Raw genomic sequence first — 63505 nt, 5'->3', positions numbered from 1 at the left:
TGTGTGCTGCAGATAAAAGGGCCCTAGCAATCCCAGAGAGTGCACACTCTGTGTGTCTGTGTCTGTGTCTGTCTGTTCTTTCTCTCTCTCTCTTCCTCTCTCTCTCTTTGCCTATCTGCATGGGAACACCTCTCTGGCCTCGTTCTCTGAGACTGGTGAACTTACCTGGGAATTGCTTCCAAGTAAACCTGCTTTTATACTTCTTAAATTTGTCAAATTTGTATATTTCTTAAATTTGTCAAATCTTAAATCAAGATTTGGTTTATTGCATCAGCACAGAAACTTATTACCTGAGATAGAAACCTATTAGGCATGCATGTCCTTGAATCTTACATCACATGTCTGCTCCAAGATTTCCAGTTGTCAGGAGGTGAGCATCTTTGCTCCACACATGCTTCCTGGCATGATAATATGCTTCATTGCATCCAGAAATGCCTGAAATCTTGAAGACTAGGAGCCCAAGTAAACCTTTCCTCCTGGAAGTTGATTTTCTCAGGTGTTTTTGTCATAGCAATGAAAAGCTAAGTCACACATGGGGTTAATTGCTAAGAATTTTTTTTTTCCAGACAGGGTTTCTCTGTATAGCCCTGGCTGTCCTGGAACTCACTGTGTAGACCAGGCTGGCCTCGAACTCAGAAATCCACCTGCCTCTGCCTCCCAAGTGCTGGGATTAAAGGTGTGCGCCACCACTGCCTGGCTGCTAGGAATGTTTAACTGAGTTAAGCAAGCTCCTGCGTAGGTAGATCTTATGTACCAGCAAGGTTACTAGAAATTAGCAAAGAGATCACTACTGTGGTGGGTAAGAATAGAGGAAGTGGTGGAGGTGGGAGAGAGAGGAAGTGGTAGGGATGGGAGAGATAGAGGAAGTGGTGGAGGTGGGAGAGATAGAGGAAGTGGTGGGGGTGGGAGAGATAGAGGAAGTGGTGGAGGTGGGAGAGAGAGAGGAAGTGGTGGGGGTGGGAGAGGTAGAGGAAGTGGTGGAGGTGGGAGAGATAGAGGAAGTGGTGGGGGTGGGAGAGATAGAGGAAGTGGTGGGGGTGGGAGAGATAGAGGAAGTGGTGGGGGTGGGAGAGATAGAGGAAGTGGTGGGGATGGGAGAGATAGAGGAAGTGGTGGGGGTGGGAGAGATAGAGGAAGTGGTGGAGGTGGAAGAGATAGAGGAAGTGGTGGAAGTGAAGAGTTAGAAGAAGTAGTGAAAGTGTTAGAGTTGGTGAAGGTGGAAGTGAGTGGAAGTGTTAGTGCAGATCCTCGTTGTGGTGTTTGAGGTGGTGGTGGTGGTGTCCCATTGTGGTGGTTTAAGTAAGAATGGTCCCCATAGACTCATATATTTGAATGCTTAGGGAGTGGCATTAGAAGGTGTAGCCTTGTAAGAGTAGGTATGGCCTTGTTGGAGGAAGTGTGTCACTGAAGGTGGATCTTGAGGCTTCACATGCCCAAGTCAGGCCCTTTGGCCATCTCTCTTGTTACTGCCTGCCAATCTGGATGCAGAACTCAGAGCTACCTCCCCAGCGCTATGTCTGCCTGTAAACCACCATGTCATCTTCTGCCAAGATGACAATGAACTACACCTTTGAAACTGTAAGCCAGCTCCATTTAAATATTTTCCTTTATAAGAATTGCTGTGGTTATGATGTCTCTTCACAGCAATAAAGCCCTGACTAAGACATTCATTCTTCCTATATACTTGGCCTTTTTCATATGTTAATCTTGATATCTCTCTTTTCCCAAGCATTGTTCTCTGTACTGACTAGTTTTATGTGGACTTGACACAAGCTAAAGTCATCAGAGAGGGAGGAACCTCAACTGGGAAAATGCTTCCCTATGATCAGGTTGTAGGCAAGCCTATAGGGCATTTTCTCAGTTAGTGATTGGTTGGGGAGGGGGTATAATCTGTTGTGGTGTTACCATTCCTGAGCTGGCAGTCTTGGGTTCTATAAGAAGGCTGGCTGAGGAAGCACTCCTCAGCACTCCTCCATGGCTTCTGCATCAGCTCCTGCCTTGAGGTTCCTACCCTGTTTGAGTTCTTGTCCTGACTTTCTTCAAGATGAAGAGTGATGGGGAATGGTAAGCCAAATAAACCCTGCCTCTCCAAGTTGCATTGGTCATGTTTTTCCATCATAGCAACAGAAACCTTAATGAAGACTCTCTCTTACCACACTTAAATGTAGAAGGCTGTCAGGCATGGAGGAGCAGCAATCTGCTTTAGGGCTTGCTCTTTCTTCTCAGAAAGAAAACTTCAGGCTAATTATCACTTTATGAGGAAATTTCAGCCCACATTTGAAAGGCTTTGCGAGGACCATTCCTTTCTCTGCAGATTCCATTGGACACCCACACTGTGACCTTGTGTTACACAGGTTGGGAAGGGGAAGCATTGTCCCGGTGTCTACAGGCAGCTGATGCATTTTGCACAAAGCCACAGCACCAACCCTGCCTTCACCAGCAGCATGGCACAGAATGTCTACTCACTGAGAACACCAGAAGATTCCCATGAACTCTAACATCAATTTAAACTCAGATAATGAGTTTTCCTTTTCCTTTTCTGATGAAATTATGCTCTGCATACCAGGTCTCCTTAATAAAAAAAAGTCTTGAAGGGCAGCTATTGAGATTCAACTGAAGCGCAGTAGACTAGATTGGCAGCGTAGCTCTGCCCTCTACTGATTGTATGCTTTACTCCATTCATTCACACACATTGACTAAGCATAGAGCCCATGCCAGGTACTGTGCTCAGTTTCATAGAAGCCACAAAAATGAAGTTCCCCCATCAGGAGTCTGTAGAGGCAACAGAAGAACATAAATAACCAGCAAAAGTCAGTATTGGGGATTGATATTAGTGGATTTAGGGGTTTGCATGTATGCCTGGATGTCATGGCACTGTGTTGTCTTGGGGTTGTGATGTGGATCCTTGGTGTCTAAACAGTTGGCATCTGTAGCAGGATATTTCCCCTGCTACATTATACAATAAAGCTTGGTAATTTGGGAGGAGCTAATGTGGGAGGAGTGAAGAGAGAGGAGGAGAGGAAGAGGAGGAGCTAGAGGAGAGAGAGGAAGATGGCTTCGGATGTCAGAGTGTCTCTAGCAGTCTAAGGTAGCAACTTATCAAAATGTTAAATATTGGGTTACAACTCTAATTGTATGGGCATCTTGTTAATTGAGCATTTCCAATTATATAAAGCCTTCGAATAATATTAAGCTTTAAAGTCTCATTTCTACCAGGTATCTCGTGTATGGTGGGTATTATCAGGGGATCAGTCAAGCTTTATGGAGACAGTGTGGTGGATTGGCAGAGTACCACCACACTGGCATCATGTGGCCTCTGGCCACTTCTAGCTATAGTGTGCTTGGCTTCAGGCAGTGGAGCATGGTGGCCTGAGCTAAGCAAAGCTGCACCCCCGCCAGGATAGTTGGCCAGTGTCCAGGCCATTTTAAATTTTACTGCAACAGGCATCTAGATGCCTATTCTTTCTGCCCCTCCAAGTCCACTGTCTAGAGTAAATGAGGGGAGGAGACAAAGAGAAAGAGGAAGATTATGATTTCTGAGGAGTGCAGGCTTTTAGGGGAGAAATAAAGCATTCCAGTGGCTCTGAGACTATCAGTCCTTCTAGGGGCAGCTACCACAGGAGACAGACAGTGAGGGGTTATACATTGAACCTTAATGCATGAGTGGTGTGTGTGTCAGTGTGTGCACATGCTTGTGTATGTGTATGCGTGTGTGTGTGTGTGTGTGTGTGTGTGTGTGTGTGTATCTAACTTCTAACCTTAGCTCATGACTACATTGTTCTATTATAGAAGTCTTCGAGTGGTGGGCCATAATGGCTGTCAACTGCCTGACCTAGGTTTACACTATGGAAAAGCTCCTCTCAGGTGCCTGGGGAAGGACTAGCAAGTTTAAGAGATTAGAACTTAAACCTTTCTTCCTGGCGAGCTCATCACCTTATCAGTAGGCTCTGGAGTTTGCCAGGTACACACTGGGATGTCCAGGTTCTTGTCTCTCAGAGCAAGGAATAAGACAGAGCACATGGATAGCAAGAGAAGTGAGAGGTTCATTGAAAAGAATGCACTGTTTTCAAGGGAGGAAGTAGGTCAGAGCAGAGACAAGGTTTAGAAATTTAAAGGAGTTAACAAAGAAAAGGCATATTCTTTGTCACATGGGGTGGGGATGAAGCTTTGTGGGTCATTTGCATAGTTCCAGCTTTCTACCTTATTTTCCTGGTCAGGCTTTCTTCTGTACTCTCTGTCACATGGAGTTTCCAAGCCACAGGTTACCTAAGACAGCAGAGTGCCTCTATACCTGAGCCGGTGGCTTCAGCTGGATCCAGCTGGTCTCAGGCCAGGAAGTTTCAGGCTTCCTTTCTTCCAACAAGTTTTTCTTTTGTGTGAGATCTTTTGGACCCCACTTCCTGCCCTTCTTTAGTATTGATGGTTTCTCTTGTTTGTTAGTGTAGAGTGAAAAATTATAAAGACCATTTTGTGAAATATATGCAGGCTTTTTCTCTGCCCTTAGACCTGAGCAGAAAGAGTGCAGGTTCCAGAAAGCGGAACTGGATGTAAGATTTCAGGCCTTTACTGCCACTGCCCCAGGATACATTCATGGAAGAGCAACATTCCTCAGGCCTCAGGGAGGGGGACCCGCCTGTGGGTGGGGAAGGCCCAGGGCAGAAGGACACATTCCTGACCACAGAAAGGGATGCAAGTCATCTGGGTGGTTCCAAGAACTAGCTAACTTTCCACTGTTCTTAGTTACCCCACCCCCCCTTGAGGTTTTCCCAGTGTTACAGCCTGCTGATGTTCAAAATTTGTAAAACAACCAATCATGTGTAACCACGCAAAAATGCAACCAATCATGTGTAACCACGTGAAAATTCCTTTCTTTCCCCACCCTGTGATATTAAAAAAGCCCCTCAGCTTGCTGGCCTTTTGTCAAAATTCTGTTCCTGCATGGGTGAGCAGTTTTGACCTTGGCTAGCCAACTCTCCCCAATAAACCTCTGCTGATTGCATTCAGGTATGGTTTCTTGTGATTTTTGGGTGGTCGTGATTTCCTGAGACTTGAGGAAGGGTCTCCCGAGTTTGGGGGTCTTCATTAGCTTGCTTAGATTAACAAACATTTATCTGGCAGTGTGTCTGTGAGGAGTTTCCAGAGAAGACTCACTTTGAATGTGGACGGTTCTGTCCCATTGGTGGGGGAGCAGGGGTGGGGGGTGGGATCGGGGGTTGGGGGGTGAGAGGAAGAAATCAAAGAGAAAAGGAGGAAGCTGGCTGAGTACCAGCATTCCTCTCTCTCAACTAACCATTCCTACAAGATAGGAGGAAGTGAAGAGTCCAGCCACACTCTGACCACCATGGGGCCTTTCTCTTCCCGCCATATTGGATGGTGTAATGATTTAAATGAGAAATGTCTTCCATGATCTCAGGCATTTGGATACAGGTATCCAGGCTGATGCCACTGTTTTGTGAGATTTAGGGGTGTGGACTTACTGGAGGAAGTATGTCAGCCTTCCTAGTTTGCTCTCTCAGCTTCATGCTTGTGGTTCAAGATGTGAGCTCCTAGATTTCTGGTCCTGTTGCCATGCCTGCTGCCATTTTTATCCTGCCATTATGGTCTCTAACCCTCTGGTACTGTAAGCAAAAAAAAATTTTTTTTACAAGTTGCCTTGGTCATGGTGTTTAATCACAACAACAGACAAAGAATTAATACAGATGGTGTACTTTAAACAGTCAAAATACAGCCTTTTGCCTAGCTCCTGTCAGGCATTTTGTCAAGGCAACGAGAAAGCAGCCAAGTCAGCCAGCATGTAATGATTGAGTGAATCCTAAAGACAAGCAAGAGACCCGTCAGGTCAGAGTGCTTGAGGTAGCAATGGAGGAACTCACATAACATGGGGATGGGAGTGCATAGCCCATAGGACAGCTGTGGGACCAAAGGACAGAGTGTACAGAAGGTAGGAGCTGAGCAAAGGCAGTCCAGGGAGTCATACCATGTCGTCTCCCTCTCCCTTCCACCATTCTCTTCCCTGGTTTCTTCTTTTTGGTAAGACTGAGCTCTGAATTAAGGCCTCCCTATGGTGAGTATAAGTTTTAGGGTTTATAAAAGCTGTCCTGTCTCCACCAGATGCAAAGTGTCTATTTACTGTACATCTTTGCTGTGGATGTTGCTAGAGGATTCAGCAATTTTTTCCTTTTCCCACACAGCACAGGGGAAGGGCATATGAGCCCAGCAATGCTGATAAAAGTCTGCAGTGAGAACATCAGTGCACAGAACAGTGAGTACTGTGATATACAGTGAGCACAGCAGTGTACAGTGCAGCACAGCAAGTATGCAGTGCATGGCGGCATGCAGTGCAGTGAGCAGTGTATGGTACAGTGCAGTGACTACGGTGGTGCATAGGGCAGTGCAGTATGATGAGTACAGTATCGTGCAGTGTAGCTCAGTGCAGCACAGTGCTGCACAGTGCAGTGGGTACACTAGTATACAGTGTGGTGCGGTGAGTACAGTAGTGTACAGTACAGTGAGGGCAGTAGTGTGTGGTGGAGTGAGTGCAATAGTATATAGTACAGCACAGTGACTATGGTGGTGCACTATGCAGTGTAGAGTGATGACTACAGTCGTGTGTAGTGTGGTGCCATGAGTACAGTAGTGTATAGTACATCACAGTGCCGTGAATACAGTAGTGCACGGTGCAGTGCAGTGAGCACAGTAGTGTGCTGTGCAGTGAGCATAATAGTGTATAGTATAGTAGTGTGTAGTGAAGTGAGTACAGCAGTGTACAGTTCAACACAGTGTGGTGAGCACAGTAGTGTGTAGTGCAGTGAGTACAGTAGTGTGCAACACAGTGGATACAGTAGTGCATAGTACAGCACAGTACAGTGAATACAGTAGTGTATAGTACAGTGAGGGCAGTAGTGTGTGGTGCAGTGAGCACAGTCGTGTACAGTTCAGCACAGTGTGGTGAGTACAGTAGTGTGCAGTGCATTGCAGTGCAGAACAGTGAGTACAGTAGTGTGCAATACAGTGGGTACAGTAGTGTATAGTACAGCACACTGCAGTGAGTGTAGTAGTGTGCAGTGCAGTGCCATGAGTACAGTAGTGTGTAGTGTGGTGCAGTGAGCTCAATAGGGAGCAGTCCAGTGAGCACTGTAGTGTGCAGTGAGGTGTAGTCAGGGTGGTTCCCTGTGTATCACTTTTATTATTGTAGTTAGACTGCAATTAAAACCACTAGTACTTCATCACAAACCATGATTAGATTGAGGGCACAAAGGAGATGTTTGGGGTTTGCTTGAGGAGGTGAGGGCACAGACACAGATATGTTGCTACTATGAAATGCTGCCATCCTTCAGGGCTGTTCCCAAATACACAGCCTTCTCATATACACAAGTATCAAGGCAAAGGGGCAATGAAGAAAGAGAGGAGGTGAGCACAGGCCTGCACACCACTTAGGACACTTACCCACTCTCCTTCCCTGGGAACACTTTTATCCACAGTTAGTGTCAGAAATGATTTAAAGACCAGAGTCAAAACTGGGTATTCATTTATTCCACCCATTGGTCTGTGTGTCAACAAGAAGTCACTGCCGGTTCTGTTATACTTAGCAGTGTCATAGCCCTCAAGAAGCCAGGCTGATGACCATGGCTCAAGCTGACTAAGCAGCAGTGACCACACATGGCAAGCAAGTTTCAGCCAGCGCAGGAGAATGCTCCATGTTCAGGTCACCCATGTCTGCCATATGCAGAGTAGTCAGGGGAAGAAAACTGGGGGGAGAGGAAAAGAAAGAAATCTGAATTCCTTTCTCATCATTATGGAAAAAAAAAATTTTCCCCCTCCAGATCTCAAGAAGGTCTACATCCTATGAAAGTAAATTAGGTAGAATATTACCTAATTTCTGACAAACTTGAGTGAAGCTGTAGTTGTTCTACCTAAATTTGAAGTGATTGGAACTGATGTCTCCCTTCTTTTAAAAGATGATACCTTGGTCTTCTTTCTCTTTCAAGACACAGACTGCCTGAGGCATCAGAATAGCAATCCAGGTAGAAAAGGCTCTTTCCCAGTTTGACCCTGAGGGAACCTCCCCATTTACATGTTAATATCTAAGTCTTTTTTTTTTTTTTTTTTTTTTTTTTTGTATTCTGGACCAGCATGAAAAGTATCTTGTTATTCCTCTTTAAAAATGTACCATACCATATCAAGCCTGCAGCAAGCTCTCCTGTCTAGTGAGAACATAGTCACAATAGTTAGGCTTTTGTCCCAGTGACTGTCTATTATCCATTTCTGAGTAACAAGATACCCCAAAATGTCGCCTCCAAAAATAAGAATAATTTATTATTGTTGTTGTCACTGTATTTTTGAATTAACATTTTCTAAATCTATATTTTATCTTTGCTGCCCTGTTTCCTTCTGGGCAGCCCTCCCATGGGGCCGCTTTCCCTTTGTACCTACATTTTGGGCCATCTTATCCTCCGGCTCTTTTTTGGCATGGTCCATCTTACACCCCTCTTATGGTGGACTCCTTTCTTTCCCTTTCTTGTGTTTCTTCCCCAGAATCCTAAAAGTCCTGCCTCTGTCTCTCTACCCAGCCATTGAACTGGTTCTTTATTGACCAGTCAAAAAATCAACTGTTGGCAGGAACCCACAGAGGATGTGCGAATTTCCATGTGATCACAAATCAAATCCCAAACACTAAGTTAGGCCCCAGGTAGGTTCCTCATGTGCTGCTGCTGTCTGAACTTCACATAACTGCATTCAGCTATCATGTGGCCTCTCTCTTCAGTTGGGCCCTGGTGTTGAAGGTGTCACTGAGGGTCCATTCCCTCAGGCAGTCTGTTTCTCTATGTGGACCTTGTCCACTTTTATGTAGGGTTTGTCCATTTCCAGAAAACAGTCCAGGCTCATTTTAGCATGCATGCTGGTGCTAAGAGACAGAATCAGAATTAAAATCCTAAGGGACAGGATAGTTAGCATAGTTATAGTGTCATTCCACCCACACTCTGTTGGTCAAATCAAGTGACAAGGCCAGGCCAGATGCAAGGAAAAGGAAGATCAAGTGTTTGGCCAATGACATGAAGAGATTGAAGGCAGGCCTCTGGGGTATCCGCCACATTAGATGCATCTGAACTGATGCTTTAAGTCACTGAGGAGATGAAGATGGCTCAGATAGTGAATGAGTCCCAGGTAAACTGGTGATAACTGGTAGTAAAAAGATTGGTAGCACCATCTTAGTGTGATGTGAAGAGGCATGGAGTGGGGGTGTGGAGGGGGGAGGGGGGCTGCAGGGGTGGTGACGGCAGCAGTATTTGGAATGCACAGAGCACTGGTTTTCCCTTGTAAGGTGTTGACTTAGCAGACTATTAGCTTTAGGCAACCCAAAGGCTGAGAAGATCATTAGGTGGCATTGGAGGCCTATAGCTGAGAAACCTCTCCTCTGCTGAGGTTTTAACCCAAAAGAGTTAATGGTGTACTATGGTGGTTTTATGTCAACTTGACACAAACTGGAGTCATCAGAGAGGAAGAAGCCTCAACTGAGAAAATGCCTCCATAAGATCTAGCTGTGGTGCATTTTCTTAATGAGTGATTGATGAGTGATTGATCCTCATTGATTATAGACATAGATGGCCTATAGCTGAGAAACGTCTGCTTTGCTGTAGCCCACCTACTTAATGTTTCTACCAACGTATTTGAACAGTGTCTTGATTGATGAGTTTCTTTGTTCTGTCACTATAGAAACTAAAACTGATTCCACATTGGAACACAGAATTTAGAGTAACCAAAATCTGTTCCCAGGCCATGGCCATTCCTATTTGGCTCCAGAATAAATTACTTTTTAATCCCACATGAGGAGAGAGTTGTGTCATTGTGTCAACAACACATACACAAAAATAAATTCCAGGTAGATAAATGTAAACAGGTGAAGGAAAGACAATGTGCCTACGCTCAGGATTTTAAGTGGGATGAGGAGCTCTTTTCTTCAGTGAACAAAAGTTTTCAGGATTTTCTTCCTGCCATTCCTCAAGATTCATCTAATTTGTTTACTTTTGGATTGTATTGTATTAGAAAGTTTCATTTTTTGAGAATTTATTTTATTTATATGAGCATACTGTAGCTGTCTTCAGACATACCAGAAGAAGGGCATCACATCCTATTACAAATAGTTGTGAGCCACCATGTGGTTGCTGGGGATTGAACTTAGGACCGCTGGAAGATCAGACAGTGCTCTTAACCATGGAACCATCTCTCTAGCCCAGAAAGTTTCATTTTTAAAGATTATTTATTTCACAGTTTTATAATATCCCTTTTCCCTCCTTCCTAACCCTGTCTTCTTTCTAACAAGTCTCCCTCATTCTCCTCTCCTTGTGGCCCATGGGATTTAATTAGGGTTGCTTGCATGAACATCAGTGGTCAGCATTACCTACTTACAAGGGCAACTAGGGGTATGATTTCCCTTCTCCAGAAACCATTAATTGTCTATAGCTCTTCAGGGAAGGGCCGGGCCTCATGAGACTTTCTCCTATCCACGATAGATTGGTGATAAGCCCAGTCTTATGCAGGCAATCACAGCTGATGTGAGGTCAGAGGTATATAAGCTCACATCCAGAGGACAGTGTTTCACATGGCTATCTCCATCCCTCTGAGTCTTGTATTCTTTCTGCCCTTCCCCCAAAATGTTTTGAAATAGAATGTCCATATTCAACCCTATTGAAAGTGATGATTTCAGTTGACATTATGTCTTCAAACCTCTGTGATGTTGAGGATACCCATATTCTGAAGCTCTATTATCTCTTAAGTGCCATATGTATCTTTAGAGACACTCTTCTGCAGAGTCATGAGGAAGAATGCAGAAGTTACACCATTGCCCTGTCCTCAGAGATGGGTTCCTCTCTGGTTGTGTGGCTGAAGCTAAGCCAAGCAGATCACATTGTTGGAAGACTGAAGCACAGAGAAGTGTGGGCCAGGCTGCTTGTTATAAAAGAAATGCCAGTTTCAGTAGAGGTGGAATGCAGAAAGAAGCAGAGAAAGTTTAGATGCAGACCTCTATCATGTTTTCAGTATGAACTGTTCTTCACAGGTTAGTGTGTTGAGTACTTGGTAGCAGATAGAGGTGCTCCTTGGAGAGGGCCTGAAAATCTTAAGAGGTTGGGGCCTAGATGGAAAAAAAAAAAATAGATTCTAGCACAAGGGTTCTCAACCTATGGGTCGTGACCACCTCAAAAGACCATCGGAAAACACAAATATTTGCATTATTATTCATAACACTAGCAAAATTACAGTTATGAAGTAGCAATGAAAGTAATGTTATGGTTGGGGTCACTGCACCATGAGGAACTGTATCAAAGGGTCATAGCATTACGAAGGTTGAGAACCACTGCACATGTGTCTGATGATTAGATTCATCTCTGCCATTCCTCAATCCCTGCTTGCTCTCACTAGGCCAACAGTCTCCTTTAAAGGCTGCTACTGCCAGGATGTCCTACTCAAGTGCACGGGACCATACAACCATGGGCAAACCTTTTAACCTCCAATCTAAATAATTCCTCCTCTTGTCTCTGACAGGTGCTTGGTCATCTTGATGATAAAACTGAAGAACACATTACAGAGCATTGGAGTCCTTGTCTATCTAAAGACCAGCTTCATCCTTTCTCATGTGACTGTAGAAGCCAGAGCATCCAGTAGCTTGAGGTGGCAGAGGTGGGTGTCTGCCACTGGCACTCAGAGAATCTAGCTAACTTGCCAATAGATGAAATCTCCAGCCATTTGCTTATCAATGGGATAACTAATCAAAAGCCAAAGCCTGGATTTTCCTTTGTTTGTTTGTTTGTTTGTTTCCAAGGACTCATTTCAATCTATGACTCCACAGTGTTTGGAGTGAATACTTATAGTACAGTAGCCCAAAATATTCTGGAAAGTAACTCAAAGGTGATTCTCAAAGAAAAATAGGGACTTCTAATTAACAGGTGTTTTAGAGGGATAGAGAGATGATTCAAAACCTGAACACACCCAACACTCTTCCAGGGGATCAAAATTTTCCCAGAACCCAAGTCAGGTGGCTTACAACTGCTTATAACTCTAGCTCCAACTTGTACACACACACACACACACACACACACACACACACACACACAGAGAGAGAGAGAGAGAGAGAGAGAGAGAGAGAGAGAGAGAGAGAGAAAGAGAGAGACATACACAAATATATTTTTTAGAAAAGAAATATTTTAAGTAACAGAAAATGGGATAATATCTACATTAATTTAAACAGGAAAGGCTGTTTTGTAACTATGGTTTAAATATTTCTCTTTAAAATTGCCTTACAGATTTGAAGCTGTTTTTCATTTGTGCAGAGGTGGAGTTCCTTTGATAGGTCTCTAACAATGTCATGACTTTCTTTCTTTTAACCCTTTGGTGTTTAAAACACTTGAAAAGCATTTCCACTTGCGTCCTGCTGATTAGATGCGATGACTAAATTGTACTTTTGACAGATCATCCTCTCCAAGCAAACACACTAATAACTGCTCCCAACTATATTTCTGAGGGAACTTGACACCTGTGGCAGCACACAGATCTCCTTCTCAGGAGCCAGGGCCTTGACAAGTCTTTTTTTTTTTTTTTTTTTTTTTTTTTTTTTTTTTTTTTTTTTTTTTTTTTTTTTTTTTTTATCAAAACAAGGTTTTGTTTGCCCTTTAAAGTAATGGATTGTGTGATTTAATAATAACTAATTATATCTTCCTTCTGTCATAAAGCTCTCAAAGCCTTTCACAACCAATTAGCTAAGGAGTATCATTATCAGAACATTCTGAAACATGACTGACTGTATTCAGAGCTGGCTCAGAGTAGTCTCACTGGTGAGCAGTTTGGATTTGGGGGATGGGGGGGATGAGGTTTGGATTTGGGGGATGGGGGGGATGGTAGTGGTCATGCTGAGCAAGTAGGCTTTGAAGCCAGAAATGAATGCTCAATGTCTCACCAGCTTGCTGGGACCTAGCTTCTGTTTCCTCATTACTTATGCACTATCCATTCAGTCCAGAGCTGCTGTGGAGACTGCTGCTTCTACATTCCCAAGGTGCATTGCTGCATTGCTGCTGTTGATAAGTTAAACATGTGTACCCTTGCAAAGCAAAGTTCAATACTGAATAATTATCTAATATATTCGGTTGGTACAGGCTAGCAAGCAGGGTGATTTAAGGCATAATGAATTTTGGGTTAAAGTCATGTTAGAAATTACTCAGGACTTAAGGTTAGACATAAGCATTCAAATGTTAATGGCTTCTATTGTACCCTTGAAAGATAAGCAAAGTTCTTTATAATTATTTGCTAATAGCACCAAAGAGCAAAAGATAGTGAAATGATGTGGTGCAGTTTCCTCAGCATTTTAAAACGTACATTTTGCCTGTGACATTTTTAGTTGACATGGTGTGGACATGCTCATTTGAAGCAAATGCAAGTAAGCTACATTTAAATAGCTTGTCATGCCTTCTCAAAAAAGGATTTCAAGGTAGCCTTAAAAGTCCTTTAGAACTTACTTGATTATCTGGAGGCTCTTAACCTGATTGCAAATGGAATGCTCTGTCTTACTTGGTAATTTGCATCAGGAACGGCAGTAGGAGACCCAAATGCCCTATGAAACCAAGCTGGGATGCATTGTTCAGCTCTCTTCTGTCAGCTAGGCCCACCCTCAAATAACAAGAGTAACTTGATACTAATATCTATCAATAGGGTATGCTCAATAATGTCTCCCACAAAGATGTCTTTGTCCTAATTCTTGAAGCCCATTAATGTCACCCCATACAGCTCCAAACTACTTTGTGGTTGAGATTAAATTAACAGCCTCAAGATAGGGAGAATATTATAAATCCTTCAGGTATGTATTAAATGGAAAATCCTATATACTGAGGAAAACAAGGTAAAAGACAGAGATTTGACCCAGACAGAAGAATGGACAAGGTAACCAAGGAAGCAGACACAGAGGGTGCAGCCACAAGTCATGGAAGTCAGCAGAACTAGAATCAAGAGATGTGGAATGCATTCTCCCTGGAGCCCTTGATGTGTTCCCAGCCTTGCTAACACATGAGAGCGTAAGTATCTCTTGTGTTAAAACACCAATTCATGGTAATTTGGTATAGTGGCCATAGGAAGTTCAGGTCAAGGTTGAAGTCAAGGATCCAAAGTGTGGTGGTTTGAATATACTTGGTCCAGGGGGTAGCACTTTTAGGAGGTATGATCTTGTTGGAAGAAGTGTGTCACTGTGGGGATGGGCTTTGAGACCCTCCTCCTACCTGCCTGGAAGACAGTAGTCTTTTCCTGTTTGCCTTTGGAACAAGATGTAGGAACTCTCAACCATTCTAGTGCCATGTTTGCCAGGGCACTGTTGAGCTTCTTGCCATGATGGTAATAGACTGGATCTCAGAACCAGTAAGCCAGCCCCAATTAAATGTTATCCTTTACAAGAGTTGCCTTGGTCATGGTGTCTCTTTACAGCAATAGAAACCCTAACTAAGACACAAGGTAACTTCAATGGCTAATCTTGGTTGGCAACTTAACTATTTCTGTAATCAACTAAAACTTAAGCATTTGGGCACACATGTGATGGATTTTTTTGATTGGATCATTTGAGGAAAGACCCATTCTAACTCTAAGCCACACCTTTGGTGGAATACACATAAGGGAATATGGAAGAAGGAAGCTTTTGCTTTTACCTGCTTTCCTCATTCTTGTTGGCAAGTTCATCTGTCCTGTTGCTGAGGTATCCTTTCATTAGTGTTAAAACCTATTTATTTGAAATTCCGACATAGACTGAAGACTAGAAGCTCTCCAAGACTTTATCACCAGGTTGGAACTGCTGAGATTTCCAGTCTTGTAGGCAGAAACAAATATTCCATCATTGGGCTTCTGTCAGGAGTCAGCTGTTGTAGGACCACCCAGATCACAGACTATATACCATTCTAATAATAAATCTTCCACTCACTATCTGAATATATATGGATATAATATATGATATATATGAATATATGTATATATTCATTCCATATTCATTCTATCTGTTCTGTTCCTTAGAAAACCCTGACTAATATAGTGACACATAGCCATAAGTGAAAGGATACTGGAAGCTACCAGAGGTTAGAGTTTTGGGTTATAGCCCAGTGACAGAGTGTACATTTGATTCAACTAGTGCTATGGTGCATATAAATCATGTGATGCTCCCTTAGTCAACTTTAACTGTCAACTTGACAAAGCTTAGAGTCACCTGAGAAGAGATTCTCAATTGAGAAGTTGTTCAGATCAGATTGGCCTGTAGGCATGTTTGTAGAAGATTGTCTTCCTTGTTAACTGATTTGGGAAGGCCCAGGCCACTATGGGCAGTACCACTCCCTGGGCAGGTGGTCTTGGACCATATAAGAAAGCTAGCTAAGCATGGGCCTGTAAATAGGCTGCCAAGCAGTACATCTCAGTGGTTTCTGCTGTATTTTCTTAGCCGTGAATGAGTTCTCTGGTTGTAAGTAATGCTGTATTGTGGAGAGCTTTCTTGGGGCCAATTGGCAGGAATATGACATTGGGCCAGGACAAAGAAGTGGACTTTAGGCATGAGCCAACCCAGGAAAACAGGTCTCTAACAATACATCTAAATTAGGCAATATTTTATGTAATTCTTATCCTAGAAACCAGACTTATAAAAGATAGGACTTAGGGCAGTGTCTCTTGGAGGTATTGAAGGCTGCACTGTCATGTGTTTGTGTGCAGCAACTGGCAGTCAAACTTTGTAGCATGGGGGTGATTCACTTGGTGTTTTTGGAGAGACTGGATTGTTTCGAGGTTGAGTTTTGCTCTCCGAAGTTATGGTTGTGCTCTGTTGTTGCAAGGGAAAGTTAAAAATTATAGTTAAACTGCCATTGTTCCGTTGGTTGCAGTTTGCAGTTTGATCACAGGCTCAGGATTCTAACTCACATGTTTGCAACTAAGAAAAAAATCAAGCAGGTGGGGATTGTTGCAGGGTTTTAGAAAGGTTGATGAGGCTATGAAATTTGTGGGGGCGTTGCAGCCTGGCTTGCCTACTCCATCTGCCATTCCAGGAAATGCATATAGAATTACTATAGATTTGGAGCATTGTTTTATACTGTTCCTTAGCATCCTGGTGACTGTGGGAGGTTTGTATTTAGTGAGCTTGCTTGTAATTTTAAAGAATCCATGAAGCAATATCATTGAAAAGTTTTGCCTCAAGGAATGGCTAACAGCCCTTTATGTCAAAAATTTGTTGCTGCTTCAATACAAAAGTTAGGACTTTGAATCTTTTAGTGTATATTATTCATTATGTGGATGACATTTTATTAGCTGATTCCTTTGAAGAAATTTTACTACAAGCCTTTGCTCTTATACACCAAGCTTTAAAATTTTTGAGAGTGGTTGTTGCTCCAGAAAAGATTCAAAGGCATTATCTTTTTCAATATTTGAGACATCAGTTATATCCCAAACAAATTGTGGCACAGAAAATCCAAGTAAGAAAAGATAATTTACTTACTTTAAATGATTTTCAAAAGTTGTTAGGAGTATTAATTGGCTGAGACCTCATTTTAAGCTTAACACAGAAGAACTTAAACCTGATAGATATTCTCAAGAGAGATGCAAATCCTAATTCACCTCAACAATTAACTGATGAGGGACGAATAGCTTTGCAGAAAGTAGAGTATGCTATAAGCCAACAACAGATACATTATGTAGATTATGATCAATTGTTGGCTGTTTGCATTATTCCTACTCATGTTCCCACAGCAGTTCTTTGTCAATAGAGACCATTAATGTGGATTCGTCTTTCTTTATCTCCAAGTAAAGTTTTAACACCCTATTATGAAGCTGTTGCTGTGTTAATACAAAATTGTAGGATAGAATCATGAAAGTATTTTGGGAAAGAACCTGATGAAATATTTATTCCTTATTCCAAACAGCAATTAAATTGCTTATTACAGAATACTGATATTTGACCTATTGCATGTGTAAAATTCTCAGGCAAAATTGATAATCATTATCCAAAAGACAAGTTGTTACAACTTTTTCTCTATGCATGCTTTTGTATTTCTTGTAAATTTACGCATGCAGCCCATAGAAAATATACTTACTATATTTATAAACAGCATATGTAATTAGATCACATGTTCATTCTTCCCACCTCAGCACAAATAATTGAAGTAGGTGTTGTAGCCACTGTTTTTGAAATGTTGAAAAATCAAGCTTTCAGTTTGTATACTGATAGCCAATATATAACTTATGGTTTGCAATTGCTTGAAATTGATCCTTTTTTTAGATATTGCTAATTCTCAAATTTTGCAATTATTTATACAAATACAGTTTAACTTAAGAGAACATACTATTCATTATTTTATAGGACATTTAAGAGCTCATACTGTATTGCTTGGACCCCTTAGTGAGGGCAATGCCACAACAGATTTGTATACCAGGCAGATTATAGGCGTTACACAGGAACAATTGGCCATGCAATCTCGTTTACATCATTAATATAGTAATAGTTTGAGACAATTTAGTATTTCCAGAGAATGTGCAAGTCAAATTGTAAAGACTTGTCCTTAATTTACTCAATTTCTTCTTTCTGTACCACATGATGGTGTTAATCCCCGAATAATTGTACCTAATCAATTATGGCAAATGGATGTTATTCATATTTCTGATTTTGGAAAATTAAAATATGTACACGTGACTATTGACACATTCTTGGGCTTTCTAGTTGTAACTGCTTTAACAGGAGAAGCAACTAAAAATATAATTTAGTCATTGCTTATATTGTTTCTCTATGCTTGGTGTTCCAAGTCAGATTAAAACAGAAAATGGAACTGCCTATTGCAGTCAAGCATTTGAGACTGCTGTTCACAATTTAATATTACCCATATTACTAGGATTCCTTATAATTCTCTAGGACAAAGTATTGTGGAACTTTAAAACAATATCTTCATAAGATGAAAAAGGGGGAGTTATATCCCATACACCATAAATTAATTTAAATCATGCTCTTATTTTAAAAATTTAAATTTGTATGCCAAGGAACTCTCTGCTGAGTGTCCATGGCACTCTACAACTAGGCATACTTATGCCTAGGTAAAATGGAAGGAACCACATACTTGCATATGGCATAGTCCTGATCAGGTATTTAATATGAGGAAGAGGACATGTTTGTATTTTTTCTGCAGGATGCTGAAGGATCATGCTAACTGCCAGAGTGTTTGGTGAGATAAGTTGATGCTGGGACAAAGAATAATGCTGACCTATGAGCTTGCTGAGTGCCCTGACAATGGTGACTGAGAAGCTGTATTGGACATATGTTCCTGACCCACCTTTGCTTGCCTATGTCCCAGATTGGACAAGCTGCCTTGCCTCAAGCTTTTAGGCCTTGTAGGACAGAGAACATGGAGACTGTGGAAACTGTCTTCAAAAAATTAATCAAATAGAGAAGTTGTTATAATGACCCTTCTATTTCTTCTAATGTGATCAGTAATTCTGACTCAAATATGTACTGGTATAGAAATCAATCCAATACTGGAAATGACAATCTTCATTTGCAAGGCTGGTTCTGGACATTTACAGAGACATATTTGAAAATTGACAGCTGCCTTGTATAAAGTTACATTTATGGTGGATAAAATTGGGATAGGGTTTTGAACAAATGTTAGTGCATATGTTAAGGCTCTTAATCTTTTATTGTTATGTTAAAATTACCTTTGCTTCTTCCACAGTATTTAATGTAAGTTATATTGATTGTACTTTTTCCAATTGTGTTTACATATTGAAATTTGGCATGTCTGTTATGGTGGTCTATCAGGCAGCTTTTGTTTTATTGCCTGTGAGTATTACAGAACCTTGGTAGTCTAAAAAAGACTTGCATATATTGGAAGAATTGAGTTAAGCGTTAAGCAGAAGCAAGAGGGTAGTGGGCTTAATTATTGCTGCTACAGCATCTTTAATTTGCATTAATAGCTAGCATCACTGCTTCTGCCATTGCTTTGATACAAGAAGTTAAGAAAGCTACTTTTGTTAATTATTTAGCAAAAAATGTTTCTGGGTATTCAAGAAGATTTAGATAGGCAGTTGGAACAATGGATTGATGCGTTCCTTGATACTATTCAAATTATTGAAGAGGAGGTTCAGAATTTAAGAGTAAGAAGCCATCTCCTGTCATGCTAAATACCAATGGATTTGTGTTACTTCTAAAATTTATAATGATAGTCACTATAATTGAGAAGAAGTTCAAAGGCTCTTGCAGGGTATTTGGCATAATTCTAACATCTCTCTGGATGTTTTAACTTTGAATAGTGAGATTGTGAATTTAAAAAACTCTGTTCTGCTGAGCTTTGATGCTGCAGATTGCTGATAAAATTATTCATGGCCTGAAGTCAGTATTTCCATCTTGGTCAAGCTTCAAGAATGGCATATATATAGCTTGATCATGATAGCCCTTCTTGTCCTGGGAATGCATTTATTCCTGCCATTGTGATAAAACTTGCCTTTAACAACAGCAATATGTTGGTAGCCAAAATACATAGCTTGAAACTAAAAATGAACCCCCAAACAGAGTTATTAATTTAACAGGCTGGCAGACAGTGATGGGTAAGTTCTGCACAGAGCCTTACCAACCTAAGACAGAAATGCATTGCTTTTGATAATGCATATTCCACAACAGGTAAGGAAGGTATTCTTGTCAGAAGGACCTAAGACAGGCACAGTCTTGTTTATGAAATAAAAAGGAGATGTGGAGAGCTTTTTGGGTCCTCCTGGCAGGAATATGACATTGGGCCAGGACAAGGAAGTGGGCTTCAGGCAGGAATTTGACATGGGGCCATGACAAGAAAGTAAGCTCAGGCAGGAATCTAATTTTAATCTAGAACAGGGAAGTAAGTTTAGGCAAGAATCTAATTATAGGCTAGAAAAAAGAAGTGGGCTTCAGGCAAGGATCTGATTTTGGGCTAGGACAGAGAAGTAGGCTTCAGGCAAGAATCTGATTTTGGGCTAGGATAGGGAAGTAGGCTCAGATATATTGGTCATCCTGATAAGCTCTTAGAAACAGTAATCACAGGACTTTATCACCTTGCTTGTTCCTTGACTATTTGTGTTTATTGTATTGCTTGTTCCTCAACCTACAACTGACTTTATTACTTGCATTTAATTAAAATGATATAAAAGCAGATTGGAAAAAAAAAATCTGCCTCAGCCTCAGAATTGGCTGGGGTTATGATACAATGTTGTCTAATTGTCTTATTTTATTTTTTTTCTTTTTAATACTCTCCCCTTCCCTGGAGAACTTGTTGACTGACTGAGCAATAACTTGGGCTATGGAGGTTGATTCTAACAGCATGAAGGGTAGGCAGTTGCCCAGCTATTATGCTGCCTAAGGCATATTTAAAAATAAAGGCTGTGTGCATGTGTTTCATCCAGCAACATAAATGGTCAAAGGCAGGAAGGAACCCTGCACCAAAATATTAAAAAAAAAATTTTTTTTTACAACAAATCATCTATAATTACTAAAAAGATTAGCACCATTAAAGATAAATTGTATACCTTGCATTGGACATTGAGGGCAAGATTGCAACATCAAAGTCTCTAGGTGTCAAACCAAAGCAGATTTGAAGGATTGTGTTGCCATGGGTGTGACCTGCTTGAACAGGGCCACCCAGGGGGAATACTTTTTACAATATAGACACTCAGAAGCAGCTACAACTGTAGTCCAACTGCACCCACCTACATCTCAAGTTTGCCAGCAGATTTTGGCACTATCCATAGACTGCTGATTTGTAGATGTGAAGAACATAGGAGCTACAGAGTCATGGAGGCTTACACCATGTTTACAGAAGAAAATGCTGGTGAGCCCAGATAATCTGTACCAAAGGTTTCCTGTACGAAGCTTTTGAATTAGATATGGATGAAGTTGTGAACGTGACTCCTTAATCCCAAAATGTTGGAGAGGCCAGGAATTTGGATGATGTACTAAGGAGAACTACAGGCATTGAGAGAAGACATGTGTGTGGCAGATGGCATGGATGAGTGGGATGAACGGGATGAACGGGGCTGCCCGAGTCCTTCCAGTCACAGATGTTGTTACCATTTGTCCCAGAGCTATTTGGTGTTTGGCCCTCTGGGTTTTGGTCTTGCTTTGGTAGAATATTTCCTTGCTGTCTTAGTCAAAATTTTATTGCTGTGAAGAGATATCATGACCCAGGCAACTCTTATAGGAGAAAATATTTCATTGGGCCTTGCTTACAGTTTTAGAGATTTAGTTCATTATCATGGTGGGGAGCATGGTGACACAGAGGCAGACGTGGTGGTGAAGAAGTACCTGAGAGTTCTACATCTGGATACGCAGGCAGCAGAAAGAGAGAGACACTGGGCATGGCTTGGGATTTTGAAACCTGAAAGCCTATCCCCGGTAACTCACTTCCTTCAAAAAGGCCACACCTCCTAATCCATCTCAAGTAACGCCACTCTCTGATAACTAAGCCTGCAAATCTATGAGACTTACTCAAACACACTGAACCCATTTTCACACTTAGAGCAAGAATGTGAGGATGCTTGTGGGGTACCATTGTATGTTGGAATTGCGTAAGTTTCTCTTTGATATTACAGGGGTTCACAGCTGGGAGTTTGCTGTCAGTCTCTGGGAAACTTTCCAGTTTGGACTTTTTCAAAACTCAGTGTTGGAACTATTGACATATGGACTATATGGAAACATTATGAACACTTGAAGTTAGCCTGGATACATTGTGCATTGTAAGATGACCAAGCAGAAGCATGTTCTGGTTTGATTATGCATCTCGCTAGCCAGTCCTTTGCAGCGAAAACGAAGTGTGGTGTTGGGAGAATCTTCCTGTCTTGAGTGGCCATCTTCACAAGCTGGCCTCCGAAGTGGAAGCCATGGGGCTCCTGGACAAGGGAGGCAGCAGGACGGTACAGAAGAGCTCCCCGGCTGTGTAGACTCTGGGTATTAAGTAACGTGTCTACTTTGAGGGCTCGAACTTCTGACAAGAGGCCTCTGGTGGGCGGGGGCTGTATGTCACTCACTACTGGGAATTTGGCTGAGCAGAAAGAAGTACTGCTGAGGACAAAATGGCTCAATCAAGCAAAAGGGATTCCAGGCCTGACGCCAGTCTAGTATCAGCCACCGGGTTCTCATTATCTGCTTTGAACCTCAGTAGGCCTTGCCTACCTTTGATAGTGCTCGCTTAGGGCTTTGGCTGGAAGATTAAAGCGGGTTTCTGGCTCGTTAGGAAGCAATCACGTGGAAGTGGGTCTCACAGCCAGAGACGGTCGCCTCTGAAAGACGCCACTCTGTGACCAGATTATCTCCCTGCTCTGGAGTATAGAAACGCTGCTGATTAATTCTTTCCATTAGGACCAACATTTCCTGCTACTCTGGGGTTTATGATTGAAACAATACGTTCTGATTACCATTGTGTCCTGTGTAATTTAGATGCTAAGTGCAAAAATGTGAAATGTAAGGTTTTGGTTTTTTTTTTTTTTTTTTAAGTCCTGTGACTGTAGATGAGAATGTACCTTAGAAGTAGAGTTATAAACAATGAAACAGTAATTAAAGACCCGTGTTTTTCCTGGGACTAAAAGATCCACCGTGCCAAGATTCTGATTGACAGCATGTAATTAAAAGGTATTTCATATGGTTATGAAACAGAACCAGCAAGGAAAACAAAACATAGAGGAATACTTTTATATGGGAAAACATTTTTAAATTTTACTCATTGTGAATATGTGTAGAGCAGTTGATTAAGCATTTAAAATCAAATGTGTAGAGTACACCTGAAATGTTTTATGCCAATTTTTTTCCCTTTTATTTACATCCAGCAATTGAATGTATATTGTATTTTTAAAAATTATAGGTGAATGTGTATAAATTATTAGGAAAAGGAGGAAGTTTTGAGATCACAAAAATGTTGATATTTTAGAAGTTAAATCCCCATGTGCCTGGATTTATCCCTCTTGCTATTGCATTAGTTTACTATAGTTTAAATTAATTTAAAAGTTTTCAGAGCAACAAAAGGAAAATAAGAGGCAGGGGAATATAATTAATGTACAATATATGTTTGTATGACTGTATCCACAAGTTTTCCATTGTTGGTTTTGCTTTGGATAGATTATACTTCATTCATAATTTTAATGGCTAGTCAATTTGAATGTGCCCTGTGGTGGCTGAGTTATCTGTGGTGAAAGGGTGACAGAGGATGCTTCCTCCTGCCCCAGAAGCAGCCTTCACTGAGTGACATCTGCAAAAGTGCCCTCTTACAGTGTCCTTAGGTAGTCACTAAAGTGAAGAGAAAATTGTTTTAAAGGCAGAAAAAAAAAAAACCATTAAGTGGACTTAATGCTCATGGTACGATGTGGTGACAGACATCTGTAGTCTTGGCTACTCAGGAATTCGAGCCAGGCAAGACAAAGTTTTACTTTACAAATAACATGTAACAAGTTGAGTCCTAGCATCTAGGATGCACTAACAACAGCCTGAACATGCATATTCACTGTCCTAAATTAGCCAGGACTGAGTACCATAAGGTGGCTGCTTCTTCATAGGAGTTACAAATAGCTACTTACTACTTTTTCATAAGTGATGCCCCCGACCTTTAAGAAAATAGAAGGGAACAATTTTCTCCCTTTTGTGGGGCTGTGGTGCCCGTGTTTGGGTGTGGGTCCTGTTGGGCTGAGTTGTGGATCCCATGTGTCTGCCGCCCCCAGGTGGCTAGGGCCTTGGCTCAGGGGGCAGAAGCGTGGGAATTTGACTGAGTTCACTCCATGTGGTGACAGGTGGATGCCAGGTAATCGAAACCACAGACCTACACTACGGGTGTGGGAAGATCCCAGTCTGAGGTTCCGCCTGGGCCAGAGCTCTTGGGTTGGGGGTCCCCAGCTGGTCTCAGCCCTTGGGCTCCCAGGCACAGCTGAGAGGCCACAGAAGGACTGAGGAGGGGCATACAGGCTGGACTGTCCCACAGCCAAAAGGGGTGAGGGGGAGAAGCTCCGGTGGCGGCCCATGGGATAGTGAGACTCTTGGTCACGGAGGCTTGCTTGGCTGGGTCATGGCTGGCTCAGCTAGCTTGCTTGAGTTGTCAGGCCTCCGTGGCAGGAACATAGAGACACCCTCTGGTGGGAGATTAGGCGGCAGCTTATTTGTTGAAGGCCCTCTAGGGTTCTCCATGGTGGGGCCCCAAAGACAAGAGAAAGTCCATGGTTTTTAAAGGTTTATTGTCATGGTGGAAAGTAGATGAAGCTGTACCCCGTGTCCTCAGGGTGGGCCTGAGGTTAAATACCTTTTGCAAGGAGGAGGAAGGTCTGAGAAGGAATGTTTAATTGGCTACACCCTCTGGCCTTTAGGTAACTTATGAATATGGAGATCTCTTGAGGCTCTGCAGCCTGTAGTCACGCCCTCTACCTGTGCTACATGACACAAACCTCTCTTTGGAAGGGGCTGTAGAGGGCTGCCCTAAGTGAAAGGAGCCAGGGCCCAGGAGCAAGGCCAAACACCTACCGTTCCTTTAGGGTCTCCAGGGTTTGAGAGGCCTGTGCTCGACCAGGTATCCAGCTGCCTCTCCTATCCCACTGCCCCACACCCTTTATTTCTTCAATGGATTTTTTTTCTATTAGATTAATAAAAGTCAACACTGAGACCTACTACTTGTAGAAACACACAGGAGAACAAGTGACAAATACGCCTTAAAGACACGCAAGGTAAGAACATGAAACATCAGGTATGAAGCAAGTCTGTATAAAAAACTAGATTTGATACTCTCAAAAACTGAAGGACCTACAACAGCATAGAGAAATAATTTACTGTCTTCGAGAACAGAACTTCTGTGTCCTATCCGTTTATGCAGTAGTTTTCATAGATTTCTAGCTGGATGTCACACATAGAGGCCAGAGGTTATCCAGGAACTTTGTCCCTGATCTGCTTGAAGTAGTTCTGGAGGATGGCCATTTTCTCCAGGGTATCCTCCATTTTGTTGCTACAGCTGCCATGGGCCACCAGTGCTGCAGCTTCCTTGGCCTGGAGCTCCTTCTCCCTCTGCAAGGGGTACTACTGTTCAATCCCAAGCCTGAGCTCCTTCCTCGGCCTGCTTCAGCCTCCTGTGCTTTCGCTTGCAAGCTTTGGACACTTCAGCCCCCTGCTTCTCTGCTTGCAGTAACGGTTGGATACCCTGCAACTGACTTGCTAGCTATCTCTGTATAGTGGATTCCTCCACTACCTAGGACTCTCTGTGGAGAGAATGGCCTAAGTTACAGCTCAAATGCACGCAGAAGCTCCTCAGGTCACCTGACCCACCACCCAGAATCCTTTTTTTTTTTTTTAAATTTATAAAAATTTATCCATGTTTATGTTTTACAGTAGCTTATAAGTTTATAGTGTGAGTTTTGATTTTGTTGGAAAAACCATCCTCAAAGCTCAAGACAGAGGCTTCCTGATGGTCCATATCTCAGAACTATATTGAATTCTCAGTGCCTGACTTTCTTTGTCCCATGTGTGGGTGTTGCCATGTGCTGTGTCCATGTCATTCTGTTCTGTCCATCTATTGTCTAGGTCCTGTTCTGCCCCACCCCCTCCAGTCCCGCCCATACCCCAAAGCCCCGCCCCTCCCTCCAGTCCCACCCATACCCCAAAGCCCCACCCCTCCCTCCAGTCCCGCCCATACCCCAAAGCCCCGCCCCTTCCTCCAGTCCCGCCCATACCCCAAAGCCCCGCCCCTTCCTCCAGTCCCGCCCATACCCCAAAGCCACTGCAGTGTGCTGCTTTCTGACTGCCTCACAGTTGGGTGCTCACTATGGTGGACTACTAATTATTCATGCACAGCCTACCACTTTCTTCTCTGCTTCTTTTAAAACTTAAGGTATGGGGCTTGGTTGACTACAAATAAAAAATTGCTGATCACTATCTTTAATTCTTCCCAAAGAGAAATGCAGCTAGCTCTTTAAAATTCCAGGTTGTGAGCATTTGTCAGTAAAAAGAGTGACTACAAGGTTCATAGCCAGCTCCCTCCATCTTCTGTGAACTTCTCTGAACACTAGAAAAAAGAGAAAGCCCACTCCCCCACCCCCAAGACTCCATCACACTAACATGGATGATCCAGCATGCTTGGTGCATTCTGACTCCCAGACCAACTATGATAGCAGTTCAGGTCATTGTCTCCAAGGTTACCACCTTCTCCTTCAGCAGCAAGAAACTGTTGTCTTTTTCAGCAATCCAGCACCCTGAAGGAGGGCGTCCTTGGGACAAAGAAACGATAAGCCTCTGGGAGCTGGGGGGGGGGGGGCATTGATTTAAATAAACACAGAGATTACATAACACAGGAAGAAAGGAGCGAAGAAAGAGAGGGCAGGCCAAAGAAGGAAGTGAGAGATGATTCATCACAGACCTTCTAGTTCTCTTTTCCAGAAATGGGCCACCTCAACCTGCCTACCATCCCTTCAGCTCTCTGTGGCAAGAGTTGAGAAGGAACCATCTGTGGCTCACAGCCTCCTCCGATTTGTAGATGCAAGGTCAGTTCTCCCTGACATGCAGGCTCAAGACAACCTTGAATTACAACTTTGTTTTTTTTAATCAGTTCCTTTCCATCTTGTGACTCCTGGCACGTGGCCTAGGTAACACCTCTATCCCCCTGCCAACATTTCTAAGAGCAAGAAAGCCCCTTTGTTCTTTGGAACTGAAGGCTCTCCCGCTTTAACACTTGATTATGTGGCAACTCTGAGAATATTCCAGAACTCAAGGGAATTGAAGGCTCTTTCCCATCAGGTGCCCCACCATGCTATCTAAGATGGCCCCCTCTGATGTGAAGAATATAACAAAGTGCTCTCTCTCTCTCTCTCTCTCTCTCTCTCTCTCTCTCTCTCAAATCTAATCCTGCTAATAAAGCTTGTCTGAGGGACAGTTGGCTTCAGCAACCATTTGACAAACCTTATAAGTTAGAACAGGATGGAGGGAGGAGAGAGAGAATGAGGGATAATTCTAGGAAAACAAAATAAAACAAAACCAATCCTCGTTTTTGTTTTGCCTGTGTGTATGCCTGTCAATTATGCACATGCCTAGTGATCCTGGAGGCTAGAAGAGAGCATAGGATCTGGAACTGGGGTGACAACTGGTTGTAAAGCTGCCATGTGGGTGTTGGGAGCTGAACCTGGGTCATCTGGAAGAACATCCTATGCTCTTAACTGCTGACCCATCACTCTGGCCCCGTCATTTTTAAATTGAATTGCTTAACAATTTATTAGTAGTTCAATGTTAATATTCTAAGCTAGTAAAGCATTGGCACTTAAAGCAATGGTGTTTAATGATGGAAGTAATCTAGAATATCGCTTCACCAATATTCTACTATCTAACTCTGATAATAAGGCAAAAATCAGCAGGAAACTGAAAACTCTGTCTTCAGTTGGTTGGCATCTTTTGTAGCGATCATGGAGGAGAAGTAACATTCTTGCTCTGAGTTCTAGAGGAGAGAAATGAAGAAGACAGGTTTCCATAGCAACCCCAGGGCAGGACAGCAATAGCACAGTAGACAGGGCACCAAGATCCCAGTGTCCTGGTAGATTCCCACCCACTTCACTCTTTCACCTTTGACCTTTCTCCAACTTGTGGAATGTGAAGGCAAGAGCTGAAGGCCACTTAAACTTGGTTAAAATAGAACTCCTTGAATTTTTTTTAAAAAATAATATTTCAAGAAAGGCCTCCCAAACCCCTTTATTCCTTAATCCCCAAGCCTCTGATATGGTATTATCATTTGGCCACTTGGCTTTCTTCCTACTTCATGGGTAGTGGATAGGTATACTGGTGAGAATGCATGGACCTTTGGAAGAAGTTAGGTACAGGTCCTAAAGACAAAAACTTTATTGTGTGTAGTCTCAGTAGTTTTCAAAACTGGAAGTGGGGCTCTGGGAGCAGCTTAGTGGGTAAATTACTTGCCACACAATTGTGAAGAACAGAGCAGGGCTAGACTAGTTGAGAGCATAAGCTCAGGGTTCCTTTGTGAGTTCCTGTCCCAGTGAATAGAGAGTGATCAAGGAAGGCTCCTGGTGTACACGCATGCTACACACATGCTTGCATACTCCCTGTCTTAGTTAGGGTTTCCATTTCTATGACGAGACACCATGACCAAGGCGACTCTTATAAAGGCAAACATTTAATTGGGGCTGGCTTACAGCTTTAGAGTTTCAGTCCATTATCATCATGGTGGGAAGAATGACAGTGTACAGGCAGATGTGGAGCTGGGAGAGCCAAGAGTTCTACATCTTGATTTGAAGGCAGCAGCAGCAGCAGAATTTTTTTCTGCAGTGGGCAGAGCCTGAGCACTAAGAAACCTCTACAGTGACACACTTGATCCAACAGAGCCACACCGATTCCAACAAGACGGCAGCTTCTAATAGTGCCACTTCCTATGGGCCAACAATATTCTAACCACAACACTCCCACATACATGTGAGGCCCCACACATGTAAACACACACACACACACATATACCACACACACAAACACATGCAAAAACATTTTTAGTTGGAAAAGTAACACTGATACAATCTGTGTCTGTTTGTGTGCATGCATACATGCATATGTTTATTCGTCTGTGTGTGCGAACACTTGTGCACGCAGGTACGCTTACATGCGAGTGGGCATGCATGTAGGTGGAGTCACCCCAACAGGTGTGTGTCTTTCTCAAATGCTTTTCCACTTTTTGTTTCTCAAGACAAAAGTCTCCCACTGAATGTGTGACTCACCATTTGGCTCGATTGGCTGGTCCAGAGTCCCTTGGGATCGGCCTATTTCTGACCCACACTGCATTGTGAGTTGCAAGCAAGCAACACCATTGCTGTCTTTTACCTACAGATCTGATCTCAGGGTCTCCTGTCTGCAAGCTCTGTAGCCACTGACTCATCTCTTCAGTCCCCTGAAGTTTCTGATCATATGTGTGATCTTCATTGCCCAAGGATCTTTGATAGCCTCAGCAGTGTCTTTCATACTTCTGAATCAAATGCAGGTTTCTGTACATCTTGCTGCTGTATTTTCTTGGCTTCCTTCGGCTGGGAATTGCTCCAATACGAGCTGCTTCACTACACAGAAGGTGGGATCCTTGGCTCAGAAACCATGTCCAGCTTTATGGTGTGAATATTCACATCCTGGCAGATGTAATTTATTATTTTTTTCTTATGTTTGTTCATTCATTCATTTGCTCATTCATTAATTCATTTCACTTATGTCTGTGCACACATAATGGAGGCCAGAGGACAACTTCTGGGAGTCACTTCTGTTCCTCAACTGTGCAAATTCCAGGATTGAACTCAGGTTGCTAGGCTTGGCTGCAAAGGCCCTACCCACAGAGCCATCTCACCAGCTCTCTGGATGACTTCAGCTTGCAGTTTTGTTTTACTAAGCTGCAGATCTGGGAAGCAGAGCACACCATAGACACCCTCAAGTAAGACTGGCTCTGACATACCAACACTGTCCTTCACTGTCTGTCCTTGTATCTCATGGTTGTGGTGAATAGGGTCGCTTGTAGAATGCCCTCCTATTTGGGCTCTCTGATATCTCTGACTGTTTAGGTTCAGTGTCAGGAATATCACAAAGTGATGCAGTGCCTTTCTCAATGTCTGGTGTAGGAAGTCACATCCTCCTGAAGGCCCTTTCACTAGAGATGGTAAATCTGATCACGTGGTAAGATGCTGCCTCATTGAGCTTTTCTGCCAGAAAGCTAACTGCTGTATTCTACCTTTTAAAATAAGCAATCTTTTTGTGAATGACAATTTGAGCCAGTCCTCCTTACCTCCCTTACCTGCTCCTCCTTGACATCTTACTGGCTACTTGTGTCCAGATCTCTTACAAACTGATTGACACCACCACAGTTACCAAGGTTGTTTATTTTATTTTTTAAGTTTTGCCAATTCTTCTATATACTGGGTTTCTATGGTAGGTTAGTCACTTCATTTCTCCTGAAATTTTGTATAGTAGCATGGACTCAGATTTTATGTGAGTTATGACTCACTACCATCAGTAATCCTCTTGTGCTGAGATGTCATATATATGGCTTGAATGGAAAGTCTCTTCAAGGTGACTCTAGCTTGATAATAATGTTTTTATCCCCATCAGTTTTGGATCAGTTTCTTTCTTTCTTTCTTTCTTTCTTTCTTTCTTTCTTTCTTTCTTTCTTTTTTCTTTCTTTCTTTCTGATTAATTTATTTTGTGTATATGAGTACACTATAGCTGTCTTCAGACATACCAGAAGAGGGCATCAGATCCCATTACAGATGGTTGTGAGCCACCATATGGTTGCTGGGAATTGAACTCAGGACCTCTGGAAGAGCAGTCAGTGCTCTTATCTTCTGAGCCATCTCTCCAGACCTCCTCACTTTCTAAAATTAAATCTGTCTCTTTCCCTGTGTAAATACTGGAATTCAGTAGCTCCCAAGGGTCTTGCATCCTCTGCGTTGAGAACAGTATTTAGCATCCAAGGTCTGGCCACTATATGTGTGCATTCTCCTGGAGTTTCATTTTTTTGTTGGGCCTTTTTGAAACTAGGAAGTGTTGGAGTGTGTATATGTGTGTATTCATGTGTGTGCATGTACACCTACACGTAAGGCCTGATCCTTTTCACCTTGGCTGTGTTCGATGATCAAGGGGAAGCAGAGAAGTGAGTCTATTCATTTTATAGGCTAGGGAGCTATAGAACTTTTTATTAGAATATATTTTACCTTATTTGAAAGTACATTGTAACAAGATATTTGCTCCTTCACTTCCTTATTGGCCACTGAAGCCTGTTACGAATAAAATTCTTTTTTGTTGTTTTATCCTTTTTAAACTGAGAAAGCATTCTACAAAGGAATCCTCTGGTGTATGCGGCAGACTAGACATGCCAGGAAGGCTGTGATTCTATTAGAAACCTGCAGGACAGTGGCTATTGTAGCTGAGAGGATCCCCTGCAGAAGAGGGATGTGTGAAGTGGCTTCCCTGGGGGGCATTGATTTTGAGTGAAAGAGTCAGACGATGACCAGAGGGGCAGGAGTAGATGTGGATATGTCACTTTTCTTACTGCTGTGATGAAATACCTGAGGAAGGCAGGTAAAGAAGGGAGCATTTATTCTGGCTCTCGGTTTGAGAATACAGTACACCATGGTGGGGAAAACAAAGCAATGGGAGGGTGAGGCGGCCGCATGTACACATCCCCAGTGTGGAAGCAGAGAGAGACTGTGGGGATTTGAATGTGCTTGGTCCAGGGAGTGGCACTATTAGGAGGTGTGGCTTTGTTAGAGGAAAGGTGTCACTGTGATCTTTGAGGCCCTTCCCCTAGCTGCCTGGAAGATAGTCTTCTATTTATCTCCATAACAACGTGTAGAACTCTCAGCTTCTTCTCCAGCACCATGCCTGCCTGCATGCTGCCATCCTTCCTGCTGTGATGACGATGGACTAAACCTCTGAACCTGTAAGCCAGCCCCAATTAAATGTTGTCCCTTAAAAGAGTGGCTTTAGTCATAGTGTCTTTTTACAGCAGTGGAAACCTAATTAAGACAGAGACAAATGCTAGTGTTCGGCTCATAGTCTTTGTTCTACTCAGTCTAGGACCCAGGCCATGGAGCAATGTCTCTTACGTTCGAGATGAGCCTTCTCCGATCAGTTAAAGGTCTCTGGAAATACCTTCATATACATACCTACAAGTGTGATTCTTAATCCAGTCAAGGTGAGTATACAGATTGACTGTGAGGGGTAAAAGTAAATTTTATCAGGGAGCAGAGCGTAGATCAGTTCAGCAGAGGATGATTTGTCCAAGGTGAGCACCAGGATGAGGATGGGAATGCCCTGGTAGCTTACTTATGAATACTTTTGACGATAACCTGGATTTCATTTTGCAGGCAATGGATGGATGCTTCTTATCCTTTGACTATCGCAGAAAGGATAAGCCTGACCGCAGAGGTCCAAAAGCATTCATGGTAACCATGTTTAGGCATGTCTTTCAGGGTTGAGTGTTGGTGATCAAGAAGAGGCACATTGATGGAAACTGTGGTTAGACATTCCTTCTGTGGCTGAGTGTGGGTGGCGTGTCATGCAGGAAAGCAGGCCCTGAAGGAATGGTACAGGATAGGGATTCATTTTGGGAATGAAAATTATACTCTTATAAAAAGAACAATCAAAGGTTTCCAGCTGTGGCTCTGAGTTGAGATGAAGGAGCTGGTGGAAAGAGGAGACTGATGGTGTTGGTGTTATGAAATATAATGTGGTGAGGGGGTACCTGGTATGCCAAGGCCAATGTGTGCCCCTGAGAAACCATGCCATGTAAGATATCTGGTATAAAGGGGGTTTATTTGAGGGAAGGGAAGGGAAGGGAAGGGAAGGGAAGGGAAGGGAAGGGAAGGGAAGGGAAGGGAAGGGAAGGGAAGGGAAGGGAAGGGAAGGGAAACCTGGAGAAGGGGTAGAGGCAGACAGATCGGAGCAGAGCCATGAGGGCAGAGATAGAGGGACAGAGAAGGACAGAAAGGGAGAGAGGAATGGGGGAGGGAGGGAAAGAGGGAAGGAAGGAGGGAAGAAGAAGGAGAAAGAGAGAGAGAGACAGAGAGAGACAGAGACAGAGAGAGACAGAGAGAGAGACAGCGAGAGAGAGAGCAAGCAAGCATAGCAGGGAACCATGGGAACTGGGGTGGGGAGCAGTTCTTTTATATGTTGCTCCTGCACCTGGCAATGGCCACTGGTGTTGATGTAAGCCATTGCTAGGTCCCTGGGAGTAGCCTAGTGGAATCCCCATGTAAGTCAACAGTTGGGAGGTGTGAATTCTCACAGGGCTGGGCAAGGAACTCTGTGAACACATGCTTGACTCCCATGCCTAGAGTCCTGCCGGCATCCTTCAGCCCTGCAAAGAAAAAAATAACAGAGAACAAAACCCTGAAGGGGCCTGAAGTAGGCAGAACCTAGAGCTGCAGGGAAGGGATGGCTAGGGTTGGGAAGGGGACCCAAGTGTTCTCTTCAAACGTTATGTTCTGGCTCTGTGCCCAGCAGAGCAGTCTGAGCTACTGCAAAAGTACTGCTCCTTGTCCCCTGACCAGACTTGGAGCAATACGTACACCCAGTGTGTATTCTCAATGAAAAGTATAAACCATTTGCCATGTTGACACAGCCTTTGCTAACTACTTATACTGGAGAAATTAGAGTTACTTTGCAGCTCACTGGCAAAGGCAGAACCACAGCTGTCAGGGATCTAGTATTTTATTCTTAATTTTAATCTAGTATTTTATTCTTAAATTTTAGGACTGGGGCTTGTTAAGCTGGCTTTTTATTGGGGAATGTGTTTGCTTTAGCTAGTCCGATGTTATTCTGAACATCTTTGCTCAGGACAATTCAGGTAAGAAAGTCTAGATATCTTTTGGCACAGGTGACAACATTCCAGTGAAGGATTTCTCAGAGTGCAGGATGCAGCCATTAACAAGGCAACATCCCCAGCAGTCACACATATTTCCTTTTTATAGCAAGCGTCTTGTTCAGTGACGGCAGGATGGCAACGCAGAGAGCCTGCCACATTGAAATTCAAGAAGTGCAATCTGTTCAATGAAACATACATCTCAAGGCTTTCTCTCTCCTCTTTCTAAGGCACCGTGTCTGTCCTTATGACTTGGGAATTTAGGAATGACTTACAGGACGCTGATCCATTGAAATGTTTCTTCTCTGCAGTATATGCATTATGTTGATTGAACCACAAATGAATGTCTTAAAACACAGCCTGATTTCTCTACCCAGTAATAACTGTGTGGAGAAGGCCATGTTTAAAAAAGGTGTAGGGCAAGGAGTTATGGCTACACAGGTGCATCGTCTGGGATCTCGGCAACCTTGCAGGAGAAGCTGGGAACATGGGCTGCCCGAATGCACTGGGCAAATCGAAAGATTTGAATTCTCCTGTGGGATGGGAAGGGGACGATGCTGTGCACCCTCGGCACAGCCCTGGCTCAGTTCCTGCCTCTAAGTTGCTTGTGTCCAACCTTGGCTTTTGAGGTTAAGTGGGGAGAGAAAAGTGTCAGAATTATGAAATGTTTTCAAGGAAATGGAATTTTAATTTTCCTAAACACAACTGTTTTCTCAGACCAGGTCCAAATGCTGTCATGTCCAAGTTGTGTCAACAGGCAGAAGAGGCTTGAGGTTATCACCCCTACTGTGTGTTCTGTAAGACTTTTTACTCTGAGGCTTTAAAGGAGCAGTGGGGACTTGGGGGTGTTTCTGTTTTGGGTTATCTAGTTAGGGATGCCCAGTCTATAAAATCTAGGCTAATATACCAGGACTGCCCAAACTCTGAAATACTGTGGTCCCAAGCATTTTGGGTAAGGAATGCTTAGCCTGCTCTTCTAAAGTGCTGCCTTTAACGTTTGCTTTGTTTGTTTTGTTTTGTTTTTAAATTTTCAGTCTTTAGTGTTGTTTTTGAAGGATTATGTACCCCAGTAACCACCTAGAACTAAATTTGAATTGCATCCCACATTAGCCAGTGTTCTCTGGAGGAACATTACTGGGCTACATGTCTTAATGGTCCCAATCTGGTGCCAAAAGCCTGGGGGACGACTGGAAAGCCCCTGGTCTTCAGTTCATGTTGGAAGACTGAAGAACCTGTGATCTGATGGCAGTGAAGGACAGCACCAGTTGTAGCTATGGTAGTAGCAGCAACAAGGTAGATGAGCTAGCCAGGGTGATGCGAAGGCAAACAGGCAAAAAGCAAGAGCTTGACCTTGTACCTTCTTATATCTGGGGTGCTACAGCATGGCACCACCCATGTTCAGGGTGGGTTTTTCCTCACACCCAGAGGTTAATTTAACTGAGATCACAGGTATGCCCAGAGATTCATATCCTTCACAATTATCGATCCTGTTTGGTTTTTCTTCTTGCTGGACTGTGTGGAATAGGTTCCTTATTCTCCCACTCCATGGGCCGCCCTCCAAATGCTGAGTGAGAAACAGCTATCAGGAGAACACAGGCCCAGCAAATCCCCGTCAAACCAGTTTGGCTGTGTGTATGTGTGTGCTCGATTTGCAGGCTTAATTAAAACTGGAAGAGAAGGCTCTGCCAGGCCACCACACACTTTGAATCTGCCTTCCAGCTGCCTGGAATCTGCTATGCAGATGGGCAGACCTGGGAATACAGAGACGGGGGGGGGGGGGGGGGTCTCTGGGAAGCCCTTTCTGCCAGTTTCATCTGCAGTGCCACCCGTTTTAATTAAAGTGAGTCCTCAGCATGCAGAAGGGATGCCTGCCTGCACTTCCGCACCGTGCAGGCTTCCAGTAGGGGCCAACAGAGATCTGCTGACTGTGAGGCAGACAGTGCTAGCAAGTGAGCACCCGGCGGCCGTGGGAACACAGAGGATGAGCCTGTGCAGGCTGCCAGCTAGATAGAGGATACAGTCCTGAGCTGTAAAGGCTTAGGCAGGCCTCCCAAGATCATCTCGGCCATTCAAACAGTCAGGATGCCTCAGGCAAGAAAAGCCCTGTCCTTCTGCTCCCAACTTGTCTTCCTCTCCTAAGGAGCTTGGTACCAGCTCTCAGAGCTGCTTATGGCTTACTGAGGGGGATAAATATCAGGTATTTAGGAGAGTGCCAGCATTATTCCAGGAGTGCTTGATAAATATTGTTATTACTTCAAAGAAAGCTACACACATAAGCACACACCACAGAGATGTTTAAAACAGATGGGAGTAATCCTACTTTGGTTTTGATTGCTTTTTTTCTCTCTCTCTCTCTTTTCAAAACCATGTCTCGCAGGCTGAACTTGAACTCGAAGCACTCGTCTCGCCTTAGCCTCCTGAGGGCTGGGATTACAGGCATGCACCATCAGCCTGGATGAGTTTAATAACTGCATCATAGATGGAACACCTGGGTCAATAAATGTCCCATATGTTAGCCAAACAGAACCGAATCCGCATGTACAAAACTGAACTTTGAAAGAGTTCTTAGTGCAGCTGAGTGTGACCCTGGGAACAGTTCAGGGTGGCCTCATGCCAGTTGAAGGATTTACTCTGAGCCAAGAGGCAGATAGGGTACCCGCCCCCCCCATCTTTCTCTAGAGGCCTGAGGGCTTGCTTTGACTTTCCTTCCTTTCCTTTCTGTTTTTCACTGTTCCCTTTCTTTTATTCTTTTCCCTCCATAGCCTTGCCTGGATACTTTCCTATTGCTACTCACAGGCTGGATGCGTGACGAGTTGCATCTATTCGTGCAAAATTACACTTTCCTCACAGGAGCTGCCTTGGCTGCTCACTCCTGGATGCCTTCCTCACTCTCATGAGAGAGCAGAATCCCTCTAGGTTGCTCTCTCGTGTCTGTGACTTAAGATCCACTCAAAAATCTGTCATTGGAAGCAGTAGTAGCTCCTGAATGCCTTGCTTTATAAAACATGATATTGCTAAGAATAATGAATCCATATTCAACTGAAGCACAAATGGCAAAACTGTGAGTAGAACCAGGGTTCCTAGAGCTGGGGGCCATGTGAGGAAGAGAACAGATGTGATCAACAGCAGTTAACTATGTACTTCAAAGGCACCTATAGAGAAGATGCTGAATGGTCCCAGCACCAAGAATTGATGAGTGTTTGAGTGGGTACCTAGTTGTCTTAATCATTTACACTGCATTGAATGTGTTGAAATGTAACACTGTACCCCGTAAATACATACATTTAGTATGTGTTGATTAAAAATACAAATATTGCTCTCTGCTGCCTTAGTTGACCCAATCCCTCAGGTTTGTCCCTAGCACTGCAGCAGAACACCAGCTGGTTCCTCCTTTCCCTCATCTCCACACCTTCTGCGGATCCCACAAATCATTCATCCTGACTTCCCGGAAATCAGCACCTAGACCTATTGTCTTAGTTTGGGTTTCCATTGCTATCAAGAGACACCATCAACAACGCAACTTTTATAAAGGACAATGTTTAATTGGGACTGGCTTACAGGTTTTGAGGTTCAGTCCATTATCATCATGGTGGGGACCATGGCAGCATCCAGGCAGGCATGGCACTGGAGGAGCTGAGAGTTCTACATCTTGTTCTGAGGGCAAACATAAGACTATCTGCCAGGCAGTTAGGAAGAGGGCTTTCAAGCCCTCTCCTCACCTTCGAAAGTGACACACTTCCTCCAACAAGGCCACACCTATTATAACAAGACCGTACCTCCTAATAGTGCCACTCTCTGAGCCCAGCATATTTAAACCACCACACCTATACCATCCTAAATTCTGATGCCTAGGTGCCAGCATAAAAACATGATCAATACCAGCCAGGATAATATGTTGCCATTAGAGCCAAGCTATCCTACCACAGCAGGCCCTGTATATTCCAACACAGCTGAAGCACAAGGAAAAGACCTGAAAACCAACTATATGAAGATGACAGCGATCCTTAAAGAGGAAATGAATAAATCCCTTAAAGCAATCCAAGAAAATACAAACAAACAAGTGGACAAAATGAAAAAAATTTATTTAATGAAAGCCAACAAACAAACAAACAAAACCCAAAGTTGAAGAATATGAATAAAACTGTTCAAGATCAGAAAATGAAAATAAAAGCAATAAAGAAAACGCAAACTGAGGGAATTCTGGGAACGAAAAATTCAGGAATTTGAATAATAACTATAGAAGCAAGCTTCACCAACAAAATTCAAAAGACAAAAGAGAATCTCAGACTTTGAAGATACAATAGAAGAAATGTATATTGGTCAAAGAAAATGTTAAATCTGAAATTTTTTCTTACACAAAACATCCAGGAAATCTGGGATACTATAAAAGGACCAACCTTAAGGTACAGTATAGAAGAAGGAGAAGAATCCCATCTCAAAGATCCAGAAGACATTTTCAACAAAATCATAGAAGAAAAATTTCCTAATCTAAAGAAGATGATGCCCATCAAGGTACAAGAAGCTTCCAGAACACCAAATAGACTGGACCAGAAAAGAAAGTTCCCTCACCACATAATAATCAAAACACTAAACAAAAATAACAAAGAAAGAATATTAAAAACTGCAAGGGGAAAAGACAAAGTAGCGTATAAAGGCAGACATAATAGAATTACATCCAACCTCTCAACAGAAACTCGAAAAGCTGGAAGAGCCTGAAGAGATGTCTGGCAGATTCTAAGAGACCATGAATGCCAGCCTGGACTACTATACTTAGCAAAACTTTCAATTCCTGTAGATGGAGAAAATAAGATATTCCATGATGAAGTCAAATTCAAATATGTATCTGCAAATCCAACTCTGCAGAAGATTGTAGAAAGAAAACTACAGTCCAAAGAGATTAACTACACTCAGGAAAACTCAGAAAATAAATAATTTTACACCAGCAAAACTCAAAGAAGGGAACCACACACAGTACTACCACACCAACAGCGAAATAACAGGAATTCACACTCAGTGGCCAATGACATCTGATAATATCAATGGATTCAATTCCTCAGTGAAATGAAAGACTAACAGAATGGATGCATAAAGGCTCTCCATTCTTCTGCTGCATACAACAAACACACCTCAATGTCAGAGACAGATACTTCCTCAGAGTGAAGACTTAGAAAAAGATCTTCAAAGCAAATGTACCTAAAAAGCAAGCTGGAGTAGCCATTCTAATATCTAACAAAATAGACTTCAAACCAAACTAATCAAAAGAGGTAGGACACTTTGTATTCATCAAAGGAAAAATCCACCATGATGACATTTTAATTCTTAACATCTATACTCCAAGTGAAAGAGCACTGACGTTTGGGGGAAAAAAAGAAAAAAGAAAGAAAGAAAGAGAGAGAGAGAGAGAGAGAGAGAGAGAGAGAGAGAGAGGAGAGAGAGAGAGAGAGAGAGAGAGAGAGAGAGAGAGAGAGAGAGAAAGGAAAAAAATTACTAAAAGTTAAACAACACATTGACTTTCACACATTAATAGAGGGAGACTTCAATACCCCACTCTCACCAAGGACAGGATGTCCAGTCAAAAACTAAACAAAGAAATACTGAAGTTGGTGCTGGAGAGATGGCTCAGCAGGTAAGAGCACTGACTGCTCTTCTAGAGGTCCTGGGTTCCATTTCCAGCAACCACATGGTGGCTCATAACCATCTATGATGCCCTCTTCTAATGTGTCTGAAGACAGCTACAGTGTATGCATATTAAATAAACAAATAAATAAATATTTTAAAAAGAGAAGAAATACTGGAGCTAAGAGACGTTATAAAGCAAATGCAGCTAATAGATGTCTATAGAACATCTCACCCAAACACAAAAAAATATACTTTTTTCTCAGAACCTCACAGAATTTTCTCTAAAACTGACCACATACTGGACCACAAAACAACTCTCAACAGATACAAGAAAACTGAAATAATCGCCTGCATTATTTCAGGCATCCTATCAGACCACCATGGAGTAAAGTGGATTTCGACAACAACAGAAAGCTCATTAAAAGTCATTAAAAGTCTCCCAACCAAAACATTCCCAAGGTCAGACAGTTTTAATGCAGAATTTTTTTACCAGACTTTCAAAAAAGAGCCAATGCCTATACTTCTCAAATTATTCCACAAAACAGAACCAGAAGAAACATTGGCAAATTCATTTTATGAGGCCATAAGCACCTTCAGACCCAAACCACACAAAGATGGAACAAAGAAAGAGAATTACAGATCAATTTCTCTTATGAACATAGATGTAGAAATATTCATCAAAATGCTCACAAACTGAATCAAATCCAACATATCAAAAAGCTCATTAACCACCATCAAGTAGGCTTCATCCCAGAGATGCAGACATGGTTCAACATATGAAAATAAGTGACTGTAATCTACCATATAAACAAACTAAAACAACAACAATCTCCTCATTAGATGCAAAAAAGGCTTTTGAATAAATCCAACACTTTTTTTTTTATCATACAATCCTGGAGAGATTAGGGATACAAGGGACCTAAACATATTAAAGGCAATTTACAGCAAACCTATAGCCAACATCAAATTAAACAAGGAGAAACTCAAAGCAATTCTAGTAAAATGAGGAACAAGGCAAAGTTGTTTAGTGTCTCAATATCTATTCAATATACTACTTGAAGTCTTAGCTAGAGCAATAAGACAACCAAGGAGATCAAGGAGATTCAAATTGGAAGCGAAGAAGTCAAAGTATTGCTATTTGCAGATGATATGATGGTATATATAAATGACCCTAAAAATTATACCAGGAACTCCTTCAGCTGATAAATACTTTCAGTGAGTGGCTGAATACATGATTGATGTAAAAAAGAAATATAAGTTGCCCTCCTATATACTAATAAGACGTAAACTAAGAAAGAAATCAACATCTAAGGGAAACAACATCTTTCATAATAATCTCAAACAATATAAAATATCTTGTGGTAACTCTAAGCAAGCAAGTGAAAGACATGTATGACAAAAATGAATTAAGATATCAAAAGATGGAAAGATCTCCCATGTTCATGGATTGGTAGAATTAACATAGTAAAAATGCACCCCCACCCCAAGCAACCTGCCGGTTCAATGCAATCCTGATCAAAATTCTGTCACAATTCTTTACAGACTTTGAAAGGGCAATTCTCAAACTCATATGGAAAAATAAAACCCCCAGAACAGAACAATCTTGAACAATAAAAGAACTGCAGAGGATATCATCATCCCTGATATCAAGTTGTACTACAGATCAGTAGCAATAAGAATACATGGTATTGGCATTGAAACAGATACATTGATCAGTGGAATCCAACTGAAGACCCACCCAGACATAAATCCACACACTCATAAACACCTGTTTTTAAATAAACACAGACTGGAAAATATATAGCATCTTTAGAAATCTTTAGAAATCTAGTGCAGTTGAAACTCCCTGGAATCTATCACCAGATCTGCTCCTCAGTCTGCACAGTTAACAGGGCCTGGACCCCCTGCAGCTGTCATGCCCCAGTGTTGTACAGGACAGATTCTCTGTGAGTAAGTGCATGAATCCTTTGTTCTCTCTCACAGATGATACCTTGTGAATTACAGAGACTCATGACCAAGCAGGAGGGAGGATGAAAGAGGAGACTCGTTCCTTCATCTGATCATATAATTAGTAATTATTCAGTTTTATAATTGGGACCCCATAAGATGGAAAGCATTCTCAAGCCCCTCCCATGTGGGAGTATTAAATTGAATTATGGCCTCGAAGCTACTAGGCAGAGTAGTCTAGCACCAAGTGGCATCCCCAGCCATCCTTTTCCTCCTATTTAGAAGTAAGCACTCATCATCATATTGCCCGGGCTGGCCAGAAACTCACAATCATACTTCAGCTATCTGAATAACTGCAATAAGAGCCCTGAGCCAGGTCCAGAAGGTGGGAAAACATTTTGAAAATTATAGAAACAATTCTATTAATAAAAAAGCTAAGAAATGGACTTTGCCCAAACGTCAAAGAAAGTTGGTTTTCGCTCAAGTAAGTAATTGAAAATTTATCAGCGGATACTTTCAGTTATCCGAGATAGTACTATAAACAACAGTGGTCAATTCCCTTTCCCAAATGTAATGAAATTAACTTAGCAGCCAATCAGAATTGTACTGATGCCACTGTTTTGCCCCTACCAATCATATTAGAGGTTACCTAATTCTTCTGGAAAATTTCCCTAGACCTGTATAAAAGGGACCCAAGAGCCACTTGAGTGATGACCATTTTGATGACTGGTTGGCCCCCGTATGCTGGTGATATTTGCAGAGTAAACACCATTTGCCTTTGCATACTATTTGAGTTTGGGGTCTCCCTTCAATGATTCTTGGATCCTAACATTTCAAACTGCTCTAACTAGGATCACTACCCTCCCCATCCTCTCCCCATCCCCTGTCCAGATTTCAGATCTTTTATGGCTTTATCTGCTAACTAATTTCTTGTCTCTGTCACCTTTTAGACTATACATCCACCCAACCCAGACAGTATAATTTATTTCCAGTCTGGCAAGCAGTAGCACTTGGTAACTATTGGTCCCTGAATAGATGAAAACTAAGATCACCCTAGAATTCATCTTTTCCCTCCTCCTCTTCCTCTTCTCCTCCCTCTTTCTTTTGAAATGTTGGGTGTGAATCTAGAGCCTCCCAATACTACCTCTGGTTACATCTTCAGCCGCCCTCTTTCTTACCACCACACTGATACAGGATTTAAAATAAATGCGAGCAGGATGTAATGAGATACGGATATAAAAATGCCACAAAGAAATCTGTTATTTGGTATATTGGTTAAAAAGATAAGAAAGGCCTCTCCTCAGCTAGAGGAAGCACCCTGAGCAAGAGCTTAGTTCTGGGAAAGGAGAAGCCATTCTCATTTATGGTTCACCAATACTACTAAGGAGCCCTGGTGCCTGCATTGTGTCACCCAGAGATCAGGGGTTAGAGAGAAGCAGGTAATCATCACAGGCCTGCAGAAGCTTCTCCTGCAGCCATGTGAGATGCCCACGACAGTTACCTTCTTGCAGGGGTCCCTCTGAAGCTCCTGTGTATAGATGAGGGGTCTGAGATTGTCTATAACCATCGAAGCTGTTACACTTTTCAACTGATGTAAGTCTTTTAGGGTAATGGAAAGATGCTGAAATGTGCCGATAGATAAAGAAAAATGACAACACAATAAAATACTTATGATGAATAAAGAACAAAAAGTCGATATTTCTGACAGACAATGTCGGAGGTGACTGAAGACAGACGTATGGTGGATGTTTGTGCTGGAGCCATGAATAAATCTCGTCAGGCTGCAGAAGGCAATGTGTTGAGGTAGCCGTCATGTACACTTCCATTGAATGCCTCAATCCAGGCCAACGTGATTGCTTTTTCTTTTCATTTATTCAATTTGAGGCAAATGCATATTTCTCTGTCCTCCTTCTTTGCTTTCTCAGCAGCTCCCTGGGAGGGATGAGCATGTCTTTGTGTGTGTGTGTGTCTCCTGCACCTGCTACATGGGCTCAAAAATTGTTTGTTGGATAGATGCCAATCAAGAGGATTTGAATATTATTGATGAGCAAACAGTGTACAAATATTTTAAGGCCTGTTAGATTGAGACTCATTAATACTGTTATAGTCATTCTCATGTATTCTTCCTCAAAATGATTCTCATTCATCCAGGGAATGTTTTTTACACGGGTGTGTTTGTGTGTGCCTGTGTGTGCCATGTGCACATGTGTATGTGTGTGCATGGCATGTGGAGGTCAAAGGTTGACATCAGGCATCTTCCTTGGTCACTCTCCATCTTACATATTGAGGCACAGCCTCTCTGTGAACCCAGAGCTTACTATATATCTGGTCTACTTAGGTAGCTTGCCCCAATGGTCTCCTGTCTCTGCTTCTCACATGCTAGGATTATAGGCTGGCCTCTACACCCTTCCAGCGTTTACATGGGTGCTGGGAATTGAACTCAGGTTCTCATGTTTGTGTAGCAAGCACTTTACCAATTGGATCATGGCCCCAGATTCAGTTAGGGAATTAAAAAAAAAAAGTCCAGAAAATCTGGGATCAAGTCCAGAAAATCTGGGATCATGCCTGTGATTCCAGCACCCAGGGGCTGAGGATCACATGGGTTCAAGGCCAGTTTAGTCTACATGGTGAGTTCCAGGTATGGAGGCTGTGTAGTAAGACTTCTGTAGAAAAACCAGCCAACCAAACAACTAAACTAAACTGCAAGGTGGCTTAATATGAGGCCAAACTTCATTAAACTGTAAAGGATTAAAATGCTCTAAGAGAAGGCTGCACGCTTGGCTCACCTCTGAGAAGGTAAAGTAAGTTTAAATAATCCCAGGTTAGACATAAACGAGAAAGGAAATGCATGGTAGGGGATCAAATGCCTGCACAGCAGAGGAAAGCATTTATAAAATCACCATGTGCTCCAGGATATACACAGTGCTGCTCCACTCGTAACACAGTTAATAGTGAATTGACTCTAATTACTAATAACAATAACACCATTCACTGTAAAAATCAGTTTATAATAAAGAATTGTTTGGCTACCAAGCTCCTGGGGTCAAGCCAAATACCTGCTGGAGAGGGAGCAGGAGGGATTATTATTATTATTAATTCTCTATCCAATTATCCCTGCTCTGTTAGGAACACTGACAATGTGCATATCCCATCTGAAATGCCTGAGCCCCCTCATGGCTCAGGCTCCTTCCAACTGTCTGGGAGCCCTTCAGTGGGTGGCCTAGTCCTTAAAAACCTTCAGAGCCCAGTGAGAATGTGCTCCTGTGTGTGTGTGTGTGTGTGTGTGTGTGTGTGTGTGTGTGTGTGTGTGTGTGTATGCATGTGTGTGTGCATGTGTATGTGTGTGCATGTACATGTGTGTGTGCATGTGTGTATGTGTGGCATATATATATATATCTATGCATGTGTGTGTAATATGTGTGCATGTGTGTATATGCGTGCATGTATGTGTGTGCATGTGCACATCTTTATGGGTGGACATGGTTGTGTATGGGGGTGACTGCCATCCCCTTCCATAGTCACTCTCTTTTTTCTCCTTTCCTATAAAGCACGACCACTTTAGCCCAAACTCAGGAGTGTCTTCCCTCAGATTTCTTACATCTTGAGCCAATCTTTCACTCTGTGCTCCCAAACTCCTCTTCTTTCTCTTCCATCCCCCCATCCCCCACTTGTCTAGTCCCCTGTCTTACTTTTTCTGTTGGCTCACAGTTGGAGGAACAGAGCATCATGGCGGGAAAGTCATAAAGCAGCCAGGATAAGAGAGAGGTGAAAGCCCAAATACAGCCAGGTTTCCAGCCCTGGGGAAGGCTTCCCACTGCAGTTAACCTAATCAAGGTCAGCCCTCACAGGCATGCCCAGAGGTGGTCTTCTAGCTGCATCTAGATCCTGTCAAGTTGACAGTGTTAACTATCACGTTCTCCCTTTCTCTCTTCTGAAGCAGCTTTTGAAGGAAGGAGTGTGAACAATCATTAAAGTAAATAGAGTGTGTGGATAATAAAATCGTGGTAAGAGCTGGGCAGTCGTGGCACACGCCTTTAATCCCAGTACTTGGGAGGCAGAGGCAGGCAGATTTCTGAGTTCGAGGCCAGCCTGGTCTACAGAGTGAGTTCCAGGACAGCCAGGATCACACAGAGAAACCCTGTCTCGAAAAACCAAAAACAAAAGAAAACAAAAAAATCATGGTAAGATACACATAAAGCTTGCCACTTAAAACCCTTGAAAGCATATGACTTAACACAGTCAAGGCACTCACGGTGCCATGTGGTCCTCACCACCGTCTCGTTTCAGAGTGTTTTTATTACTAAATAGACTCTTGTTTCTTGGAGTTGGCACTCACGTCCCCCAAACCCATCCCTGAAACTCAGTCTCCACTGGGGGTCCTGGTAGATTCTTTCTTCTTAGTATTTCCTTCTCAGCATCCACTCCGCTGTGACAGTTGCCTTTCCTTGCACTGGTTTGTTCATTTTCAGGGTATGTGTTAGTTCTCCATTCTTTTTAATGATCCATTTAAATTCTGTTACATGGAGAGAGCACTCTTTATCAATTAATGAGCATTTGGGTTGCTTCTACCAACCAAGCTTTCTAAGGGAAGCCTCAAATATCATCTTTGCTCTCTGAGTTATATGGGAAATGGTTTGTGCCCTGGCAAGACTAACAAGCAGAAATGAATCTAGCCACTGGTTACAGAGAATCTGACCTGTCTCAACATTGCATAGAGCATTTTCTAAGCAGAGTTTCCCTTAATCCTCTGTGATGATCCCACATTTTTGTCAGCTTGATGGAATCTAGAATTATCACCAAGACATACTTATGGATTCGTTTGCAGTTTCTTTGTGTAGCTCTGGCTGTCCTGGAACTTGGTTTGTAGACCTGGGTGGCCTTGAACTCAGAGACTCACCTGCTTCTGCCTCCAAGTTCTGGGATTAAAGGTGTGAGCCACCACTGCCAGGCTAAGGGTTTCTATGTAGGCTTAACAGAGCAGGGATGTTCCGTCTTGAATGTAGGTAGTACTATCTTATACCCTAGGTCCTGGACTGGATAAAAAGGAGAAAGTGGCCTGAACACTGGCAATCCTGCTTCCTCCTGGTTTCTATGACTGTGACAAAACAGCCTGACCAAAACCAGCTTGGAGATGAAAGCGTATACTTGGATTACAGGTTATAGTTCATCACTAGGGAAGCCAAGGCAGAACTCAAGGCAGGAACCTGAATACAGGAACTGAAGCAGAGACCATGGAGAAACACTGCTTGCTCACTATGGCTTGCTCACTTTTGCTTTCTTATATAAATCAGGACCATCTGCCAAGGATGGCCATACTCAAGTGGGCTAGGACCTCCTACATCAATCATCAATTAAAAAAAAAAAAAAAACCTTTCCCTATGGCTTGCCTACAGACTAATCTTATAAAGGCATTTCTCAGCTGAAGTTTCTTTTTCCCAAATGACATTAGCTTGTGTCATGCTGACAAAAAAAATCAGCACACAATATATCCAGTTCCTCATGTTCCCTCCACTGTGCCCCCCCACCCCCCGCCAACCCACAGGGATGGACTGTGCTCTTCAAACTGTGAGCCAAAAGAAATGCTTCCTTCCTAAGTTGCCTTTTCTCCCTGTCATTTTGTCTTAGCAGTAAGAAAAGTAATTCATACGCTTTCCTCGTGTGAAGCTTGTAGGTTTGGTCATCATCAGGCTGGTGGACAGCCCAGGAACTGGACAGAAATCTAGCTCAGGTCCACCAGCGCAGCCAAGAGTCTGTATTGGTTGTTTCTGTTACAAATGAAGCACTGGGACCCTGTACAGAAGCAGCCATGTGCACAGACGCAAATGCTGTCACTGTTCCCAATCAAGAGCAGAGAGGAATGAATGTGCACAGTCATTTCTTGCTTGCTTGTCCTTAGTTGGGCTTTTCCAGTCTTACACTGGTTGCCTAGGGGCAGTACCACCCACAGTGGGCTGGGTCTTCCTTCATGTGTTAATATATTGAAGACATCCCCCACCACCCCCCCTCCCCCAGACATGCCCACAGGTCAACTCACTGTAGACAATCCCTCATTTAGACTCTCCTCTCAGGTGATTTAGGCTGTGTCAAGTTGACAACTAAAAGTGGCCATCAGTTTAAGTGCAAATGGTTAAACATGAGACACTAGAGTGAGACTTTTAAAGCCCGGAACTTAGTATAATAGATATATCACAATCAAAATAGAAAAGATAAGCTGTTTGTGTATGGAAAATACGTACTTGATGTAATTTTCCATGGCAACTATGATACTTAAGAGTTTTTAAAATAGGGGCTGGAGAGATGGCTCAGTGGTTAAGAGCACTGACTGCTCTTCCAGAGGTCCCAAGTTCAATTCCTAGCAACCATATGGTGGCTCAGAACCATCTGTAATGGAATCCGATGCCCTCCTCTGGTGTGTCTGAAGACAGCTACAGTGTACTCATATACGTTAAATAAACAAATAATTCTTTTAAAAAGTTTTTTTTTTAAAAGAATTTTTAAAATATACAAATAAAATAAAGTATGGTCTACCTTCCTGCAATGGAACACTGCTTTGCTATATAAATGCATGAGCTGGTGATTTATACAAGGGGAATGAATTAAAAAAAAAACTATGTTGAATTGATTCTAGAAAAGGAAAAACTGTAACAACTGAAAGCCCATCAGTGTTTATTTGAGTTGGGCTGGGTAGGGGTGTTGTTTACTGACCAAAGAATGTATTAGGTGACTTTCCAGATGATGGAAATATCCTGCTTTGGTTGTGGTTTCATGGGTGCATATAAAACTGTCAACATTTATCAAACTGTGTCCTTAAATAGATCCACTTTAATTTATGTGAAGTATATCATTCTAAAAGTTGATCTAGTGGGCCAGCTGAGGTTTAAAAGTATTTCTCGCAATTTTCCCGTCTAGCAAATCAGTTATTAAGTTCTGCTAATTTGACTTCAAACACTGCTTTGCGCGAGTCTGCCTGCTGATGCTCCGCTGCACAGCTCAGATCCTCGGTCCCCTCTGCACCAGTAGGAGTTTCCTGGGTCCTCCCCTCTGCCACTCAAGTTCCCCGGAATATTCTCCACACTCCTCATTGTACTGTCACCCCTTGATGACAGGCACCTGTTTTCATTAGCTACCTTTTGTCATAGTTCATGATGCAGAGTAGTCCTTCCGCCCTTCTCCTTACTTTATATACCTCAATATGTAGGGTTTCTTGCGGAGGGGCGGGGGGGGGGGATGAAAATGAAGGCATTTAGCCCCTCCCCCACAGAACTACGTCATAAACTTTTTCCTGACTTAATGTAGCTGTACCCGAGGCCTGTTCTTCCCTTTGCTTCCTATTTGTTTAGCTTAGACTGCTCCACTTCTGCAAACATTTGTTTTTTTGGGGGGGGATGTGTGTGTGTGTGTGTGTGTGACTACCCAATATTCCTCCTACCAAGTATCTCAGAACCAATCTCTCACTTAACTGACTGGCTATACAAATATGTATATACACACAACAATAACAGTTACAAAAGAAAACAGGTGGCTGGAGAGATAGCTCAGAAGTTAGGTGTACTTACTGCTCTTTCAGGGGACCTGTGTTCAGTTCCCAGTACCTACAACGTGAATCAAATCTGTAACTTCAATTCTACAGGCTCTGCCACCCTCTTCTGGCCTCCTTGGGTATTGCCCACATATGGTGCACATGCATACATACAGACAAAGCACTCACATATAAAATAAATAAATCTGATTTTGTGGTTTTTTTTTTTTTTTTTTTTTTTTTTTTTTTTTAAGACCATGAATTCGAGGGGTCACAGGAGAAGTTGGAGGCAGGGGTAAGAATGTAAGTGCAGTAAGTAAGTTCATCAGAATATTAAAAGATGAGAAAAAGAAACATAACAGGGTTTTATGTTTGAAGCAAAGACAAAAGCACTGAAATTTCCCACGCATTCAAGTACTCCCAGGATGATCACATTCCCATTATCAGCATCCTCTGTCAATGTGCTGTGTTAGACTCCAGGATAACACACAGCTGATGCATTATTACCCTCAAGCAGGCTCACCTTAGTGTTGCCCATCCTGTGCTCCAGACAGTAGCTACCACCACAATCATGTCTAAACAGTCCCTCTACTCTCTGGCCCCCCTTTCTGCCTATTCCTCCCTCCCTGACCCCCTTCCTGCCAGTTTCTAGTCTCCTCACTGTCTTCAAAGGCTCTCCATGTTCAGAAGGTCATGGAGTTCCGAACTCCCTTATAATGGTTGGTGCTTTCAACTTGACACTTAAGAGGCAGCCCTGCAGTCACACCTGGCATGTCCTGTGGGCAGGACAATTCCATGAGCAGGGGATTTTGGACGGTGCTGAATGGAAGGGACAAATTGAGCACTAGCATGCACACACAAACTCATGGGTGGGGTTGTCTTAGGGTTTTACTGCTGCGAATAGACACCATGACCATGGCAACTCTTATAAAGGAAAACATTTATTGGGGCTGGCTTATAGTTTAAGAGGTTTAGCCCATTATTACCATGGCAGGAATCATGGTAGACATAGTACCGGAGGAGCCAAGAGTTCTACATCTTGATTCCAAGGCAGCAGGAAGTGAACTGAGACACACTTCCTCCAATAAGGCCGTACCCACTACAAGGCCACACCTCCTAATAATGCCACTCCCTATGGGTCACACATACACACATGAGTCTATGAGGGCTATTTCTATTTAAACTTTCACATAGGTCTTTCAAAATTTGGAAATTATATATATGAACAGGAAATTACATATACATTCTTGTCCAGGCTTTCAGCTTGGCATTTCAGTAAGTATCAAGGAGGTAATTTTTGGAGTGCATGGCAGGTCTGTGGACTCTTTTGTAAGAAACTTCTGAACTCATTTTCTGAGTGACTTCACCATTTTACGTGTCCACCAGCAATGAATGAATGACACTTGGTTCTTCCACGGCATTGACAGCTCCATGGTGTGCTCAGCCTCCACAGCCTTCCATGTATTTGTTCTCCAACTGCCTCTTCCACACTTTATGCTCTCAGTGATGCTGCAGATCATCCTTCTAAGGGTACCTCATCTCACTGAGTCCACAGGTAGGTCCGCCTGCCCCAGCTTCAGCAGGTGTTCTCTCTCAGCCCCTCCTGCAGCCCTCCTTAGTCCTTGTTGGGAGCTGGGCAAGAGGAATGGCAAAATGGCTTTAGGCTTTAGAACACATGGGCCATAGATTAGCACAATCACAATGGCTGTGCCCCAGAGAGGCAGAGCCCCGAGGACTGAGTATCCTGAGGACTTCATGCTGTTGTGGGGTTCCGCTTGGCTTGCTGCCCTCACACCACATCCCTCATTATCTACAAGTTGTATGAAAACTGTAAGGGGGTTTCCAGCCCCTTACTGTGTAATGTCATTGACACCTACAGTATTAGTGATTGATTAACGATTCAACCACCACTCTCGGAAAGAATCTAGAGATATAAATTGTTAGCCATGACCGCCACCCTTAGAAAGAATTTAGAGCTATAGATTGTTAGTAAAGTTAGGTCAAGATGGTTTTGCTAGTGTCTTTGACATAGAAAATCCTAGGGAACAATTTAGAGTTCCGAAAGGCACACTTTTGGTTTTGATTATTAAGCGAGGGATGTTTTTAAGGTCAGGGAACAAGAACAATGGCAGCCCAGCTAGCACTTAGCTGACGTGCCTTTCTTGCTAATGCTTTGATGATCAAAGGTGATGATTAATTTCTTGTATCCGTTCTTGCCCTCGGCTTCCTGATATGATTTAATAAAGCATTGTTAATAAGCAGAAGTATATCATGAGGATCTAAAGTAAAAATGACTGATTGCTTTTTATACAAAAGTTTAGATTCGTGATTCTAAGATTTTTATAAGATTACTTTTTAAGATAAATAATAAAATAATTGATCCTTTCTTTGTAACTGCAAATTTCAGCCTGCCAGTAAGAGAACTGGCTGAGAAAATTACCTTGCTTGCTTATACTTTGTTAATCTATAACAAGTTGCTTTGATACAATTATATGTGGGTTCTTGGGGATAATTTGTCCTTTTACCTATATAAGGTACAATGTCTATTCATGTAAATAGACACATTCACGTAGGAACATATAGGAATTCCTACACCCTTTTCACTGGCCCTAGAAAGTATTTCACTTACCTACCCCAGAGAATCAAGCTTTATTCCCTCAGAGAAAAATCTGTTGAGTGATCAATCACCAACTCTATGCCCCACCTCAGTTTATCCTGGATGTCGAAGCTAGCCTTTGACAACTCTTGGCTTGACCAGGACAGGTGCTTTAGTTTTTCACTCCTAAGGGCTCTTATTGCCCTCCTGTGTTTCTTTATCTTCTGTGGTGGTTTGAATAAGAATAGCCCCTATAGGCTCTTATATTTGAATTCTCGGTCATGGGGAGTGGAACTATCACTATCTGAAAGGATTAGAAGGATTAGGAGGTGTAGCCTTGTTGGAGGAAGTGTGTCACTGAGGGTGGACTTTGAAGTTCCAAAAGCCCATGTCAGACCATCCCTGCCTACCCACTGCCTACTAATCAGGAAGTAGCTCTCAGCTACTGCTCCAGTGCCATAAATACAGTCATGCTTTCTGTCATAATGATAACAGACTAAACCTCAGAAACTGTAAACCAGCCTCAATTAAATGCTTTCTTTTACACGAGTTACTTTGGTTATGGTGTCTCTTCACTGTGACTAAGACATCCCTATTCAATATTTTTCATTTACTTGTGAGGTTACCTTGATGGATTGGTATCTGTCTCTCACCTCAACTCTGTGTTCTGTACAAACCTGGCTCTGCATGTTTGTGGTTGTTTTTCCATGTATCTGGACCATATTGGGAGCAAGTCCTTATAAACATGTGTTAAATAGTTACAAGACCACTATAAATGGATTAAGCAAAAAACAACAGCCTAGTTTGATATAAGCCTAGTTTCTAGGCCATGAATGGAGAATCATTTTCTTTGAATGAGCAAAATTCAAGGACACTATAAATTACATGTGCATATGCCCTGGGAGGTCAGGAAACATATCCCATCCTGAATACCAGAACTTGGCAGTTGCAGACACCTTGTTGGAAGCCAGCTGGCTTCCAGCATTTTGGGAAACTCAGTGGTGTATTAAACCTCAAAGGCAAAATCCAAGGACACAGCTTTGTTGGAGGGTGGTGTGCCTGACTGAAGCCAAACCGCCCAGTCTCCAAATGTGTCCTATTGCCAGCGACAGTCCCTGGAGTTATGTGTGGCTGATTCAGGGACACACTGCCATTAGGATAGGAGGAGCTGGCCCAAAGACAGTGCACCTGCTGCCTGTTTGGGCACTCAGTTCAAAACTTGACCTTTCTGGGTTTTTGTGTCACCTTTGAAAAATACTTTTGTATAATTTAAGTTTAATTTGGCATTAAGTTTGTATTTTTTTCTACTTCATTGTTTGTAAATTATTAAGCAAACATCTAAAACACAGAGCTGAGGTTAAAGGAAATGTACAGAAACAAGGACTTTTTAATTTTCTGTTCCAGATTTAAAATGGAACAGTTAAAGACAGGAAAGTGTTTGCTACTTTAGGATATAACAGAAGCTAGAAGATAAAGTGGGTTTTTTTTTTTTTTTTTTTTTTTTTTTTTGCTACTAAAAGTCATCTCAGGCTGGGCACACCTTTAATCCTAGAACTCAGGTTTTTTGTTTTTTTTTTTTTTTTTTTTGCTACTAAAAGTCATCTCAGGCTGGGCACACCTTTAATCCTAGAACTCAGGAGGCAGAGGCAGGGTCTCTATGAGTTCAAGGCCAGCGTGGTCTACAAAGCGGGTACAAGGTAGCCATGGTTATTACACAGAGAAATTGTGTCTTGAAAAACAAATAGCAAACAAAAAATAAAAAAGAAAGAAAGAAAGAAAGAGAAAATCCTTTCAACTTTAAAAGTTAAAAAAAAAAAAAGAAAAAGAAAAAAAGAAAAAGAAAGAAAGAAAAAACTAAAGATCCCAGAAAATTCCAAGCGCTATAATCTGAGGCAGGCAACCGAGCCCCTAACTCACGGGCCTTGATAGACGCAGAACAGCAGCAGTCTGAAGAGGACATAAAGGTGTGGGTTAGGCTGGGAAGGTGCCTTGCAGGGTACAGTGCTTGCACCTGAGTTTAGATCCCTGGCACTCACATCAGCTCCGTGGGAAGGCAACTCAGGGTTGCCTGAGGTCTGTAACCTCAGCTTTGAGGAATGAGACAGGTAAGTCCCTCAGGCTTGCTTGCCTGCCAGCCTAGCTCAATCAGGGAACTCTGGATTCAGTGAGAGACTCTGTCCCAAAGAGGAATATGGAGAGTAATGGAGCAGCACAAAGGTCTTCAACTTCTAGCTTCTCATACACACTGGAACATTTGTGCACACACACACACACACACACACACACACACACACACACACACACGGAAACCTCTCTCTCTCTCCCTCTCTTTCTCTCTCTCTCAGAATTACATAATTGTAGCCCATATATAGAACACAAAAGCTTGATATTTTATTTGACAAGCTGTAAGCCTAGATTGGGCAGGTTCTGAGCTATTCTAACTTACATTTAATCCCTAGGCTCCATGTTACGTGCTGGTTAAGTCTCATCTGTGTTATTTCTGTTACATCAGCCTGTCCTCAGGGACCCTTTCTCCTGGCCATGTGCTCATAACCCAGCCGGCATAATGGTGGCCTCTTGTTCTCTCTTCCTTCTCTTCCTTTCTCCTGTTCTCCCCCGAGACCCCTCATTGAATTCTCAGGTTCTGTCTTTCTCTCTCTACTGCCCGATCACAGACTCCAGTCTTTTATTAATCAATAGCTTTAAATTGAGGAACAGTGTTTACACAATAAAAGCCAGTGTACATGAGAATTCACTCATCTGTGGGGCAACAAGATTTTGGGGTTCAGAATTTAGCATTTGAATATATAGCAGCTCCAGACCAGTAATTGGCCGTCAGCCACATTTATTTAACGGGTCAGAGAATAAGATGAGCAAAGTTTACATCATTTGGTGTAGCTGAGGATCTGCTCATGGGGGCAACTGGATCTTGGGGTTCAGTGTTTAGCATTTCAATACATAGCAGCACTGGACCAACACTCTCCTGCCCTCTTTCTACCTTGGCTGAAATATCGATTTTTTCTGACTTGGGCCTCAGCATCAACATTTCTGGTTCTTAGAGCTTTGAGCTGAAACTTAACAACAATAGCTCAGGCTTCTGAACTAAGCTACACTGCTGGCTTTTAAGACCTGTTTAATTACATGAGCCAGTGTATCTACTGAGTTTCTTCTTATTGTGCCTATGTATTTATTGGTTCCCTTTCCCACAGGAACTCTGATTAATACAATCGCCATCAGTGAAAATACCTAAGCTTAATTGATGAATGGATAAAAGGCCTGTCGTGTTTGTATCGGGTAGTTGTTATCTGTCGTCTGAAACATTACTTGTAGTGGAAGCAGGCAACTTCATAACTAGAGGAAGAGCCACAGGACTCCTCCTCAGCTGCTGGGGAGGGAAGACTCTCTGACCTGTCCAGCTGCCTGTAAGCCCTGCAAGTCCTGCAGGCAGCTCTAGCGATGTCCCTTGTTGGAGTTGTCACCCAGTCTGGAGTGGGCTTCGCACTGATGCAGCTGCACTGTCACCCCTGCCTCTGTAAGTGACTCCAGTGCATTCAGTGGATCACCCAGTTGGACTTGTAGGTAGAATCAGTTCCTTTGTGTGTTCTCTGTTGGCCTTTCTGGGAATGAACAGACGTTTCTTCATACCTCCCCAGGAAAATCCACACAACAGTTTGTAAGCAGAAGAGCTGAACAGAAGTGACAAGAGGAACTGATAAGCAGCTTGGGCATGAGAGGCCACTGGCAGGCATTCATTGAGGGCACCAGTAAGTATATATACTATTTTATGTGCATGGTCGCATTAGGCAACTGAGGCACTGAGAAGTGACTCATTCCAGACCACTGGTCAATAAGTTGAGGCCAGCACTCTTTTTTGTTTGTTTTTGTTTTTTTCAAGACAGGGTTTCTCTGTGTAGCCCTGGCTATCCTGGAACTCACTCTGTAGACCAGGCTGGCCTTGAACTCAGAAATGCACCTGCCTCTGCTTCCCAAGTGCTGGGATTAAAGGCGTGCGCCACCATTGCCCGGCTTGAGGCCAGCACTCTTAACAGGCCAACTTCATCATCAGACTTCCGTTTGGTAGCTGGAGTTTCTGTTATAATGAAAACAAGTATAGTAGGTTGTAATTTAAATGTCTATGTTCTATAACCAGACAGAACGGACAACTGAAGAGCAACAGTATGTGCCACTGAAGGAGGTTCTTCTAGGCAGCGCTGGCTGCGTGGGCCATTCCTAGCTTTACATTCCCGTGTGAGACTCTGGCAATGCCTCAGAGATCATTCAAGAGCGCAGAAGAGTCTGATGTGTCAGAGGCTTCACCCTTGCTTTATTTTCTGCTGCGCTTCTCAGTTGGGTTTTCTGGAGTGTGGCATGCCTTTGGTAGTTTGAAAGGGATCAGCTATCAGAATGAGGGAGAGGAAATAGGCTGGTCTCTACTTAAGTGTCTTAAATCTGTGGTATTCCAAAAAGAAAGAGCTATGAGGGTATGAAGTAAGAGGCCAGGTCACTCTGCCTCTGCTGCGTTTCCTGGACAGAGTTCAGGTTAAGGAGCTTGTGTCGCCATCAAGCCATTTCTGCTTTACTCATTGCTCTCCGAGGCTCTGCTCTGGAGGTCAAAAGCCAACTTTGGAGATGTCAGTGCAGAACATACAACATGAGGCCATGCTTTCCAGAGGCGGCCTGCCAATGCACGGCCAGTGACCAGCTGAAATTGGCAGCTGAAGCCGCTCATTCCTTCTCCAGCCAAAAAAACAGAGTAACTGGCATCTTGGAGGTGACTCATCCACCGGTATGGGTTGGATCCAAACAGACTCTCCAACAGAGACTCACCGAGCACCTAAAATGAGTTGCTCTCTTGAAGACCAGAAACCTCTCTGCTGGAATAAAGCTTAGCCTCGGAAGGTTACAGGATGCCAGATCACGCAGGCTTTCCATCATCCCATTATTAATCTCATCTAACAAGGATAAATGCTTTGTTCTTGACACCCAGACTACTCAGGGCAAAACCCACTTCCTCTTTGGGATTCAAATTGCCAGCATTTTCTTTGTTTCAGGAACCATGTTGTGCCCCTCGGTGGACTTTCTACCTGTGACCTTTTGTAGAAAAGGGAAGCGCAGAGAGGGGAGGTAGCTCTTTAAAGGATGCACAGAGAGGGAGCATATCTCAGGCCACCTCTGAAGTCTCAGAATATGGCCACATGCTGAACTTTTCTCTCATGAGGGGTGTTGGGAGTAATTTTTTAAGTATCTGTATCTCTGCTTTCTTTCCAAATGCATTACAAATTCCACGAGGGTAGGGGATCACATCTAACCACTGGATTTCTGTAGCACTCATTCATGCATTTGGGAAACACGTACTGAGCAGTTATATGAACCAGAGATCATACTAAGCATTTACCAATGTGAAGACCAGAGCTGCTGTCCTCCCTTGTGGAAGTGCTTGATCCCATCCCAGGGAAGTCAATGGCTTACCACAGAATTACAAGGGCTGACTTACATGACATGTGGCATTCTTAGCTGGTTAGTCAGTCACAAGCTAATAATATATTTTACATGCACATATATCTGATTCTAAATGTAACTAGTAAACATTCTTTTCTCTAAAAAGTAAAAAATTAATCCAGTCAAGGATGTGGTATATATATCTTGTGCATAGAACCTTTGTTCCTGGCTTTTGACTCAGAGTTTCTAAATACCTTTGGATTTTTTAAAGAGTGATCTTTTATTGTAGGGGTAACTCTGGCAGACCTTAAGCTGGCCACAGAATAGGGGTGAGTTAGTAGAAAGAGCTACCAGCCTTTCTCCCAAAACTGGGGATGTGCAGGGATGGAGATTGAGGGGTAACTGATTGATTCTGTCATTCTATAGAATCCTCTAGACACGGGCTTTGCAGGGCTCCAGGGCTGGTGAACATATGGTGGTGTTGAGAGTCTGGTGGACCCAGAAGGCATGGGGCACCCCATGCCCTTACTATGAGCCCCTCTCATTTGCTGCTTTGAACATGTCTCCTCTATCACAGGTGGATGGCTGTAAGTGAGGTGTCTTCCAGGGTTCTGTGCATTGTGACTTAACAGACAGCCATCAGAAGCTTGGGGACCTTGCTGCCTGAAGTGGGACAGTTGTGTGGTGCTGAGTCTGAATTTCTCGGAGCTCATGCTAGCTACCCGTTCTATGTTTAGGACATGCAGTTACTGTCAGTAGACTCAGAGGGTTGGTCACCGGTGTTTCAGAGCAGCCTTAAGAGACTCTTTGTAGGACTGTGAAAGAACAGCATGGCTTCTGGTTGAGCACTGGCTAGAGATGGCCAGAGACCCAGCAGGTTTCCCTGCAAGGGACGGCATGAATTTTGCCACACTCCCAGACTCCAGGTTCCCGACATGAGGCAGAAAATCTCCATCCATTCGCGCCTTTCAGGCACGTAGGACAATGTCCCTACTAGCCCCTCCACAGATAGAGGGTGGGACTACAGGCCACAGAGCCTCAAGAGATCTCCATATTAATGAGGTACCTTAAGGCCAGAGGGCATAGCCAATTAAGCATTCCTTCCCAGACCCTCCTCCTATTTGCAAAAGGTATTTAACCTCAGGCCCACCCTGAGAACATGGGGTACAGCTTCATCCACTTTCCGCCATGACAGTAAATGTTTTAAGACCCAGACATTGGAGCCCCCAATGGGAGACCATGGAGAAGGTCTTGAACTACTGAGCCTTCACCTAATCTCCCGCTGAGGACCTCTTTGAGTTCCAGTCACAGGGACCCAGCCATGACCCAGCCAAGTAAGTCACCGCAATCAAGAGTCTCATCTACCCCATGGGGCACCACCCCTTTTGGCTGTGGGTTGGTCCAGCCTGTATGCCCCTGTCTGGGTCCTTCCATGGCCTCTCAGCGGTGCCTGCCTGAGAGTCCAAGGGCTGAGACCAGCTGGTCTCTGCCGCCTGGCCCAGGGACCTCCAACCCAAGAGCTTTGCCCCCATGGGACCTCAGACTGTGTTCTCCCCACACTTGGAGCAGAGTCATGCAGTTTCTCACAGCCCACTGAGTGGAGTGCATCTGCCCTCTGAGCCATGGCCCTAGCCCCTTGGGGCAGCAGACACTCGGGACCCACCAACTCAGCCCAACAGAACCCATGCCCACATGCATGCCACAGTCCCACAACTCTTGAGTAACAACATACTTTAACCCACAATGAAATATTACAATAGAAGATATATAAGCATATTCTGTCAAAAATATGTAGCACACTGAAAAATACATACGAGTTCATTTTTGAAAACTTGTTTTCAGATCAAAGTAAGAGACAGGTGTTAAAGGTTTTTATGCTGAATTTCTGTCTGAATTATTACAGTGGCCTCTTATCTCATATCCCAAAGTCCTTAGCCCCAGTGCTAAGCTCTCAGTGCTACAGTGTTTTAACACAGCAAACCAGACAAAGCTCAGGAGTGACTTGCAATTGCTTTTCCATTAAATCCCAGCCTCTCATCTGGGCTGTAATGATTGACATGACCTGCCTCCTAGCTCACTTAACTGGTGTGGCAATGGTGATGGGGAAAAGTATGGTGATGATGGACAGGTGGCCTGTGGTGAGCTTCCACTAAGCATCTTACATGTCTCCTCTTACTTAATCTTATGACAGACCTGTGTCACCACCTTTTTAATCAACATAGTAGCACAGAGAGCCCTTTCTCCACCTGAGTCTTGCACTGGCTGGTCCCAGACATTTATCCTCAGCCCCACTGACAACCAGATCCCGCTCATCTCTTGGTAACAATGTCACCTTTTTGGGTGGCTGTTCTTGACAGGTAAATTTGACCCTTCCCTTCAATCATGAAGTCTCAGGCTGGGACTGACTTCCTGCTGATGAGACCTCACAGAGGCCTTTCATGGTCAGGTTTACCCTTCCCTACTGCGTCTCTCTCTGCAAATGGAACATGTTGTAGGCTCTGCAATGGTGCTTCTCCTGTCGTGCTCACTGCAGTATTACCAGCCAGTTGTGTGTGTACAACACACATGCTCAGTATGCATTTGGTGAGATGCATCTGAGGAATGTGTATCTTAATACATGCTATGTCTTTTGAAAGCTCTGACATTTCTTCTAAGTAATGATCCCATGCCTGTGGCAATATTTGTCATTTAACAGGCCTGCTTTCTAAGGGTTTGCTAAGCTGTGAGCACCAGTGATAAGAAAAGCTGGCTTGGTGTGATTGCTTGCATATAGACAAACAGTGGCTGCTTCCATGAAACATTAGAATTATGGAGTTAACAGAAGGAGGCCTTGGCCCATATTCCTCACTGTAACTTCGATGGCCTTGCTTGTTTGCCCAGCAGCTTCTTCAAGGTTCCAGGCTCTGGAAACCTTCAATGACTGCCCTTGCTGCTGCATTGGGTGCTCCTTGCTCCTGTTCCTGCTAGATAAAATTCTCCTTATGCTTTTATTTGAGGTACAGACTCACATCTGAGGTCCCCTATGACTTTGTCAAACAAAATTAATGGCTCCTCTCTAGATTCCAGAGTCTCGAGGTGCAGTACGTAAATACATATGGAAAGGCAGTCCTGTGGTGTTACTAGTGTGGAATCTACAGTAAGCTGCCTAGGTCTGCTTATGACCAGCCATGTGTAGTAGTTATGTTTTTCATCACTGTGACCAGATACCTGAAGAGGATGACTTCAGGAAGGAGGGATTTATGTTGGCTCAGAGTTTGAGGGGATAAAGTCACAGCAGGGAGCGTGAGACTCCATGGTGGTAGGACCCGAAGGTGCTCACATCTCAGAAGCCCAGGAAGCAGGACTGCTGTGGCCTCTTTGTCCTCTAGGCAGTTCCATGTGCAGTCTCCAGTCTGCCAAAACAGCACCATCAGCAGGGACTGTGAGTTCAAACCTATAACACTAGAACACCATGTAATGTGCTACTGACTTCTCTGAGATTCAGAATCGTCATCCGTGAGTAAAGATAATCAAAACTGTGTGAGTCAGATCTAGCTGTTCTAGTAAAATACTATGTGCCGAGAGGCTTGCAACAAAGGCCACTGTTTCTGTAAAGCAACAGAAACCCCTTTCTCAGTTGTGTAGGCTGAGTTGAAGCTCAAGGCAGGTTCCTTGAATGCTGAGGACCTGCCGCCTCATTCAGGATGGTTATCTTCTCACTATAACCCCGTAGAGCAGAAGTTATAAAGCTGTCAGTTGTATAAAGACACTCTGATGGCTAGTCTTTTTAAAATGCTCTTCATGAAAAATTTTTATTTTTAATTTTTGTCTCTGTGTTGGTTTGTATATTCTTGGCCCAGGGAATGGCACTATTCAGAAGTGTAGCCTTGAAGTAAGTGTGGCCCTGTTGGAGTAGGTGTGTCACTGTGGATGTGGGCTTTAATACTCTCATCCTAGCTGCTTGGAAGCCAGTATTCTGCTAGCAGCCTTCAGATGAAGATGTAGAACTCTCAGCTCCTCCTGCACCATGCCTGCCTGGATGCTGCCATCTTCCTGCCTTGATGACAATGAACTGAACCTCTCAACCTGTAAGCCAGCCCCAATTAAATGTTGTCCTTATCAGAGTTGCCTTGGCATGGTGTCTGTTCACATCAGTAAAATCCTAACTAAGACAGTCTATATTTACTTTAAATTAATTATAGTAATTTTTCTAAAATATATTTTGATCATATTCTTTCCTCTCCCTCAACTCTTGCCAGACCCTCCCCACCTCTCTGCCCACCTGATTTCATTCTTTCTCTTTCTTAAAAAAAAGACCCTCAAAACAAAAAATGAAATCCAAAATCAACCAACCAACAAAACCCCAGTAAGACAAAATATAGGAAAACAAAATAAACCCACACAAAACCACATGGAATCTTTTTTTGTGTTGTCCACCTACTTCTGGCCCTGGGATGTGGTCAATATACCTAGTACCACTCTATTGGAGGAATCTAGTGTTTCCTTTCTCAGTGTGTACCCATTGCATATAGCTTCCGCTTTAGCAGCAGGGCTGTGTCCATGCCTCCTCAGCACTGGGATCCTGTCTGGCTTGCACCTGTGCAGATCTTACGCATGCTGCTGCAATCTCTGTGAGTTCATGTGTGCCAGTCTTGCTGTCTCTGGAAACTCTGTTTCCTTGGAGTTGTTCACCACCTCTGTCTCTCACAATCTTTCTACCTCCCCTTCTGCATCGATCCCGGTGCCTTTAGGGGAGGAGCTTGATGAAGGGATCTTATTTAGGGCTGAGTGTAGTGGATCTCTGTGTTTCTTATAACACGATGGTTCATCTTGAATGTCAAGCTTGTGGGTCTGGAACCAACTAAAAGATACACCTCTCAGGGGAGTCTGTGAGTGTATATCCATGAAAGATTAACTGAAGGGAGAGGACCCTCCCTGAGAGTTGGGAGCATCTTTCTGACAGCTGTCCTGTTATAAAGAACTCCAAGGGAAATGAAGCCAGGCTTCCCTGCAGGCTTTTACTTCCTGCTGAGTGTGACTGTCGGTGCTGCTGGCACCATTGCCCCCTCTGCTGACATCTGCATCCTGCTTCCTTGGCCTTCTGATATTGACTATAGACCAGTGGTTCTGGAAGAATCCTTCAGGCCGTCTGCCCCAGATTAGGATTACTGAGGCATCTAGTTTCATGGACTAGACAGTTTCTGGACTCAGCATTTTCAGTGTGCAGGCAGCCATTGGTGAGCTTCCTAGTCTATACTGTGTAAGACAATCCACTAAATCCCATTTCAAACTCTGTTCATTCTGTCTATTCTCTGTAACAGTTGTTCTCAACCTTCCTAATGCCGTTCCCAACAATGAAATTATTTCTTTGCTACTTCATAGCTGTAATTTTGCTAGTATTATGTATTGTAATGCTTATCTGAATGCAGAATGTCTGATATTAGATCTGCAAAGGGATCACAACCCACAGGCTGAGAACTGTTGCTCTATAGGGTCCTGACTAAGTACAAACAGTGATGACTCTGCAAGCCCTATGTCACCATCATCATTCCAAGGCCCCAGCGCTTGATTTCATTATCTTGTGGATTAGGATTCAACCTATGGATTTAGGGCAGACACTAGTCCAGACTGTGTGAACTGGGTCTGATGAGCTGGTGCATGCAAAGTTCAAGATCAGTCCCTGGCATGGTAAAGACTGTGTTGCTACCTTCTTGACAGGCCATGTGTTTCTGACATTGGAAGATGCTGGTCTTACTGTAACCAGAGCCTTGCAGTGCCTGTCCCACCGTGGCCCACAGCAAGTGCTGCTTGAAAGAATGGATGTCCCAGCTGGGGAAACTGAGGCTCAGAGAAGGTAGGGGGGTGGTTCCTGAGCCCTGAGGTCAGTGTTGCTGCATTAGCAGTTAAATTGTGGCATGAGCTGGTCTGCCCTTGTGTCTTTAGAAAGGAATTCTTGCTAAAGAATTGAAACAAGTCTTCAAACTTATTTTCTGTGTAGCTTTTCATGACGTGGAGAAGGAGATTTTAACAGAACATTAAAATTGTATATTTAACATTAAAAATGTATATTTAAGAATAAAGTTTTGAAATTATTCAATTCAGGAGTGGTAGGATTTATTTATATATATTATTATATATATAATAATAATATATATAATTATATATAATATATATTATATAATTATATAATTAATAATTATATATAATTAATAATTATATATAATATATAATATATATAATATATAATATATATATTATATATATATACATATATATATATTATATATATATAATGAGTGTATGCCATGAAACAACTGAGACAAAGGATTAAAAAAGCTGGAAAAATCTTTATTTTTAAGATGGACCTGAGGGTAAGGCATGCCTGTCTTTCCAGTATTTGTAGAACGTGTGGAATAAATCTTCATGTGAAATAGCTTCTGATGTATTTATTGTACTAGTGTGAGACAGAGGTGGAGCAGGACAACCAGGAAGAGGAGTTTGAGGAGGAGAGGGAGAGCAGGGCTCTGGGGCGGGGTGAGTGGAGGTGGGAGGAGGAGGAGCTTGAGGTGAAGCGGAGCAAGGTTGCCAGGAAGGGGAGGAGCTTGAGGAGGTGAATGCATTCTGCCGGGGCGGGGCACTCTGGTTGAAGCTGGATACTGAGCCTGAGGATGTGGAGTAAATTTGAGAGTGAGAGGATATCTCCCACGTCCTACATGAGGGAGCGAGATAAAATGGTGCTTCAGGTCTCTTTCTAAAACTCTCTCCATGGCCAGCACATGGCCAGACAGCTGCCTGATGTCATGCTTATACATGGTTGAAAAAACAGCAGCCTAGAGCCACGGGCTGGCATGGAGCGGCATGAGTGACAGCCAGTACAGCTCTTGGAATGAGTCTAATCCAGCAGTCACGCGGAGCAAATAGAGGAGAGCCCTTTAAAGCAGGACAAGGACCTAGAGACTTAACTGCATGGTGCCCCTCTTCCTCCAGCTCACAACTGAACAGGGCAGGAATGGGCAGGAATGAGCGATGGTCCCTAGTCCCTCTCCAGTCTCCACT

At 43.0% G+C, this 63505-nt stretch overlaps 1 long non-coding RNA gene and 1 pseudogene across 1 annotated transcript; one reads left to right on the top strand and one right to left on the bottom strand.

Annotated features, from left to right (window-relative positions):
- The first annotated feature begins 3017 nt into the window (after positions 1-3017).
- On the top strand, positions 3018-19226 carry LOC143439655 (uncharacterized). Its single transcript, XR_013107753.1, has 3 exons — positions 3018-3088; positions 11542-11676; positions 18174-19226. It is a non-coding gene; the product is annotated as an uncharacterized LOC143439655 (long non-coding RNA).
- A 5606-nt stretch (positions 19227-24832) lies between these two features.
- LOC143439518 (V-type proton ATPase subunit G 1 pseudogene) lies at positions 24833-26110 on the bottom strand (annotated as a pseudogene).
- Positions 26111-63505: the final 37395 nt, after the last annotated feature.

The sequence above is a fragment of the Arvicanthis niloticus genome, chromosome 27 (assembly GCF_011762505.2).
Source record: "Arvicanthis niloticus isolate mArvNil1 chromosome 27, mArvNil1.pat.X, whole genome shotgun sequence".
NCBI lineage: Eukaryota > Metazoa > Chordata > Mammalia > Rodentia > Muridae > Arvicanthis > Arvicanthis niloticus.
This window is presented reverse-complemented; position numbering and strand designations above follow the sequence as displayed.